This window comes from Zonotrichia leucophrys, chromosome 1A, assembly GCF_028769735.1.
Source record: "Zonotrichia leucophrys gambelii isolate GWCS_2022_RI chromosome 1A, RI_Zleu_2.0, whole genome shotgun sequence".
Taxonomy (NCBI): Eukaryota; Metazoa; Chordata; class Aves; order Passeriformes; family Passerellidae; genus Zonotrichia; species Zonotrichia leucophrys.
The window spans coordinates 33,708,304-33,766,070 of NC_088170.1; the positions used below are offsets into that span (position 1 = coordinate 33,708,304).

Below are 57,767 nucleotides of genomic sequence, written 5' to 3' on the forward strand. Positions count from 1 at the left end.
GGGACACAGGGGAGCTGGCTGCTCGTGTTTGCACAGGATGAGCAGCCCTGGGTTATCCCAGGTGGAAGGCTGTTTCTGTAACCCCCGTGGGCCAAGGTAACATATGAAAATTGAAGGTTTTCAGGGACATTGCTTCCTGCTCTCTGACAGACGAGACAAGCCTGGAAAATGCATCAATTATTAACTCAATTGAGATGAGCTAACTGCTTTTTAATTTTTTTTTTATTTTAAATCTCAGATTTTAGGGTTCAGGACAAGTCAGGAATTCCTGCCTTGGGCTTCCAGCTTTGCTGCAGCATGAGGGGCCCCCATAGTGGCTAGTGCTGGTGGCTGGCACAGATGGGAGCATCAGGGCTGCAAGGATCCTTCTTCCAGGCTTCCTGCTTTGAGTGGAATGCTCCCATCAAGGTGCTTTCCCACTGCTGCTGGTGCTGCCCTGAAACAACTGCTCTGAGGACTCTCAGAAAGGCCTTCAAGGCCAGAGGGGTGTCTCCATGCCAAAATATGTGCCCAAGTTGGATGCCAGGCAAAACCATGAGCAACCTCAGCTCCAGGCACGCCTCATTCCCAACAACACAGCACACTTCCCGCTGCCTGGATTGTGAATATCCCAGAACTCGGCCTTGGCTGCCATTTTTAATGTAGCTGCAGTAAAATGGAGCACCCAGATTCCCAGCAGAGAGAAACCACAGCCATGTCCCACTGCAGCCCAGAGGGCTCTTCTCCCCCTGTTCTCTGGAGGAGAGGATTGCATTCCTGCCTGTCGGCAGGAGCACACCTCGTGGTGGTGATGTGATCACGGGTTCAGGTCGTGGGTTCAGCTCTGTTGGCCTGTCAGCTGGGATGGCTCTTCCTGCACGCCTCTCCTTGCGGCAGCTGGAGGTGCAGGAAGGGACACTGGGGACAGGATGACTTTATGCGTGTCTCTGATTCCACCCTTTGCAGCTCTGGGGTAGTTTCAGCAAGCAAACAACCTGTCCCCTGCAGGATAGGACAGGGAGCTGGCAATGTCTCACCTGTTGCTCGTATTTGTGGTGGACAGTCTAGCCAGCACTTTCCAGAGATGCTAAATGCACTCTCAAACTTTAACACAAACAGACCTGATTATTTTGTATTAATTTAAATTATTTTTAAGGAGCCATTTATTAGCACTTGTTGCTTAGGTAAGCAGTTTGAATTTCTGATGCCATAGGTAGACTTTGCCTCCTTAAAAGGATCTGAAGGTGCTCCCAAAGGACACATTCAGTGTGCTCCTTCACTTCCCTGCTCAGTCTAGACTCAGCAAACATGTTAGGTTCTATCAGTGTTTGTGGTCTGCAATTAAGAAAAGCTGAGACACATACAGGTTATTCTAGTTCTTCTGCAGATTGATTCATTACAGACCAACAGGTCAGGGCTGCAAACAGCATCAGTGCTGACCCACAGAATAAGAACATTCTAACATTAGCATTAACCCAGGTATGTTACAAAGATGGCCATGGAATTATGCCTCATTGGAAGGCCTTTCAGTGACCATATCTATGTATAAAACATGTTTAATTTAAAGAGCACAAAGTGTCTTGGGTTTTATTCTACTCTGTTTACACTAAAGTGCTATTACTCTTCCATGGAAGCGAAACTACACTGGGCTTCAGCCTGAAGAAAACCACAGGTGTTTGTATCCTGCAGCAAGCATTTCTGGATTCCTACACTAGTGTTTGTACAGGTAACCGTGAAAGGAGTTACCAGGGGGCCACAAACCTGGCTACAAATATATTCACAAATTTCACATTTCCTGAAGCAGGAACTGCTATTTATTGTGTACAGCACCTGACACAACATAGTTGTGAGCTGATTAGGGCTCCTGTGCTGTTCTGAAGTGAACTGGTAAATAAAAGAGTGATAATGATGTCTTCTCTTTCCTTCTACACAGCATTGTTGATGTGGTGTTTTGGTTTAGTGGGTCTAATTACCAAACTTCTGGAGTTGCTCCTGAAGGAAAAGGATTTCAAAGAGACCATGATTTGACATTTGTGAATCCCATCTACTCTAAATAGGGCTTGGATTTCTTGAAAATTTTTAAGAAACATAACCATGGTTGTTACAATAGTGATGAATTCTGAGCATTGAAAAAGGTCATATGAAAAGCAGTAGGAGGACAGGATGCTGGGATAAAGCACTGAGCAGATTTACCTCCTAAATTAACATTTCTCTCTCTCTCTCTCTTTTTTTCTTTTTCCTACTCTCCATGGGACTTTGTGGAATAACAGCATCTTGTGCTAGACAAAGGAAATGAAAGAGCATTAAGTACAGGTATACTGGAAATGTGGTAGGCAGAATATTGGGACATTTTTAGGGAAAAAAAAAAGGAAATATCTCAAAAAGGAATGCAGATTTAAGTGGAAACATGCAATTCAGCTTATCAGCAGCTTTACATCTTACTCATTTTTAGATATACTGGAAAGATATTAAGAGGACATGTGTATGTAAAAGTTTCCAAATATTAAAAAGACAATGAAGTAATTAAATTGAAGACAAACTCGTGTACATCTCTCCATGTAAATATGAAGCAGGGCTATTACACCCATCTATAGATATCCTGATTTTGAAGAGACTAGACCAAATTCTTCTCTGTCACAATTTCATCAGTCTTCAGACATTTATTAAGCTTAGATTTGCCTGGTGTAAGTGCCTGAAAACATAAGCTCCAATAACACTTGAACCCAACAGATGTAAGAAAGTTTGTTTTAATAAATGTAAGGGTGACAAATTCAAATGTTCAGTATGTGTGGATTACCTTTTAATTAAAGATAAGCTTTGCACTGTGCAGCAGCTGATGATTTGCTAGTACAAGGTGTTTGACACGTATCTATGGCAAAGCATAAAATGTCACCACATAGATGTTGAAACTATTGCCAAGTTTACCAGAAATGTCCATCTAGCTTTGCCACTTTGCTTTACTATCTACGCCCTTGTGCCTGATCCGAGGTTCCAGGAGGACTCTGCGCTCAGCTGCCCCGGGCCAGGAGGAGCACTGGGGCACACCGACAGTGGGACCCATCTGCTTGGCTCTGGGAGTAATTTATCTCACCATCCAGCTCTGCGTGTTGGCTTTATGTCACCATCCCCCTGGGCATGTTGCAACAGGGTGTCAGAGCAGTTCTTTGCCTTCCCCTGTCCTTTGACGTGCCAAGGAGATGTCAAATTTGCGGTCCTGGCATCTCTGCCCATTCTTCTCTTTTAGCCTCCTTATCCACGGAGCTGTTTCTAATTTCTTGCCTTGCTGTCACACTTACTGGGCACACCCATTTGACCTCAGGTTTGTGCGGGATAAAAGGAGGATCAAGTTACCTGTTTTCTATTTCTGGCAAGAATTTCAGAGCCCTTTCCTGTCTCGAGTCCCCTGGACTCACTAAGGATAAGCTCTTGGAGAAGAGAGGAAGCAAAGAGGACTCCCATAGCAACAGCACTCCTTCACGCCTTCCCCTATCTCTCTGAATCTCTCTGTATGCAACCTCTGGATTTTCATCTGCAGAATGGAAAAAGATAAGCTTTGCCCCATTTTCCTTTCCCACAGGCACTGAAAAATTATGAGGAGGGATGGGGTATGTAAAAAAGCATAAATATAAATAGTTTAGGAAAAACAGATTAAAACCAAAAGATTAAAATCTGCAAACCAGAGAAGAATACAGGAGAAAAAAAAAAAAAGTATGAAAAAGAAAGAGAAAAAACCAAAGCTACAGAAAAGAAATCATGATCCCAAGTATTTGCCTAGCTGAGGCTTTCACTTCCACAGCAATGTGCACTTCCTAGATTGACAATACTGTGCAGGAGTAATTTGTCCTCATAAACACTGATTTCACACATAACCAGTTGAAAGGATCACAAAAACCCAGTCTTTTGTGAGATGTCTGGAAACAGCTATATCCAAGCTACAGTTCCAGGGAACAAGGAGAAAAAGTCAATACAGTGTGGTGCACTACAACATGCTTCCATGTTCTGCCTGGGATTGCTCCCCAAGTACCTCCTACTGGGATAATTTAAAACTTTTGACATCCATGACCAGTGCATACAAATTGTATTCTCCTTTGCTTTTTCTTTATCATCTTCCTCCCAACCTTCCTCTTAGTTCTTTGGGTCAAAAGGGCATAACTTCCTGTCTGCCTCCTAAAGCCATGGTCTTTTTTATTTTGAAAGACTACTGAGTTGAAGACTAATTTTATTTTGCAGATAACTGAATATGAAAATATTTAAAATCCATAGGAACAGAATTGGAGATCTATTTTAATGAAAAAAAATCAAGAAAAGTGGTTCCCTCAGAGTACTTGCAAAAAAAGAAACAGATGTGAAAAAACTTAAATGTGAATACAAAATAAAAGCCAGACCTGTAAATACTTTTTTTTAACACATTCTTAAGATAAGGAAACAACTTACTTGGAAAAGTGAAAAGTAAGATGAAAATACAGCATTATAGGCCTAAAAACCAAAATCAATGAAAAGAACAAAGTGAGTGAGGATTCGGACAAGCCAAATAAATGCTGACAGGACTGGAGGAGAGCAAATTAAATAATCTTACCTAGGAAAAGATAGTCTCTGCATGATGGCTGAACAAAACATTGGAAAGATGACACTTCAAAAGATGATCTGTTATCTTCACCAGGAATTTCCTAAATTCTTACACTAAACAGGCTGTAGTAAATAATTTCTGCATGCTACTTAAAAGGATGTTTGTTTATTTTCTATAAATCAGAGACCAAGGCTACTTTGAAGTTTCCAGACAGTAACACCACGTACACTCCCTTGCGGTGTGTGCGTTGTTTCCAGGCTGAAAGGTTTAGAAAGATGCACAACTGAACTCCTAAGGAGAAAATTCATCCCAGGCAGTTCGGTAAGTTAATCAATTTAATATAACACAAACTGTTAATTTTCTCGCTATTTTGAGGAAGAACAGTAAAAGCCACACCTGAAAAATTGTGGGGTTAGAGGCTTCATCCGTATCTGTTGAACACTTAGCACAAACACCTAAAATCTTTATTCCCTCTAGGAGATGAATCCTCATCCTCAGTGAATTTTTTATGTTTAAAATACAGGCCCACTCAAAAATTCCAAGTATGTCTCTGAAAGAAAACAGAGATTTGGTTGATTTTCTTCTTCATAATTTTAACATATGTAGGATGTTGTGCACACAGGTACAGATTCTAATTCTTCAAATTAATTTGGTTGATAATATGCAAGATATCAACTGCCAAAAAATGGAAAACAAAGTCACAACAGTTATCATTTTACTTGCAGAAAAATTTATTAGAACAATTGACAAAAAAAACACCCTAAACTTTTAAAATTAGGACATCAGTGAAATGTCTTTATGAAACTTCCTAAGCAATGATGACAGCCCAAAGCAGACAATTCTAAAATTTCTTCAGTTCATATCTCACAGACCAACAATTTTCTGCAACTTCTAATGTTGGACCAGTAATCTCATACAATAGCACAATCAGTACAGAGCAACCCTGTACATTAGCATTAATGTTAGTGAACACACAGAATATCCACTGAGTGTATATCCCCTCCTCTGCCCATGTGCTGCTTGCTTTACAGCTCTCTGGAGTAGACATTTTTCATTCTGCATTTGATACTAGATGAAATGTCTTTAGTCTCCTTTCCATCTTTGTTATTTTTTTCTCTTCCATACCCTGGAAGAATCCCATCCTCACCTCACAGACAGATGACTCCTTGTCATCTCCAGACAGATGACTTGGTGTAAGTCTTGATTCAAGTCACTTAAATAGCAAATACCTGTTGCAGGGTGACAGTGGGATTGATATCTTACCTGCAGAGTTTGCAATTTCACCCAAAACTCCCCCAGATAATGCCAGAAGCCTTAGCTTCAACATCTGGGGCTCTACCTTCTCAAACAGATATTTTCCACCAGATATTTCTACATTTTTTCTCCAGACTTCAGAAGGCTGACAATACAAATCACTGCAAGGTAATATTTCCTGAAAGATATAAAATACTCTCACAATTTGGCAAAGATCTTAAAACAACTAAGTAAGCTCTCCCTTCCTGAAGCAAAGGACCATTATCAATAACTGTTCATCACTTCCTGGAACCCTTGCCAAGAGAACCAGAACATCTCAGTTTCCTGTTTCAACCCACTCAAACGTTATGCAGAACTTTGAAAAGACGCAATGAAAAAACGTGCACCTTGGAAAAAAGACACCACCTCTATTTCCATACAGTTCCATGGAAATGAAGCAGTGTTGTGAGAGGAAAAACTCATTAAGATGGGCCAAAATGCTGCAATTCCAGATTTGCTTTGTGTGCAGACATCTCTAAGCTACAAGTCTTACCTTAAAAGTAGCTGACAAAGCTGCAATGAGGAAAGACAGAGGTGATTCTTGCTGGGAGAAAGACAGGCATCATGGAAGTTGCTGTTTCCTCTTCCATACCACACATCCTTGAGGGCATCTGTTTCTGGATTATTAAATTAATCTTCTGTCTGTGACTCATTTTTGTTTTTTCACAAACATAAACTCCCTTGGCAGATGTTCTGCTCAAGTAGGGAAAGTATCAGGCCTTAAAGGAAGGTTTTTGCTGTGGGAGAGAAGGGAAGACTGTGGAACTTGAAGGGGCAGATGCAGCCCTGCTCTAAATATGACTTAGAGCCGTGATTTAATGACGTGGCACTTGAGTGCATGCAGGTCTTGCTGACCATACTAATTGGGAAAGCACAGGGAAGGGGAAAGAAAGTCTTTTAGCATCATAGTAAATGTCCAACTTGGATACCTTGCACAGGAGACACAGGTCATGATTCTGACTTCACAGTTTCCAGAATTACACACGGCTCTCATCTTTCCTTTGTGTCTTTACCTCAATAAGCTCCTCATAGAAACACACACCTTTTTTTTTTTTTTTAATTGAATCAAGTGATGAAACAGTTTTTCTGGGGTGAAGAAATAATTGTTCAGAATTGCTTATAATGAGGTTCAAACAAACAAATATACCTGAAAATGCAGGCTCTGAAATAGTTATTAAACATTCAAGACAGTGTTCTTTACCTTTAGTAAGTCTTTCACTAGAGCAGCCCCTTTCTATTTCCATGGAGCCCAGGTCTTATCTGTCTTACCTGATAAAGCTGATCAGAAATGTAACTAATAAATTAGGGTAAAATACACATTTCTCTGAGTTTTCACCTTTTTTTTTAATAAAACTTTTTCTTGTTAGAATCACATGTGGGATTTTACTCTGGTGCTCTCAAGGAAAAAAGATGCCTACAACCTCTAGGGGAAGGTATTGAACAATTTGCATTGGTTTTAGGCTTAATCCAGAGAGCAGACCTTATCTGCACCCACTGTTATGAGGTTTCCTGAGGCTCTGATAGGCAAACCAAGATTATCAAGACAACCAGAAAGACCAAAGAAGAAGGTGGTTAAAGACTGTCTATGTTTAACTGGCGTAACACTGGTCCTGAGGACAGTCTGCTCTTCCCTAGTAGCCTCTTGTGTGGGTTAGACAAGAAGAGAGGAATTTATATCTCTGTGGAGCTGTGCAAAAAACAAGTTGTTCCAGAAAGGAAGAGAAAGTGATGTCTGGCCTCATATGGCTTTACCTTTTCTGACTGGGGTTCTTTGTTGCCTAATAAGTGCAACTCCAATTGACTCTAATCACATGATGAAGGCATTTATACCTTACCATCATGTGGACTCATTGGTGTTTGTGACTTGTTGACTTCAGTTACATTTCCTCCTGATTGCAGCACTAACAGGGTCGTCTTCCTAAGAACTAATTTTCACAGATATTTGATGCAGTTTAAAGTAACGTTCATCTCTGCCCAACCTGTAGGTGTGTTGGGGCAATCCCAGAAAAACCTGCAGGCTGTGTGGAGAAATGATTGAGAGCAGCCCCGCAGAGAAGGACTTGGGGTGATGGCTGCCAAAAAACTCAGCATGACTGGGCATTGTGAGCTTGCAGCCCAGAAAGCCAATGGAATCCTGGACTGCATCAAAAGGAGCATGGGCAGCAGGTCAAGGAAGGGGATTCTGCCCCTCTGCTCCGCTCTGGTGAGACCTCACCTGGAGTGCTGCATGCAGCTCTGGGCCCCTAACATAAGCAGGACATGAATTGTTGGAGAAAGTCCAGGGGAAGGAACGAAGATTATCAGGGGACCAGAACACGAATAGAGGCTGAGAAAGTTGGGGCTGTGCAGTCTGGAGAAGAGCAGACTGAGTGGAGACCTCATAGCAACCTTCCAGGACCTGAAGGGGGCCTGTGGGGAAGCTAGAGAGGGAATCTTTCTCAGGAGCTGTAGTGACAGGACAAGGGGCCAGGGCTTCAAACTGAGAGTAGCTTTAGATTAGATGTTAGGAAAAGATTCCTTACTAAGAATTTACTGTGAGGGCAGTAAGACACTGGCACAGGTTGCCCAGAGAAGCTGTGGATGCCCTGTCCCTGGAAGGGTTCAAGGCCAGCACTGTGGCCTTGAGCAACGTGGTCTAGTGGAGGTGTCCCTGTCTTTGGCAGGGAGCTGGAACTACATGATCTCTAGGTCCCTTCCAACCCAAACCATTCTATGATTCTATGAATCTAATGTTGGCCAGGTTGGCTGAAGTGGGAAGCAGGGAGAACTGACAGACCCCATGCAAACTCCTCAAAGTGTGCAAATCAGCGTCACACACGTTGGTTCTCTAACTTGGACTCATATGGTCTGTGTTCAGAGAAGACTCATTAAAAAAAATGGGTTAAAGTTATTTCAGTCTCTTTGGGACTGGGAAGCCAGTATTTATTTCTGAAACATCAACAGAGCTCTGAAATTGTTTGTAATTAGCCCAATGAAAATTCAGAGTAACACCAATGATTTTAGTAGTGTTCTGTTAATTTAGACATGAGGGAGCCTGGGCAGAACAGGAGTTGGAATCAAATCCATTATCCACAGAAGCAGAATGCTCTAACACAATCATAAATATTTGCCACATGCAAAACTACACTTCCCACTGCTAACTGTGATCTTGTGATGTGATTAGAAAAAAACCCCACTCCCTAATTTACAGTGTCATTTTATCAGTTTTAAGCACAAGGGTTTTTTAGAGACCATTCCTTGCCGCGCATTATCCTTGTGCTAAATTGCTTATTATTAAAGGCATAATTTTTATAGAAGTAAAGACCAGACAAGAACATTATCATATAAATAGGTATGGTAAATAAAATAAAGGTTAAATTGATGTATACTTAATCATGTGGTAATAAGCGAGGACACAAACATGAAATAATGAATATTGCTGATTACATTGTTATTTTGCTCTTCATGCAAATTATTTCCTGCAAGTCAAAACATTTCCCTTTTTTCTGTTTGGTTTTTGTATTTAGCAGAAAAAGAAAGATAAGCACCCCAATAAAATACAAACATTATCAGAAAAGATGGAGGGAAAATAAAATAAAATAAATAATAGGGAACGTAACTCAGCAGATCTTACGCATGCAGAGGTAGGAGTTTTGTATTATTTTAAAAGTAAATTGCAAACCATCTACTTACTGTTTGCTATGTGTTTCAACAAATTGTCTGAAACTTTCACGTATTTTTTATGCCTTTTTACATTGTTTTTAGCTTGGCAGCCCCATGGATTTTTTATTATTTAACATACATGTGCTTCAGTTAAAATGTTTGTTTTCTGATCTTCCCTGTCTACCAGATGATGGAAAAATTCTCTTCCATCATACCCAGCATCATGCCTTATTGCTATGGCTAGGAAGGAACTGCTGAATGATCCAAATGAGAACCGTAAATATATACATCTGCATTTATATGTGTGTAGGGTTATCAAATAGGTTTCCAACATACAGAGAAAGAGTACAAAGGCCTACGTTGACTGCTCAGGAACATTATCCATTAGCATTGCCTACACTTTTAAAGTCCTGTTCCTCTATTTTACTGCAAGTATTAACTTTTAGAATTAATTAAAAGTGGAACTTGGATAAAGGCCTTTGTTAATTTCTTTATTTATTACTGGGAGTTAGGAAATTCCCCTACAATTCCCACAAGGATGCAGACAGTCTGGACAGACAGACAAGTGCAAAGTGGGAGCTAATGAATATTGCTCCAGTGTCAGACAGGTAAAGCACTCCCCCTTTCCTGTTAATTCAGTCGAAACAATGAAGAGAAAAACCCAACCCACCCTTGTCTTGTTTGGCTTAGACATGAACCCTTGATAAGACTCTGGAAAACAAGAAACTTTGTAATAGATTTTAGCTACCTTTGGCTGACAAATTCATATGTCATAAAAACATAAAAATAGCGGTGCACTTCTGCCACTCAGCTTGATGTGTTGTAGATTACAGAAAATTACTGAGATAAAGAATTACATAACATTTTTACTTGAATATTACATACTTTACATTTCTCTACAGAAAGGATATCCCAGCAGGAAGGAGAAAGGTGGAGCACAATCCCTGTAGCATTTCTTGTTCTGCATTGTACAAAACTTTGTAGGGACACAGGAAGAGGATACGGAAGTTTCTACAGGAAAACAGAGAAAAGTTCAAACATAAACAGTATCCAAAAAATTTACCAACATTTTATAACATTTCCTTCTTCTTTTAAAATGTTTTAGGACAGTTACATTACAGCATTTTTTACTACACATTTGTATGTGTAAGTATTTTTACAATTTCTCTTATAATATTAATTGCGATAATATCTCAAAGCAATTTTTAAGATTAATTGTGAAAGCTTTATAAGAGTAACATATGCAATAATCTATTTGGGATAGCATCCTCTTTTTAACAGAATGAGCAAGTTAAGATGGACCTGAATTGTTGGAGAATTCACGTCAGACTAACAAGTTTATGCTACAATCTATGCAGAACTTTGAAGAAACTGGGTGTTTAACCAAAGTCCCCCTGAAGACCACTTCCTCAATGGACCCCTGACTGAAATCCATCACAGCCAAAAGAAACCTAACATAACTTCAGCACCTTCTCCAGCAGGATGGAAGATCTTGCTTCAGCAAAGTTTAAGAGCGCGCCTCAATCTAGCATTGCAGGCAGCTGAAATATGTATGAGAGGGTTTAGACAAAGACCTGAGCTATCACCTGCAGCAGCCAAGGTGGGATGGTGCCATTGGTGGGATACATGCATGTTAGCTGTTCCCACAGGCTTGTATCTTCAGGAATGTCCCTGTCTGAGCATCCAGGAGCCGCCCTGGCAGTGACGCTCGTACCTCCTGGGCTGGGACTGAAGCTCCTTCCCGGCCTCACTCTCCACATGCACACCAGCTCGACCCCACATTTCCTTTAGCAGAGTCTCAGATGATTCTTAAAGTAATTTAATCTTGGTGCAATAGCTAATTAACAAAACACCAACTCGAGCTGGCGTCTCTGAGGAGGAACCCCGAAAAAGGAGCCCCTTTGCCTTCATCCCCTCGCAGCCTAAGCAATGGGAAGCCTGAGGGTCACCGGCTCCTGCTGCATCTCCGAGCATCCAGTCCCTCTGTAATGCACTTCAGAGGCCCCTGCCTGGGGCTCCAGCCACCCAGAGCTCAGCCCTCAGCTCTACTGCAGCTGCACCCTGAGCCACCTGCATTAAATGCATTCCTCAGCATGTTGTTGCTTGAATACATTTTGTGTTAAGCAAGACACAGAGCACATGGTTAGCTCCTAAGAATTTGTTTAGTAATTATGGACTTTGGCTTGTGTTTATGGCTTTTTGCTAAGTCTGGCTAGGAAGGAGTCTATGGTTTGCATCAAGAGAGCCTGCCATATAAATGTGGCGTCTTTTGACAGCGCCCAGTCAGGACCACAAAAGAGCCAAGGCAATATTCATACCACTGTAGATTTGGCTGCACATCCTCAATTCTCTTAGAACTGCAACTACCAAAAGTATGTGATGATAGGGTACCAGCTGGGATAATGGGTATCAGCTTTTCAGTGTGCCTGTTTCAGGTACAGGTAGGACAGTAGTCATGGTCTATTACAGAGCAAGGGAGTATATGAAAGATGTATAAACTGGGAATTTTTTTGAGGAACAAGATCATGTTTGCATTGCAAACCTACCTTACCTGAGTTTTTAGAAGGATCAAAATGCTGTCACTTTAAAATTACTTAGATGTGAGTTTGTCTACACTGAAAACCTTTCATACTTGTAGTTAAAATGTATAGAAAATAAAACCTCCTCATTAGCCACTGAAAAGTGATTCCACATTTCAGCTGTACAGAAGGCAGAATATGAAACAAAGATTTACCAATGTCTTCTAACCCTAAGCACATAGCTGAGTGGCTGAGTTATCTAGAGAAGCTTTCCAGGATCCCTGCACGGTCAGTAGGAGAAGCAGACACCTTGGGAGCATTCATACTGGGGACATAAATTACATGCCTTGAATTATTTGCCAAAATCTTTCTCCATTACCATTCAGGCAAAAGGAGTGCACATGAACATGCAAAGTAAAGGTATTAAGACACATTAAATTTTAAACACTTTTTTGTGTAACATGACTTAGAAAAAAGGATTTTCTAGCAAGCAGAATGGAGCTACAATTATGCTAATAGCTGTCATTTCCCGTAAGAAACACATAATCTGTGTACTTTATGGTCTGCACCAATGACTGGTTAAAGGATTAGTTTTGACTTCGAAAAACTGAACATTTTTGAAGACTTTGCTTTTCCAAAGTGTCTTTTATATGAGGTTTATAATTATGGCTATGGAGTATGAGAACAGGAAGGGCTTTAAGAAAACATCAGTTATTATATTAGAAAATGCACATCACCAAGAACATGCATAATTAACTTTGTAACTACAAAATACAAAAATACATTAATTGGAACATTATCATAAAATACACAATAATTAGAAGATAAACAAATTGTTTAATTGTTGTAATTTTCACCTATCTGAAATTTTTAAGTAGACCTGTGTCCCAAAGTGTGTGTCATAGTGGGAAACATAAAACTGTAAGGTCACATATTGAAGGTAAAATATGTTCAATTTCATTCACCATTTCAAAATTTTAGAATTAGTGCGGACTGACCAGAAGTGGCAGTGAGTTGTGCTCCAGTTGACCAAAAGCATTTGAGAGCAGTAAAAGCAGTTTAATTATGTTCAGATGCTATGGTGATATTTGTCAGTAGAATTACCTTGGATCCCTTATATTTAGAGATTAGGTGAGGATAAAATAGACAGATGGAAAATGGTGGGGGAAGAGACCAGTAAAATGCAGCAATAGTTCCAGTTCAGACCTTTAATTAATTAGCTTGGAAAAGAAATTGCTGTAGAAAAGATTGGAAGATTTAAGAGAAACCTGAAATAGTTAATCTTTGCAGTTAGATTAGACTTCATGGTTAGTCAGAGATTCATGGAATCCTCTTTCCTTGTTTTCATGGGTTGCTCATTAGATGCTCTAGGCTCCTTCAATACAGAGTGACACCACATTCCTTAAATGACAAAAAAAACCATAGGCAATTACACTGCACACAGGATGTAATTCCTTATAAACCTTTCACTAAGAAGGCAAACCTAATGAAATTGCACACGCAATGATGCTTTTACTTGAAACATGTTGGGTCATGTGCTTTCTTCCACAGCACACAGGGAAAGCAAAGCATTCAGGAAAGCAAAATGTGCCAGAGGAAGAGGAGTGTAAAAGCAGTCATTTCCCTCAAACACTCCTTCCTGATCAAGCACCACAGCCTTCCGGGGGTGGACAGGGGAGAAGAGGAAAACCTTGGGGTCTCTAAAACATCACTCTCTTAAGACTGAAGGCAGATCTCTAACTGCAACCTAACAACAACTCTCATTCACAGACAGTCACGAGGGACTAGACCATGCTCCCTAAGGGAAAAAGAAATCCCTGGGAAGACAGAAGAGGCTCCTGCTTCCCTGCCAAAGTCCTACCATCTGTACAGTATACTTGTTTCACAGTGTAAAGAAGCACTTAGCCCTTCTCCTGTCTCTGACAGGAAATATTTTAGGTTAAAACTTGCACGATTTCTTTGTTTCAGAAAACGTGACATTAAGTTTTGAAGCTTTCGATGGCAGCATGCAATTTTTTTCCCACTAATCCGAATCAACTTTGAACAAGAAGTTTCTCAAGAAGAAGCACCGTTCTGTTGATGTCTGCCATCACTTCTTCTAAAGCCCACAGTTTTACTCTAGATAGCTCAGCAAAAAGTTCAGGAAGAAATGCTTGTGGGAAACACTGTGCAACCTCGTCCCTTGAGTTTCCGCGGATTTAGAGTCAGTGTTATATGCTGGAGCTACAGTATTGCACACAGCACTTTTCTTGCCAGTGAAGCTGCCAGTGAGATGAGATAAAACTGAGGGTCTGACCACTTTGTGAGCAGTGTGGATCCCCCAGGGCTTTTTGCAGTAATGAAGTTGTTGGCTCTAAAGTCTGTGCTGGTTCAGCTACAGGAGAGTGTGAAAGAGAAAAGCCAAACCTCCTAGAGCAACATTCATCAGTATTGATGAAACATTTGCAAAACATTTAAATAATATGTTGTGAATGGCAACCAAGAGTCTTACATGAATTAGACTGTCATTTCAACTCAGGCAATTTGTTTTTATTTACCCAGTTTCCAAAATTCCCTGGAAATCCTCCTGTAACCTGTCAGGTGGTTACCCAAGTTAGAATTGCTAGAAAATAAGAGAGGAGAATGGTTAGGAGTGTTTCTCCCACAGAACAATTGCGTTTGTTGTCCTAAAGGCAGACACAAATCTGAAGCCTCTTCACTGCAAAGCCTGTAATCTAGAAAGAAATAAAAAAATCATGGAGAAGATGAAACAATGTATACATTCATTAAATATATTAGCACTTAAAATATTAAATGAAACAACAATTATTTCTAACTGCTTTCAACTTTGTTCTTGATAATTACATGTGATTATAAGCATGTATGTACACTTAAGGAAAATTGTATACCACAAAGTGACATTACAATTATGTAATTTAATTTAATAATTTTATTACGGAGGGATTCAAGGCTCAGAGTAAAATTAGACTAAAACCTAGACCAACCCCTTTATGAGTCTCAGCCCGAAGAGCTTTAAACAGAGATCTAGAGGACAGCAAATCTACCTTTACTTTTTTGTTTCCTTCTCTCAGATTGTTTAATTACAGCAGCACATGAGATTTATGAACAGTTTAAAAATGCAGGAGAAACAATCTGAAAAGACAGACAAAGCCTGGTTTCTTAATTGATGTAATCTAATAAAATGAGGCAGAATTATAGTCACTATTCTTAGGAATGCTTTGGGGCAATTTTTTCAGCAGGAGTGGTTTATAAATACAGGCTCTCCTACAAATCACACAGTCTCTAGGTAAACAGAGACATCCTGGGTGCATATGTTTGTTCTAGGATTGCCTGAACCCATCAGATTAGGATTTTCAGCAGCAGTAACCTGCCTTACTGGTTGAAGGGAGCTGTCTCAGTTAAACTTAGTCCTTTGGGAGTACAACAGCTGTTGTCTGGACCAAATCTGAGTGAGGAACAACAATTCCCAAAGCTAAACCCTCAGATCTTCATAGCTTGAGGACAGAACTAAGACTGCACAGTTAACAGTTGTAATGATATCATGTGCTGATGAATGGATGTGAAATGAGACACAGAAGCTGACTAGTGACTCTGCTAAAAATATAACCACCATTTTAATAACTATGTCAACTGACAAGTTTACTGAAAAACAGAAGAAGAAAGCTCCTACACAACACAAACATACTGTTTTCCTCATTCATCATCTTGTATTTTTACATCAGATAATTCTTAAGGTTAACTCGAAGTGTAGATTAATCAGGTCAGGCAGATATTGCAGAGGAGATTTCAGCAATCATTCTGGAAAGCACAGTGTTTTTATCAAGACATAGATGTAGCTTCCAAAAATACTTTTCCTATGACATCCATAGTGCTATGATCAGTAGCCCTGGCCAAAAGCTCCCATTTTCTTCCACTTCCTGCAGAGCTTTCTGAATTGCTTGTGTTTCCAACACATCCTGGTGTCTTCATTCTGTTAAATGAGTTCTGCACTATTTACTCCAGATTTTGCAGGGTAATTATGAAAAGCCCTCATCCAGTAGTCACCTGACCTCCACCATGGCAGCCTTATTTAGGTTTCTTATCTCACTAGATTAAAAAAAAATTGGTGTTGCAAAAAAATACACACACAAAAATTGGTGCTGTAAACAGGTACAGCATAGGAAATTGGAGGAAAAAAAGGTTTTAAACATATTTCAGAGACATAGTCTGATTTGTAGAAGACAAGAACTTGTACTGTTTTTGACAGTTTCTTCTCTCAGATCTCCACATCAATAGCTGGTCAAGGCAACTGTGGTATATCTGCTTCACCTCTTGGTCAGAAAGACAATAAAAGATAAATGTAGAAGATGAATACTGGTCATCCCAGTATTCATCTTCTACATTTGCTGTCAGTCCAGCGTTTCATTTTGATACCATAAAAATTTCTCTGACTGCCTTGTTTGCAAAACTGTGTCTTCAGCTGTAGTTTCCTTATAATCCTCACAACTTAAACTAGTGCTAGCAGCAAAGACTTTATCCACTGTACATTTAATCTAGGAAATATACCATTTGAAATTAAAGATTTCAATGCTTCTTTATTTAGAAAACACAAAATGAGGCTTTATCAGACCTCATATCTCTATTCTGAAATTCAGAGTGACTTCCGAAAAGGAATGTTTTAAGAAAAAAGACAAAATTCCATTATCTGGTGTGCTGGTACCCAGCTATTCTTGCTCCTCTATGGCATGTTAGAAGACAAGAAGGAGGAAACCCGATGGACTTTCTCAAGAGACTGAATTTGATCCCATACCTCTGTTCAGATGCTATTGACTGATGTTGCTGCTGTGACAATCTCTTTAAATCCATCCAAACATACTTGTGTTCCCAATGACATTGCAAGCAACAAACCAAGAGAGTGATAAAAATAATCACAGCTTCTATGTCAGTGCTCATCAAAAACAGTCTGAATAGAAGTTACAGTGCTGGAATGATAAACCTCATTACTATTAAAAGAAATAGCAGTACTGGTTTTGAAGTATTATGCCTTGAAATCACTGATGTTCTAGGCAGACAGAAGATAATGTCACTCACTCTGAAAATTTCCAAATAAAGTTATAAATGCTGATATATGAGACACAAGAATACACAAAATTTATGTAAACTCCCAATACTGGAAATATGTCCCTTTTAATAAATCCAACCCAACAGTTTATATCTGAGGTCTACAGCTTGAAGGTCAAAACCTAAACCTCAATCAGCTGCCACAGATCTGACTCTTGAGATACGATGTGGAGCTGCAAGATCCTTGTGCTTGTGTTTGATAATTTGCAATAGGAAAAGGGGAAATAATTTTAAACTAAAAGAGCATAGGTTCAGACTGGATATAAGGAAGATGTTTTTACAATAACAGTGGTAAGGCACTGGCACAGGTTTTCCAGAGATGTGGAGGTGCTGCATTCCTGGAAACATTCATGGTCAGGTTGCAGCAGTAGCTCTGAACAACTTGATCAAGCTGATTATGTCCCTGCTCATTGCTAGGGAATTGGACAGGACAACTGTCAATGGTCCCTTCCAAACCAAATAAAACTGTTATTCCGTGATGCTAAGTGCTCCTTGATTTTTAACATGCCATTTCCCTCGATTTAAGTTGCTCTACCGTGTTGCACAGCTTCTGTACTTTTCTGTCCCTGCGAGGTTCAGTCTGGGAGGTGGCCAGCGAGTGTCCAGCGAGGCACTGCATCCCACCAGCCCCTCAACCCGCAGTGACCCCACCGCAGGTGCCCAACGCTCCCCTCCACGGTGACCCCAGCCCCAGCACGGTGGGACCAAGGCGGCCGTGTCTGCCGGGCCAAAGCCGCCACCATCCTCCGGGATGGCCAAGGGGTTCATAAGCATCTCCCCGGTGCTCCCCGGGGAAACGCGGGTGCCTTTTGGCCCGAGCAGCTGGGGCGGCCGGCGGGAAGCTCCTCCCTGGGGGTGTAGCACAGGAAGGGGTGGCGGTCGGGGGAGTCGCGGAGCTCCCGGCGAGCCGGCGGAGTCGGCGCTGCCCGCTGTACTATGCGTGTGTCTTGTGTTACAGCCATGCTGCACATCGGCGGCCAGAGCGAGGGGCGCGGGGAGGAAAAGGCTGTTTACACAGACTGCAAACCGCCCGGGGAATAGTGCGGGAGAGGAAGTGAGCCGGGCCGCTGTCTGCCTGCCCCGGCTTCCTGCTCGCTGCCTCTCACGGGCAGCGCTCTCTCTCACACACACACACACACACACACACACCGGCCCGAGGGGGAAAAAAAGGAAAAAGGGAAAACAAAATCAGGATCTCATTACTAGAGCAACAGAGAGCCTGCAGAAGACTGTCAGCATGGAGAAACAGGGAATTTTACTCAGCTCCCTCTAGACTACCAGGAGAGAGCGGAAAAGTCCCTCAGCCGCTGGGTAGGTACAAGTGCTGCTGCGCCCGCCCCGGCTCCCGCAAAGTTTGGGGGGCTGTGGGCAGGAGAAGGGGAGGCCGCTGGTGGGGTGGCAGCAGCGGGGACAGCCCGCGGGAGGGAGGTGAGGCTGCCGGGCCCCGCGGGAGGGGGCTCGGAGCCCCGCACGGGGCCGGGGAGCCCAGGGGTCCTGCCCCGGGGTCGGGCCCGGGCAGCGCGGTTGTAGCGGGGCGGGGGGCGGCAGTCGCGGGCCGGGATGCCCGAGGGGGCTCCCGCCGCCCAGGGGCCCCCGCCCCGGTGAGGGTTTCCCCGGGGGCCCCGCCGCCCTCCTGGAGCTGCGGGTGCAGGTGAGGGCACGGACCGTGTGTGTTTGTGCGGGGGGCAAATGCCGGAGGGTGAGGAGCGGCAGGGCCGGGAAGGAGGCGCCGGGGGTCGCGGGGAGCCCCGGGACCCCGCTCCGCCCGCAGCCTCTCGGCGGTGCCGGGGCGTTCCGCGTCCCGCTCCCCGCGGTGCCGTGCCGGCTGGCGGTGCCGGGGGCCGCCCCCTCCCAGCGTTATCCCGGTCACGGCGCTCGGGGGCCGCCCGGTGCCTGTCAGGGCGGCGGGGGCGCCGCGGGGTCCCCGGCGGCGCTGCGAGGCCGAGCGGGGCCGCGGAGGGCGCGGGGGGAGGGAAGGGAAGGCTCCTGCAGAAACTGCAGAAGGGGCTTTTAAAAAAGGGAAAAAAAAAAAAAAAGTGTCGGGAGAGTTTCTGGCTTGTCTGGAAACAGCAAGACTAATTGCCATGCGCTTCCGGTTTGAAACTGGCAGCAGACAACATCTTGAAAATGAGTCACTGCAGCTCACAAAGAAACTCTGTGGTTTTCTCCCTCTCAGGTTTATGTATTTGCTCCTTTTTACAGTTTCCTTTGTAGTCTTCTGCCTTTTCCCCGGACCTCCCCCCACCCTCTTTTCTTAGCCACCCCCTGCCCCCCGACCCCTTTGGCAGACGTGGATAGTTTCCACCACCAACTGAAAAAAAGAAAAACACAAAAAATGTTTGTAAGGGAAGGGAAAAAAAAAAGAGAGAGGGAGAAAGGGAGAGAAAGTGGAGAGTTGTTGTTGGATCTGGCTTTGCTGAAGGTTAGAGGGACTCTGATGCTGCAGGGGGAAAAAGTTCCCTGAATTTTCCACTGGCTGCAGGAAGAGAGCCCATTTAGTCATGGCTAAGTAATGTCTGCACACACACCAACTAATCTCATTAGGAGTTTCCGTTCCCTAACACAGGAGGGTTTTGTGAAGCCCTGTCAGCCTTTCTAACGTTGCAGTTGAAAGGGAGACAAGTTACATCTTTATTTACTTAGGAGTGTAGTGCTATGACAATTTTATATAATGTAGCATCTTTTAGGTCATGAGGACTCCAAAAGTCAATCATTGCATTTCATTTCAAGCCGAAAGCCGTGATTCATCTTGTATTTTGCTCATACAGACTTTTCAATTATTTCTGATTAATTTATGCATAAATATTTCCATAGGGTGAAACATATAAATGGGGTAGCAAGATGTCTCTGTTATGATAAACATGTTCTGTGCATGTCTGGCAATTGCATGTAACTGCGAAGTTGAAAAATTTTGAGCCAAGATACTGAGGTGATGGCCACGTTTGAAAAATATATTCACCCACATAGCTTTCCTGTGGTGGTGCTTTACGTATGTTATTTTGAAGTGATTTTATACATACCAGTTTTGATTTAGTGGTTTGTGTAATTACTTTATGATGATTTGCTTTCATAATGGTCATGAAAGAAGCCTATGTTCAGAATTACAAAGATTTTTGCCCTGCCCCACCAATCTTTAAATTAGAAGCAACAACTTTTTGCGGAAAAAAAAGTCTGGAGCAAACAAAGAAAATGGATTCTTGCTTGCAAGTGTTTTTTAGCTGAAGGAAATGTCAATAAATGAGAATAAAATTGTATGCATTAGGACGTAACACCAAGCTACTTACTTGAATTATCATGTGATAGCATTAAACTAATTTGCAAATATTATGCAAAAAAATAGTACTTGCAGTATATCACGTGTTTACCTCAGAAGATCTGCAGTGTTTCCTGCACTTCCTATGTCCAAGTGCACAGAAAAGTTCTTCATTAACATCATTTCACAGAGGACTTCTATTAGTGGATTAGTGACACAATCTCCAGACACAGATGTCTCTTGATTTTCTAGTAGGGCAGTGAAGAATTTTTAGAATAGTGTACAAACCAGACAATGCCTAATCTCTGTCTCAATCAAATGCAGCCATCAGGAAGCAAGGGATTATTTTTCAGTTTTGGAGGTTTATTTCTTTTGTAAAATTCTCAGTTTTATAGAAAGAAGTGCAATACTGGACATAATGTTCAAAAACCCATTGAATATGTTATGGAGCAGTTGGTGTGGTGTACAGCACCAAAACTTACTGAGGAGTGTTTCCTGGCTCCCACTATCTCTCTCTGAAATATGGACAATAAATTGTTCACTTATTGTGTTAAATATTGCTGGAATTTCGTGTGCTGTCGGCTGAATCAGAGTAGACGAAGCACACACATTCATACATACTTACATACATATATATATGTAGTTTATCCACACTATATATGTTTTGTGTGTTGTGTTTGTTTAAGTGGAAAACATTTTGATGTCCTCAGGAAAACAGATGTAGTAGTAGTGTACTTTGTGTTGTGTGTTCTGTGAATTTGAAAGGCTGAATGAGAAGTAATCTATAGATGTGTTAAAAATACAACAGTTCTGAATAGAATAGAAAAAAAAATCCAGATATCATGTAATGCATGATAGTTTCCACTCAAATAATAAAAAAAGTATTAAAGATGCTTTTATTGTAAATATAATTTTATTCTTCACCTGTCTAAAAATGTGTTAGGAGTATATATTGTCTGCTCAGTATTACAACCATTGCTTACAGCTTGATTTTTCCTAATCAACTCTTTGAGTTGTTCCTAAAAAGAAAAAAACTGTTTTATATCCACTGTTTTATATCCTTTCTGATATCACCGACTCCACCTAGATGCAACAGCTGAAATAAGCAACTCAGTCTCAGGGGAGAAACTCAGTTTCAGCCTTCCTTGTAACTGTTTATAACACACCACACACATGGACACTTCCATATGTAAAAACAAAAGTGTATTTTGTTTTATTCATAAGTGGTTCTCAGTGCTTACTGATTCACAGTGGTTCTTTGCTCCTGCTACTTAATGTTATTTCATTAAACTTAAGCCATAGGAAGAAATCAAGTATATCACTCCAAAGACTGAAGTATTTCCCATTTGCTGTGCATAAAATCTAATTATGTAAACTTTGCCTTCTTTTTGTAGTGCCCTTTTTGGGATGGAGGTATTCATGACAGAGTTATTCTTAGGGGCAGCTATTATTGGTCAAGTGAACACAAATATTGGTCAAAAACTGGTTCTGAAAGACTTAGCACAGAATGAAAGTAAATTTTCATGTTCACCAAGGTGCACAGAGCTTGCTGCTTGCTCTGAGGCTCATATATTTGCATGTAGGAAGGTAGCTGTGTGCAACACAGACATGGAGGTCCTTGAGCTGTACAGAAAATACAAATCTTAGCCTTGGGAATGCAGTCACATCACAACAATGTTGCTTCAGAAGACAGAAATAGGTATCAAAATAAACAGACATTTGGCTACTAAAGATAAGGGAGTGCATGATAAGGGTGGGAGCACCAACACATAGTTACTTGTGATGCATTTATTTATTAAAAAGGATTTTAACTAGTGAGTTGGTGACATCATTTAATATTTGTAAGTTCATGTAGTTACCATTATCTCTCTGAGTGGTTCTCTGTCATAATGCTAAATAATCTAAGATAATAAAGAACTGATAAATGAGCTAGTACTTCCTATAAAGATATGCCAGGTTGAGCTCCTTTGTGCAATGAGGTGATTTATCAGTCCATGGCATTCTTCTGGTGGAGATGGCTCCCATGCACTGGTGCTGCTGCTGGAATCCATTTTGGAGCTGTGCACTGATTATAGGACAGTTATCCTGGGCCAGTTTCAGAGCGCTGTTGGTTTGGAGCTGCTGTCTGTGCTCGGGGACCACACCCAGTGGCTCATGCCACAGGCTGTCCTGACAGGCCTGTGGAAGTCGCCTTGTATCCTTGGATTGATTCACCCTGGCCTTCTCCTCGGTGTTCCCCACAATGGGGAATCTCATCGTCTTGAATCATTAGACAGATGTTTACTTCATCTGTGGCTTGTTAAATGAATCAGTGAGGATTCTGGAGGCTGTTAAGAGCTCTTGAATGACCAAATACATTCATTCTCATGTTGAAGAATGAGTGATTAAAGATTTAGTCATGATTTTGAGGAGAATGTCAAGGTGTAGGCACAGGAAGTCCATCTCACTGCACCACAAAATACAAGGCTGCATGGATGGAAATAAAGCAGATGAAGCACAAAGTGCCTCTCAGCTGTGCACTTCAGAAAAATAAATTCATCTTTGTCCTTAAAACTTTCTTTGATGCATTGTGATTTTATGTGCCAGCAATTGTATCGCATTTCAGGTTCTTACGGGTTTGTTGTTAAGAGTGGATTTTAATTTAAAAGCTCTTTGAAGGAGACTTTCAGCTTTTCCAAAAGCAAGAACTAAAGAAAACACCCGCCAATGAGCATGGGTACAAAAATATCACAAAGACACTTCTTGGCAGCTAATTCAATGCCAGTTACTAACTGTATATTCAGTTCTGCATTTTTATTTTTTATGAATACTGTGGTAGTTTTTTTGCACTACCAAAACGTACCCTGGAGCTGTCGGTCTGCTTGATAGGTGCGATTCCTGGGCGGTATCTCATATTATACCAGACAATGAAATATTTAAGTAATATTTTAAAGTTATATGGCAGCTAAGAATATAGGAGGCCAATTTTGCCATGCCCTAGGCAGGTACAACTCAGCTGAAAATGATAAGGGATTTTTTTACTGTTATGGAGTTCTCAACACCGTGTCTGATTTTTGGCTGCTTGCTCAAGTGGCATTGCTGTGATTGCTGCCTACAGCAGTGGGGTTTGTCCTTCTTGTATCTTTGGATCCATAATTGTTTCTGAGCAGTTGTGCCCGCAGTGGTGGTGCTGCAGTGCTTCAGCCTCACTGTCAGGAGGAAGGTCCACTGACCCCACATGCACGGGCCGAGTGTTGAAAACTGTTCAAGTGTATGGTGGCAGTTATAGACAGGACACCGATGGACTTTTGAGATAAATATCAATCAACTATGTAAAGAAAGGTTTTTGAAGACTGCAGCATGTGATCTGTCCACATCTGAGCAGTTAGATACAGCTCAGGATCTTCAGGACAAGAGTCTCTGTAGGAAGCCACAAACTGACTTTGTTTGAGCACTTAGGCATGTATTTACTTTTGAGTGGGCCAGCACTTCTGTTAATGCACTGAGACTGGGTGCATGTTAAATGTAACTAAGGCACCGCAGTGGCTCTTGCTTGCTCTGTGAAGGGTCCTCTTAGTCTTTCATAGCTCTGAATTTTGCAGTGTCAGGATGTACTGTGTGAGTGATGCTGCCCATTCCATGGCTTCCCCCTGACCTATTTCAGAGAGTCACTCAATCATGTCTGTGTCTCTGCTTTCCCATTTACTACCCAATATTTGAAGATTCAGAATGTAACTTGAATGATCTTTGCAAATACCATGTTTACTACATGTTAATGTGTTTTGGCTCTTGTGCAAGCAATACTGTCTTAGTTTTTTGAGCTTTAAAGTATACAATTTTCTTATTTTGTGGCTCCTAACATGAAGATCATTCGAAGTACCATAAGGGGAAAACTCATGTCTTACACATTGTCTTTTATTTTTCAAAGTTATTAAATTATGTAATGAATAATACAGAATTTTTATGAATATTACCGGTCATGTAAAATTGGTAAAGATTTTCTAGGCTCTAACCTAAGTATTAAGTCCAAAGTCCCATTACTATTTTACACAATGGCGCTTTTCTGAAAACATTAGTGAACGAGCAAAAATGTTTGTGTAAAAGATGCTTTAGCAGTTGTACACAAAAGGGTGGACTTGGATTATATCCTTCATCTAAAGGATCTAAATGTTTTCAATCAAATGTCCTCCTATAAGTTTCCCATCCTTATTTTGCAACACAGCTGATAGTTCATCTGGAAAACAGATTTCTATTTCACATCCATTTGCCTCTAATGTGGTGACAGCACTTCTTTACTGTCTCTGTATATTTCTCCTTTTTGTTGTTGTTTTTTTAAATGAAAATTGATCAGATGTGTTTCAGTTTAGGCTTTTTGAGAAGGAAGCTAATGTGTGCTGTTGTTTTTAAATGTTTATGTTGCGGTAGTGCTGAGTGGCCTTTGCTGTATCAAGTCACAATACAGCATAAACAAAAAAATTTATAGACTGAAGTACCACCATTATCTCCTCCCAGCAATTAACAGTAATTCATGTGAAGAAGCAATCTTTAAAAAGCATTTAGAAAATAAGAACAAATTCCTTTTGCAGCTCAGTTAGTTAGATCTGGAGAAAGTTGACTACCTTCAGAGAGTTTCTTCCATGCTACACTAACATAGCTGAGATGGGAATGTGGGTTTGGATTCTGGATATAGACCTCTGTGAAGTCTGGTGACTCAGAGCAGACTCAGAGCAAGTGGCGTGTGTGGTCAGCTCAGCAAACTGTGAGTGTGGAATATATGGCTGCAGCACTCCTTCAGCACTGCCCCTTCAGTGATAAAAACCCTCACAGAACAGAGCAGTTGGATTCCCTGGGAGCAGGGCGCAACAATGCTGACTGTGCCGTCTCATCCAAGTGGAGAAGAGGGAATAGAGTCTTTGCATTTTATTTAAATGTGTAATTTTATACAGAATTCAATAGGACACATGATTCAATAGGACAGGATACAAGTCAAAACAGTGGCTGTTACTTATCCTGAGCAGCAGACATTGACAAACCACTTGGTGCATCGGTGTCACTTCTAAACGTGTGCAATCTGAGCACTCTGCATGCAGCAAAGTTTGCTGTAGTCATTGGAATACTCTCTCATTTCTCTCTCATTCATAGTTTGCAGCAGCTGTGGGAATTAGTTTAAGCACACAGACACAGTACAGTGACAAACAGCTCTTCTCCTGGCTGAGATCTCATGGTATTCCACGATGCATTCTGTGGGGTATCCCAGTGTTTAACCAATGAAGTTAGGTGAAACATGTAGGTCCTTGTTGGTGTAGTAGGCAAGTGAATAATGTCAGGAGATTAAAATATTTCAGTTGGGTTTTGGTTTAATTTAGTGCATGATAAACACGCAGAACTTTGATTAGCACTGAGAAGAATAGCAGATCTTTGAGATTTTTATGTGTAAGAATAATTATTATGTTTTTACTATGAGATAATAAAAGTACAGACCTTGACTAGTGCTGTGACTCGTTGCTCATTTTTTTTATGGCTAAGGAACTTACATTGGCTTGTGCTCCAAAACCTACTGCAATAGAGCTAATGTTTTGGGAAGAGACTGTCTGAGTAAAATGGTTCCATATTTGTAGGTTACCATCTGCTGAATTGTTTACACCATTTTTGGTATAATGCTATAACTGACTCCCCTTGCAACATGACAATATGCAGGTAAGCCTGTTATTTAATAGTTAAATGGCTCATTTGCTAATTCAGCAAATTCTGAAAATCCAGTTTGCATGGTAAGGCAAGTCTGACTACCAGTCTATGCTGCAGTGATCTTGCTGTGCTTCAGGTTTCATGAAAATTGCCAGCCACCTTGGTTTTCCTTAACAGAACTCCAAGGGCTGTTTCCTGTCCTTTTGGCTAGTTTCCTCTCTGCTCACAGCATGAAAAAGACCTGCTTTTTTATCTGAGTTTCAGTCTAGGAAAAATCAGTGGCAAGGGGAAGATCAGTTTAAACATCTGAATATGAAATGTATTAAGGCAGCATTTGAGACAGCAGATAGTAATAGTACACAATTTAACATATTAGAGCCACTGAATAATTACAAAGAATTTGGTCTGTTGTTGCGAAATTGAAAATTTTAATACTTCGTTTAAAGAAGGGAATACAGATAAAGCATTTACATTTGGGAGTAATCATGTCTTGATATATTAAGTAAACTTTCAAAATAGCTGCTGTTCTTGGAGGTTGGAACCTCTGCCTTCTTCAGCTCTGGAAACATCAGAAATTTTATACAGGACACTCAAGTAATCATGATCTGTGTCCTACTGATGCCGACAAAAATATAAGAGGAAGTCATATGGGAAAAATAAACATATAGGACTGGTTTTGAAAGCAGGAGTCCCCTCAGATTGCAGTGTAGCATGCTGCCAGCGTGCCACAGATGTGCACCACATGAGCAGACAGAGAGCAGTGTGAGGAGTCTGCACTCATTTTATGGCTGTCCCAAGGTGAAGGGTTGGAGCCATTACAGATTTATGTAGTTTTGTTTATGGCTAGCTTTAGAAATAATTGAGCAGGTTATTTTTTAAGCCTTCACAGGGAAGCAACTAGCCATGTTCCCTCCTGCTAAGGGCTTTTACTCCAGTGGGATTAAAACTGTTTCTTGAACTGCATCCTTACAGAAAATGTGCAAACACTGGTGTTGTAGAGGCGGTGTCATCACACCTCTGCTTGGCAGGCAACCAGTCCTTTGTTTTATTAGGTTGGAGAGTGCAGAACTTTCTTCCTTTGGACATCTGCCTCCGCTTTTCTTTGACTTAGGTAAAAAAATTAAAAACTGCAAACACTGTATTACCAAATGTACCTACTTGAAGCATTACTGGACATATGTGTGAGTACTTTCTTCTCTGTGGTGGAACTTGATGTTATCCCTTAATGTTTTGTGAGATTTTGCTGCTGTCTCTTTTGTGTTGCTTTTAACCACAGGAGTCTGTTTATTTTTTTTAAACGTGCTGGGCCATAACAGTGGGTATCCTTGCTTGACAAGGAGACCTTGTAAATTTTTACTGTAAATAATCTTTTTAATTACAATTTAGAGTAAAAAGATGACTGTTACGCTGGAGTAGCAGAGTAGTCATACCTTGTATGACTCTGTTGAGTAGATCGTCCTGCAAAACGCTCTGTGTTTTTCTGGCACATCCTTAAACCAGTCTGTGTTTGTGTGGCAATATTACTGTAGTTTTGCAGTAAATTGGAACGTGTGCGCTGCGCTGGGGCACCCCTGTGGCTTTCTCTAATGTTTCCACTGGGTGGTGCTGCAGGAATTCCTTTTTTTTTTTTTTTTTTTTCGCTTGAATCTGCATTTCCCAGAAAGACGCCTCTAAAATATAATAGGAGGAAGTCCTGATTTAGAAAGTTTTTGCAGTTTCAACACAATGGAAGGACTTGGAGGATGCTCTGACAGGAAATGTCCTGGTTGCTGGATGTGGAAAAATTACCAGCATTCTGTATCATACACACAGTTGGTTCCCTAAAGTGTCCTGGGTATGGATTGCACCACTAGTTTGATTTATTACCTTTAATAGAGAAAGTTCTGCCTCAAATTAAACCAGGTATATTTACACACTTAGTTCAGAGCTTATTTTTTCAAGCCCAATTAAATTACTAGTAAAATCTCCTTTGATGAATATATGAAAGCTTTCTGAGTAAACAAATGGATATTTGTTTTTTCTCTTTTCTGGCAGAATCACTAACTCCTCACCAACCACATCCTATTTATCACCCTTGAAGCATCTCTGTTGAGAAATAAAGTGTTAGGACTGACTCAGCTTTTTCTTTCAAATAGTTCTGAGCAAACATTTGGGCAGATTTGGCAATTGTCTTTAACCTCTCATGATATAGTCATAGTTACACAGATGAATTTTCAGTGAAAAATGTTATGGCTAACTAATTTTTAAATTATTTTAGGAAAGTTCTTTTTGTTGACTGACACTCTTGCTTCTGTAATTAGAAGAAAAATGTGTACTTCAATTTTTAATAAAAAATGAAAAATAGAAAAAATGAAAAATAGAAAAAGTGTCCTAGAGGATTTATCAGCTCTTAAACTTTTCATATTGACATTCACTTTAGAACTGTGTTTAGGATATATATAGACACTACCTTGCTCTGTATTTTTGTCTGTCTGTACTCTTTGATATTTTATATAGCATGGAATTTGTATATGGAATTCTTTTGCCAATTTCCAGCAAAAGTTTTTTTTTTAAATTAATTTGTAACTGTTTATTTTCTAAGTATTAATGGACTTTAAAATTAATTCAGTTAAGTAAAAAAATCTCAATTTCTATTGTTGAGAAATAGTGGTTAAAAAATAATGGCAAAACAGTCACATTCTTGCACATGGTATTGCAGCAGTCCTCTCAAGGGTTAAAATGAACCTGAGACACTTAGAAAAATAAAACCAGAGCTGCTATTACAAACTGGGACAGATGTAGGAGGCCAGGTTTCCTGTGGCCCATTTTCCAGTTTCCTGGCTGCAACCTGCAGAAATAAAGGAAGCCAAATGCTAACTTGAATGAGAAACTAACAATGCCCCACGTCACGCTGCTCAGAGAAACGTGCTGGGCAGAACTGGATACAAAACCAGAAAATGGACGCACAAAAAATGTACACACGTTTTCCAGAGTAGCTGAAATGGTAAAAAAAGGCATCTGTTACTGAGAAATGCTGTGTGCTTGCAAAAGCACCCACGTGCCTGTAAGGGAAATGTAAGTGGAGGTGTGTGCCTGCTGTGATGGGGCATACAAAAAGGAGCTGGATCTTTTGCAGCTGCTTTGGCTACAGAAGGAATCAGCAGTTTCTTCATTTGCTAAGGGAAATTAATTTCCCTACCCTGACTCAGCCTCTTAATCCTTTTCACGTACATGTCTGATCACCATCTTTCTGTGACTACCTACATGGCATAATGCTGGCGAACACCTTTTATGTCTTCCTGATTTAATTGGTCACCAGCAGGTTATATTCAGCCTCTGGGCACCCCAGCCAGGCTGTCCCACTCAGCTGTCCCTCCTGTGCCCCAAATCCCCCGACCTGGTTTATAGCTCGGGCTCCCAGATGTTCCTTTGCAGACCCTCTAAAGCAAAAGGGACTGGTTTTGATCCTAATGCCTGGAGGGATTCCTAGTTTTAGCCTTCAAAACTTGTTCAATCAATGTTGATTGTCCAGGATCAGCAGAAAAGGCTGTAGGGGAGCTAACATGGAGAAAAAAATCCAAGTAGGAAACCTGGACTACTTGGGAGAGCAGAGCTGTGTTACTGCTGTAACATAGTTGTGTGAAAGCTAAGGACCTCTGCAGAAGTCCTGAATTTCTACAGAGCTGCTTTCCAGCTTTTTGCCTTTTACATGTGGCTTTTCCTATGCAAGAGTCCTACAAAACTTGATGCTTCAAGGACTATCCTGCTTATCTCACAGTTCATGTCATAAATCTTTCCAATACTGAGATTTTGGTTAGCTAGATTTGTCTCTGAGCCTCCTGGTTTTCCACCACTTTGACCTAAAGATGCCTTGCTTATTTGCCCAGCACGTTAATAAATGTATTTTTGGATCTTAATGCTATCTTACTGACTGACATTTTATCACATGAAATTTCATATGTATTGTCTTGGTAAAAAATGAAAAAGCTTATGCAGCTCATCAGCACATATATGATCACATCTTAACTATTTCTAGTGCAACTTGTATAATGTTTTCATAGTGTTTTTTTCATGCTGGTTGGAGCCAGTCTTCATATACTAAAGGGGGAGAGAGTATTTGGCATGTAGGCCCCTTGCCTAAGTGAGGAATTTGGGTGGACCCTTTACAGGAATATCATCTCTCAGACAGGACACTTTGCTCTATGGATGTCTCTGTCCATTTCCATTATCTTCTTCAGGGAGAGCTTATGGTGTTGACTCCACTGCTGCTCCAAGTTTGGGCATTTCTGTTAGTCCCTCAGTTTGGTTGAAATAGGAGCAGAATTATCAGCACAGACACTCTGATTTGCTGCCTCCTGGCATCAGACCTAAACTTAAAATTTGGTGTGTGGAGGGCATGGTGTATCACACTGATCATGCAGTTGCTAGGGTTTGTGTGGGGGGAAGCACGTTGCAAGGAATGTAAATTGCTAATGCAGATGGTGTCAGTGTGGTTCCCTGTCACAGCTGCCAGAGAAATGGATTTTCAGAAAACTCAGTCCTGAAATACCATTTTGCTGTCTAACACAGCATTTCCAAGTATAATTTCTTCTAACTATGCCCGTGATTATTTGCATGAGCAGTAGTGGAAGTGATCACAAAATAAAATGGCTAGGCTATCTAGGTCAGGTCAAACTAGCAAATTTTGTTTCATGGCTTAGAAAGCATCTTTGACTGTCAAATGCATTGTATAAATATTTTAAAAAATGGTAAGATGGCAAAATCAGATATGTCAGAGTTAATGGATTAAAAAATTGACTCTTTTGTCTGTATGAATTTTGATTAGGCTTTCCATGACACAGGGTATATGTTTCTAACATAGGTTGTGTTTCTCATTCTGTACCACTGATACATGTGACTATCTAAATAAGGGTTTTTTAAAAACTATTTTCTGCTAATCCATGTAATTCAGTGTGTGGTTCCATGTATTATTTATTGCTCTGCATTCAAATCTTGTACTGAGCACAGAAGTAAGAGGAATATTTATTATTACTATTCAATATTAATAAAGAGTTGAATGAAATGTGGTCACTGTAGGAAGTGACCACATCCTAACAACCCTTTCTGTCAAAGTAAGGCAAGACACTGAATTCCCTTTGAGTCAGTAAAAATTCAAAAGACTTGGAAAATACATAATGAAATATAATGTTTTCTGAAAATCTCCAACTCCTCACAGTCACAATTTATTATGACTTTTAATACAGGTACCAGATTTTTGGTTGAATTATATATCTTCTAATAAATCCAATACATCTGTGTCATGATTCTCTTGCTTGACCACTCAAATGGGGCACAGGTTAAGCCCTGTGTGGCCATTCTGTCCTCCCGAGGGGACAGTTAGTGCCTTGTGGAATTCAAAACAGTCCCCATTGAGAAAGGCAGGTTAATAAATCTGTTGGCCTGATTGGAAATTAAATATTTTGTATCAGTTATAAAATCCTGTCACTGCAGAATCTTAGATTTTTCTGTTGTTGTGGGCAGAATGGGAATTTGCCGTGGGCAGAATGGGAGCTTCAGACAAAGTTTATTAGAGAAGCCTTCCCTCTGAGTCATGGGGTGCAGAAGGGACCCCTTTGCTTTCCAAACTCCTTCTCAGAGAGGAGTCCGGGCAGAGGATCCTCCTACAACTATCCCCCTGCAAACCACATTTTACAGAATGGAAATGAGATTAACACCAGTTTACCGAATTCAAGAAATTCTGAGATTTTACTTCACCATATATACTTAGAGCAAGGCTTCTGTTACAGGTAGTTACAGCTGTGAGTAGTCAGTGTGACTCAGACCTGCACACCTCAGGTTGGGTGGTTAGAAGAGTAGGACCATACAATTAATGATCACCTGAAAATGTAATTAGCATGATTTGCCACTTGTAGGAATCATACATACAGTTGCTGTACAAGCAATATGGGAAGCTTTATACAGGAACTCAGTGGCAGATGGAGGGATGAAGCACAATGCAGCATTGAGCTGTTTTAATCTCATTTCTGTAGGGGCAGACTTGGGTCATACCAGTAGAAGATTTATGCATGTACCAACTGAGTACATTGATGCTGAAGTCTGAGGTACACAGGTCCTTTATAAAGCCTCTTCAGAGCCACAGGCTTGGGAGAGTTTGTGGTCAGGCAAGATAGGGTTGTGAGGAGCTGCCTGAATCTAATTCCACCACAGCCATCTGCCCTGGGTCCAGCACCTGGAGTGACCCCCAGAGATTATCCATGGATCTCAGCTGGAATAACTGAGCCACTTCCAAAAAGGTGGCAGTAACCTTTTATGAGATAACCTGATGGGAATCACCCCTCCTTGCTCACCAGGACCTATGGTTTGTGGAGTGAATGTTCCTGTGGGATTCTCTCACCCAGGCTTGTGCTGTTCATGCACTTCACATTATGCCTGTGGCTGAGTCACCTTGAGTGCCACACTCAGTAGATACAGTGGAATCCAAAACTGTTTACATTTTGCAGATGATAAGCATCAGAAAACAGGTTCATCATGGAAAGTGTAGTTAGTACAAAGTTAGCTGCAGTTACCTTGTTACCTTGTGAGCTTTCATGGGCAGAGGTGAATGGGGATGGAGCAGGCTGCAGCAAAACGTTCTTCTCTGGGCGTTCAGTTCCACCCAACCTCTCTTCAGAGCCATGAGTGCTGAACTTGTACTCTAAGATCTGGGTGAGAGAATTGTGTCTCTGAGGTATTACACTGTCTTGGGTGATGGTATGGTGGTGAAGTTTGTATTGGTACTTCCATAATTCTCAACCCTCTTTAGTTTCCTCAGCTGAAGTTCTGCTGACGGGTCTTTGTAGCATAGGACACATTTTAGTACAATTTTGAAGAAAGATATTTATATGGCACTTAAAATTTTCCAGAGCAACAGAAGTTCTGTTTGTGATTTCTTGTTAGGAGGAATTTTATTATGCAAGTTAAAATTATGCAGGGTATGGCTGCAAAATATGTGATGTACAGAAAATAGAATTATTTAGGAGGAATATGATTGTATATAAGTACACGTTTTTAGCAAAGTCAATTGCAAAACTTGCAAGTATTAGAAAGTATATACATATATGATGTGTATCTGTATGTTTATGATGCCAGATTAATAGGGACACTTTATTATCTATGAAGTTATAGACAAATAATCTGTTAAAGATGCTAATGTCTGCAAAGAGGGTGTAGTTTAAAGGAACTTTTAAAGGCTGTAAAGCGAGTAACTGTCAGGTATATTTAATCCTAGCTATGAATTTTGTTTTGGTGCCTTATTTTATGTGGAAAAGGATTTGTATAAAATTGCAATGAAGCAAATGCAAATGTTTGAAAGTGCCAGAGCTTCCATATAGGCTGTTCTGTTTCCAGGACCCCTGACAGTCCTAGGAGCCTCAAGTGACCTTTGAAAGGGCTGTGTTGTTGTGGTGTCACTCAGCTGGGCATCAGTGGTTTTGTCTTTGTCATTCAGACAGGACTCTCAGTTAATTAGAGAAATGAGGATTTTGAAGAGATAATAAAATCATCATCCATTCTGCCAACCCTTGTTTGGCTGGCTTACTTAAAAATTATTTGGACCAAAACATAGCTCCAAATCCTGTTTTTCCATAAAACTACTGACGACGTTCTCTAGTATCATTAACTTGCTTTAGACTAGTAAAGTAGCTCACGCAATTTGTTTTTCTTTATACTCATGGACCTCAAGCACGGTGATGTCCTTCCTGCTGGGCAGACCTGAAGAGGCAGCGGTTCCCGCAGCTCTCCCGTTCCCTGCCGGGGATAGCTGGAAGTCTTGTGCCCTCTTGTGGTACGCTCATCCAGGGAAGCGGCAGGCAGCCAGCCTGGCATCCTGTCCGTGGCATCTGCTAGGGCACAAACAACACTGCATCGGGAAACAAGATGAACGAGGGCGCTAAAAATCCCGAGCTTGTCTAGATAAAGACAAAAGTACCCATTGTTTCATGCACAGAAGTAAATCAGATAATAATTAGCCCCATTAGCACCATAGTCAATCAATCAATACCAGCAATAAATCTCTGTGACATAACATATCCAAGTTAAGAATCAGAAAAGGCCAAAAAATTTTATTTGATTCAGTGTTAACATGATAAGGCTGGGAATGTTTTTGAAAGTGGGTGAAAATCTCATTTAATATTTCTGTGGTTTAAAAGGTCAGATTTATCTGCATCTTCATTAACATGATAAGTTGTTAGCAGCAATAATGCTCCCAGTTTTTCAGTTGTATATATACCTGTGCTGAGTTGGAATGTAGCCAGCCTTCAGTTTATCCTTTTATTGCAGTGCCTGAACAAAAGATTTGTTCTAGAGAGGGCTCAGTAGCAGAGGAAAAAGATATTCAAACAACCTTTAGCAGAGAAAAAAAAATTCAACCAACCTCAGATGTTAGACTCAGGCACTGTTAAAAATCTTCCTCATTCTCAGTAGTACCTATGATAACGAAAGAAAAGATCCCCATTAAAGAGAGGTTCCGGATAAACATCACTTACTTTACTGTGCTTAAGAGTACTGAACTTCCAGCTTTTCTAAAAAATCAAAAATGTCTTTTGAGCTATTTGAACTGGCAAACAGAAGCATCAAAAGTAATTTGAGGCCCTGGAAAAAACCAAAATAGGCAAAGGCAGTCTGGTGGTGTGAGGGGGAAGGGATGTAGCTTCTGGTCCTGTAAACAAAGGGGCAATTGCTCTGGTCTTCCCTTGTCCTCCTCTTTTTCACAGTGATGTATCTGAAGTCCAGTAAACTCCTCCTGACTGTAAACAGCAGGTTTTTAATATCATTTCAGTGGATAGTCACGTTAAGTCCTTTTCTCCCCGCCTTATGTGTTCCTTTGAAGAGCAATTGCTTACAATGAATGGAAGATGCCAACTGGCGGTGACCTTGTATAATGAGAACTTTGTGGGCAGGGCTTTTCTAAATACTTCCTCTATTTTATGTGACCCTTCAGAGAACAGCAGTGGGGAAAATACTGGAAAAGCAGTGGAAGACCTGTAGGTCTTGTGGATGTTTGGTTGTGAGTGATGTGGTAGCTTCCTTTTCTCAGTTATGTAGGATGACTCCTGCATAAAGCTTATTACTGAAATGAGTGTTGGGTGGAACACTTGCTCCCAAATGTTTTTCACACTGTTGCTCTCCTTTGTCCCTTCTAGGTATGGAGAGTGCAATCACACTGTGGCAGTTCCTTTTGCAGTTGCTGCTAGACCAGAAACACGAGCACCTCATTTGCTGGACGTCTAATGATGGCGAATTCAAGCTACTCAAGGCAGAAGAAGTGGCAAAGCTGTGGGGACTCAGAAAAAACAAAACTAATATGAATTATGACAAGCTGAGCCGGGCGCTCAGATACTATTATGACAAGGTAAATTTTGTTATTCTCATGCACACTAAGGAAATAGAAATGCTACCAGTTAATATTTCTCCTCTCCGTGTAAGCTATTCAGAAGTTCCTCTAGCTAGTCAAGATCCTAGAAGGAAAAGATTGTAGAATACAAATATACAGATATTGTAGAACACAAATCTTGCATATTCACATTTCTCAATTTTAGACTCGAGTTAATTAAAGGAATTTCCAAACTGTTTCTGCACCCTTTTTGTTATATATATTATATTGTTTTTACTAATTGATACTGAATCTTTTCAGGATTAGTTCTCCTTAAATGGATATTTTTCAATAAGATATAAAAATTCCAAGTTACTAGGTTTTACTATTTCCTATATTCTTGAAGATTAAAGATAAATAAAAAAAGACTCTTATAGATTTTGTATATTATAAAGGAGAACTTCATAGCTGTGCTTGTTGGCCTGTTTTCATCTTGATTTTCAGAAAAAGGGGTGAGATAAAATTACACAGTGAGTAATGCCAGTGTTCAGCACAATTAGGGTATGTTTGCTGCCTGCACAAGGCAGAGGAAAGTAGATACTGTCTCTGGACTGACCTTAGAGTGCTGTTGTCATGTATTATTTGTAGTGCACTAATTCTTGCAGGGCGCAGTGCTATGTAGTCAATCTAACACAGTGATCAAAATACATGTTGACTGCAAATTAACAATGAACAATTGGATGACCAGACTTTCCATGACCTACAGGGGCTTCTCCTGAAAAAAAAATTTTAGTTTCAGATTTAGTGATATTAGTGGTTTGTCCACTAGAAGTCAGATTTTCCCACTTAATACGTTTCAAAGGTGGCCTGACTGAGAAGGCATGAAAGGATTTGGTGAGGACAGTACCGTGGCTGTTCTGGGCAGTTGGTGTGATGCATCCCCTTCACTAAGTGCTGAAAAGGCTTCTGCTCAGCATGGGGAAGTTTGTTTCATTATATGACTCCAGCCCCTCTGGTTATAAACTTGAGTGGGATCAATGGAGACACAGTGCCTGCTGGTGCATGAAGAGCAGAGCCGGGCAGAGCCCAAATATGCTGTTAGTGACTGAACAGACATTGCTTAAAAACAAGGAGCAAGATATTTGTAGCACTTGTGCTTTGAGATCTCTCTGTTCTCTTTGAAGTAATGGAATATAATGGCTCCTTTCCCTGAGACTCTCTTGCTTCTTTTATCCCTTAACCTTTTTTTTTTTAACCCCTGTTCTGTTTTCAGTTCCCTGCCCCCAGCATGCACACACCTTTGTCATCTGTTTTGTCTCTGCTAGAGTGGCTGTACAGTTTCTTCATCAGTTGCCTGACTGAGGCAACTGCTTGCTGTTTGTAGAGATGGTCTTCTGTCTGACAGTTTTATCTAAGTGGCACAAGGATTTTGGCCATTTTTTCAGGCGTTCTGCAGTCCAGTGGAGGTCATAGCTCCTAGATGGAAAGAAGGATAAATTATTTCTTCCCCATGTACTGCAATCAGGGTTTGAACCCCAGTCCAAACCTATGGCTATTTCTATTTAAATGGAAAGAGTAACTCCTTTGGAATGAAACAGTGGGAGCTTCTCACTCTGTGGGTATAGTGTTTGGTGACGTGTAGGTTCCCAGACAGTGGAGAAAAGTGGATTATTGGGAGAGTGCAGAGGGACAGAGCACCTGGCTGCAGGTTTTGAAGTGTGAGAGAGAATGGTGTAAGATAGCAGATAGTGAATCCTTGTGGAGGGGCAGGGAATTGCTCAGCAGTGGGTTCAGTCCTGAACGCTTCCTCTGCCTTCAGTCTATACTGCACAGCACAGGAGGGAAGAAGTCAAGAAAAGGAGGAAAGGCTCCTAGACATTCTTCCTTCCCCCTTGCAGAACAAAAGGGGAAGGACTGGGGAGGTGAAAGAGCCTCTCTCAGACCATAATGCTCTTATGCTTGAGATCATTCATTAATTTGTGAGATAAACCTAAAAGCAGTCTAGACTTTGAGGTAGCCTTAAGGAGCCTTCTGAGATCCTTGTCCCCTCCCTGCTGGTGTGCAATGATGGATGTGTTGGCAGCTGGGGGTGCTGGGACAAATGGGATGCACACTGAACAAATGTGACAAACACTGAGCTGCAGATGGGGGAGTGGCAGCAGGAAAGATGAGGCAGAACTCTGGACAAGACTTCATTTGCACTATGGAATTATTGACAGGAATTTCTCTTCCTATAACCTAAGTGATCTGGCAGCATGTGAGTTTGAGACAAGGGTCAGTGATTTTTTAGAAAGTATGGTAGCACATGGGCTGGACCTTCCTTTCTTGGACTGCCCTCTGCTCCTACTGCATACAGTTGACACTGAACTAACTAATGTTTCATGGATTATCTTTGAAATTATTCACCATGGAGAAATAAAACCTGATTGCTTGATAAGTGGGGGTTTATGAGCTCTGCCTTTTGCTTGGGGGGAACACTGGCTTGTTAAAATTCATCATCTGATTCATCTGAACTTAAAAGTAAATTAATTCCAGTACTGCAGAAAAATAACACAATTAGGACAAGTTCCTTAGCCTGGCTTTGAAAGCAAGCATGACATGCTGTTGAGGCTGATGGCTAGATTTATGTTAAATTCACAGAAAAAGCACCCCAGGAAATGCAGAGTATGGCATGTCTTGATTGTAATTTGCTGCCATGATTATAGTTGCTAAATGTTTGTAGATAATCTGAAGACTCCATTTCCTGTTTCATTTGTTCCCCAAATTCTTCCCCCACCCTCTTATTTTATTTAATGCATTTCTCCTATTGTCTCAACGGAGCAGCAGCACAGATGACAGATGGCACTGAGGAAAGGCATCCTGCATTCTACCTACAGCTTGTGTCCACCATGTCACACAGTTTTGCCAGTCAGAAATCTCTTGTAATGCTTTAAGGCAAGAAAATGCTTCAGCACTATTCCCACACACAGCACTTCAGCTTGAAGTAAAATACCTATAAAAGTAGGGTTAATAAGTTTATTTTTTTCCTCAGGTTACCCAGTTATTTTGTTTTTATGGTAGCTGTAATGGCACATATCTTTTGGAAGTCACCAGGGGTTTCAAGGCTACTGAACGTCCCTATAAATATTTCACGATGACACCACAAGAGAGAAGCTAGTGATTTTTCCCATGAGGTTTTTTTTCTGAGGGAAGGAGGGTGGATCCAGGAAATTACGTGCTGATACTGACATTAATAAGATGTAGAGGTTGTGGAATGTGGAAATCAAGTCCTCAGAAGTTAGGAAATAAAAGAATCACAGTTCCCTGGATAACCCTAATGTTTGCATGAGTTATGCTGCATCTTTAATTACACAGTCACATACTGTTGTGATGAGCAGCTATTCAATATTTTTGCATGTTCTCTGAACAGTATGTAGCCCAAGGCTTTACTCAGTGAGTACTATTCAGTCTGGTATTCAGTCAGTTTTAGTATCAGTTAATGGCTGCCCACTTGTTTAGATGGCTTGGCAGCATGATTTATAGCATTAAAATACCGTGGGCTGCTTTGTGCTCATTGCAGTGCAGGGCTTCTCAGGTGCTCTCAGGATTCAGAGGTGCCAGTGCATTCACTCCCCTCCCATAACAGGTCAACCCCTATAACCTGGTTACTAGTTTGTATTTTTAATGTCCAAGTGTGGGTGGAAGCATGAAAGAATTGTTTTGGGTTCGGGTCCCTTGCTTGGGTGCTTTCTGAACTTCAGGATATAAATGAGGATGTACTTCAGGATGATGAAAAATACTATTTTACTTTTGGGAAGGTCTTCTCTAAGACATCTCGGGGAAATAGAATCCTACAATGAAACAAAAGCAGTGATTGTGCTGGAGTACCAACTATACATTATGTAGGGGTGCAGGTCAGAAATGTTACAAGGAAATACTTTAAGGGACATTAGAAAGTATCTTTATAGAAAACTGGAAGGAACCTCATCCAAGTGTGATTCGTGGAAGTCAAGAAAGTGCTTGGCTGAAGTGGCATAAATGGTTATATAATGTTGTCCATATGGAAAGGTGGGAGTAAAGGATTTGATACTCAGTGAGAGGTGATGGGTAGAGGAGAAAGCCCAAGAACACCTGCCTCAAAAAGACACATAAAACAGTTCATGTTTGATGTGAGAGGAAAGGGGTGTCCAGTGATCTGCAGTATAGAGATCAGAGAACCTGGTCATAGGTGCTAGCCAGAGAAATAGCCTTTATCTTCCAGCTGGAGGTGAAGGAAGAAAGACTGAAATCCAGCTAAATGGGAGCCTTGATCTTCCAAAGGTCAGTACAGGTGCACAGGGTAGTAGCACCTGTGCCTGCATCAAAAATGTTACAGAATCTGGCTTCTGCACACACAGTGTACAAAGCATTACTGCATAACCTGTGATGCTGGCAGAATCTGCCTGCCTGCACATGCTGATGTGGACACACTCCCATTTTCCAGAGCAGACCATCCTGCTCAGGTACCTCCTGCCAGCATGCATACTTCAGACACTGGAGTGTGAGCAGCCCCCTGTCTGGGTAGGGGTCCCAGGAAGCAGCCTGGATAGAGTTCTGGGAGGGATTCATAACCTGTGTTCCTACACGTGTCGCACCCCTCAGTATTCTCAGAGCCAGGGAACTTGCAACACATCCAAGTGGGATGTAGGAGCAGCTGCTGCAGCTCTGGTCTCTCTTCTTTTCTGACCAGGGATGTTTAGTACCTACAGACAAGTTCATTTTCCTGTCATAAATTGTGAGATCTTTGGCATCCTGATTATAGATCACTTCCTGGAAAGAGGGAAAAATGGTCTTCCTGCTCCTGAGATAGTCTGAAGTTTGACTAGGAAGTGAATCCCATGTCCCAGATCAATCTCCCAAGTGGCTCCTGCAGTCAGCAACCTTGCCAGCTAACAGGTTTGGGCCAAGCCACTAAAATGCTTCAGTCACCCTGGTAGTATAGTTCCACATTTGCTCTAAATGGCTCAAACATGGAGCAGGAGTCAGAGCTGATAAAAATAAAACACAAACACATGATGGATTCAGTGGTGCATAGTTGACACAACCCCTCCCCAGGACAGTCTAGTTGAAGTTGCAGGGAGAACCAGCTCAGCAGCTGCTCTGTGGAGGACAGGGCAGAGGAGAGCCATCCCTGCAGCTGATTCAGAGCTCTCCGGTGAGGCTGCTCTTGGAAGGGCTCATAAAGCAGGTTCCTGAAGTGCTGGGGTGGGAATGAGCTCCCTAGCAGGGCTGATGTGCTGGAGCAGGCAGCAGGCACTGCAGCTTCCCAGGCACCTCTCCACGGGATGCGCTGGGCACGTTTGCTGTAGTCAGTTTTGCACACTGGGGGCAGAGGAGGGGAAGTGCAGTGCTCAAGAAGCCAACAGAAGAGGGGCATTGCTTACTGCCTGCCCTCTCTCTGAGTGTCAGAGTGCTGTCTACTGATAAGAGTTTTTTTTTTTAAGCTGTTGGGCTGGAGCCCCTGCTCTTGTCCTGGTTGCTCATTTCTTCTCTGCAGCAGCTGCATGGGCCCAGCAGCCCTACCCTGGCTCCCTGCAGGCCTGGCCAGCAGCCACTAGCACTCATTGCAAGCCTGTTCATGAGGGAATTTACATAGAAAATTCAAAGAACAACAACAAAAGAGGGCTAAATGTTCACATACACTTATTGTCCTGCTACCAAGCAAGTGGTCCAGTCTTCTGCAGATGCAAGAAGGCACAATTCTTTGTCCTTTCAAACTGCTTGTTGTGGTGCCTGTCACTGTCTTCTGTGGTTTGAACTGTCATAGCTCAGAATGATTCTGACAGATCACTGAGGTGATGGTAAAAATATGCTGGTTTTTACCTTCAATTATTTGTCAAAAGAATATGGAAAAGTCAGTGCCTTTCCGAGGCACTTCATTAATTTCTGTCCTTATTTTCTCTTGCATGCCGGTGGAGATTTCCTCAGGCTACACATTTAAGAGAAGCCTGCAAAGTGCTTGAGGGATCTGCACTTGAATCTTTTCATCTCCAGCCATCGTTAAGTGGGCCTTTGCTGCAGGCTGACAGAGTTGGAGGAGCAGCACTGCAATGTTCTTAAAATATAACTGTATTTAATAATAACAAAGGAAGTATAAACTCACCAGTCCCTTCAGTTGCTTTTTATAGCAATGTTCCCCTGTTTCAAGCCTGCATCAGTGTAAAAGTGCAATCCTTAAATACATTTAATCTTGTTCTGCTGGGAGTCACATTTTCCAAGGAGAATCTCAGTTGCTAGTGCTTGATTTAACAATAATTCAAAGTTGACAGGAGCAGAGGGGAGGCATTATTTTACATTAAAATATAAATATTAAAACATATATATATAAAAGAAAGAAAACAAAAATCCAGTTGGGATGGGGTTTTTTTTTCATATGTGAGTAGTTTGGAGATTCTGCTGTTTGGAAAGAGAATGCAATATTGAGAGTGCAGAAAAAAATGCAATCATCCAACGTTGCACCTAATTAGTAATGAAAAAAAAAGTCTAGGCCAAACCCAAAGCCATGGGAATTAAAGCTCATGCAGTCTGAGATTCTGTGGGCTACTTGTTTGTCCTGAACCTCTGGAGGGCAAAAAAAGACACTGCAGCATGTGCCAGGTGGGTAGATGTGTGTACAATTCAGCATGGAAGAGAGCAGTTCGTGCCTTTAGTCTGAACTAGAGTTTAATTCTTTTCTTTGCTACAGATCCCTGTTATCACCTTGGGAAACAACACTCTCTATTTGTGCCACAGCCCCTGACCTGTTCTTTTGTATTCATTCTTTTGTAGGGTTAGTTTTGTATTCAAGAAGGTGCCTGAATGAAATGCCAGGACATTCAGACAGATGAATTACAGAGTGAAGTAGCTCAGCTGAAGGACAGCAAAGGTTCTGATACTCAAGTGCAGATTCTTCTTTCACAAAATGATCCTTTGCTTTTGTGGCTGAGCAAGGTGTAATGCAGGCAGTACAAGCACCCAGAACTACTTGTTGTCTATGTATAGAGAAAGATGATGTCTCTTTTTCTTTTCCTTAATTTTCTGTTTCATTTTCAGTCAGCTTAACAAATGTTTCCACTATTGGTGTCAGAAGCTGTGGTAGTATGAAAAACCAATTAGATTTTTAGGAAATTTGTAAATATTTACATTCCCATATGTACAGCAGAGCAGATGTCTGCAGAATACCAGCTGGAGGTGCAGCAGATGTGCTGGACTAAAGGGAAGCCTCTTGGAAAGGGTTTTTCAGAGGCAACTTAGCAAACTCTCCACCAGGGGTTTCAAGAAGAGAGAAATTAGCACAGAAATCTCAGGACACATTTCTTGTTTTGTTCTGCAGCACTTGGCTTAGGGTGATAAATGTTCCAGCCCCTAACCCAGGCCTGTGCCATAAAGTGCCTTTGTGGAGGAGCTCACATACCCTTGGGAATTGTGTCAGAGCAGGCAGCCAACCTGGGTTTGCAGGAGGAGCACTAGGACTAGAAACAAGATGCTCATAAAAAGTCTCAAAAGAATCAGTTCTTTACATAAAGGGGACACTTCAAGAAAAAAATAAATGGTTCTACAAACATTTGAGAGGTTTGGGACTTATTTCAATAATTAATTTCCATAGTCAGTTTAGACTGATGAAAACCTTCTGCCTGCACCAGTGAGCATCCTGAGCCTAATGCAGGTCTGGAGATGGTGTAGGGGATGTTGCAGGACACAAGTACTTTTCCAGCCTATGCAAGGGGTTGCATTTTCACAGACACAAGTTCACGATCATTGGCAGAAAGACAATCACTGTAAGTTTAGCTCAATCCTTTCCTTATGTGGTAAGGAACAGAGGGTAAATAACTGGGGCCAGGAGGCTGAGGTGGTTTTGTCCCTTGCAGACATTCTGAGAGTACTTCATCCTCAGGTGTTGGTGTCAGTTTTAGGTGGCATGAATGAAGGAGTTGGCATTTATTGTGGAACACAAGTGATGGCGTGGCTCAAATCCACAAGGCAGCAGAATTGCTTTTACTGGAAAGAAAATATTCCCAAGCTGCTTCAGGGGAAGCAGAAGTGAAACAGGCCACCAGTAGGTCTTTGTCACCAAGTGATGGTGGTTTTGTTGGAAACCATGAGGAGCCAGGAGTGGACTCCCTGGCTGAGCAGAGAGAGGTATTGGAATAAGCCAAGGGTGATCAGCATTTGGAGCCCCACAAAATGACCTGCATAGCCTTATGAGGGTACAGTGCCCCTCACCCTTGTGTGTGCAGTACTGGGTGCCTCTGAAACACTGATCTTTCTAGCACCTTCTTTGTATTTGCAGAACATCATCAAGAAAGTGATCGGACAAAAGTTTGTATACAAGTTTGTCTCCTTTCCTGAGATTTTAAAAATGGATCCCCATGCTGTGGAAATCAGCAGAGAGAGCCTTTTGCTGCAGGACAGCGACTGTAAGATGCCTCCGGAGAGCAGGGATCAGCACAAGCACAGCTTGTCAGCACTGAAAAGCACAAGCCGTAATGAATATATCCACTCTGGCCTCTACTCCTCTTTCACTATCAACTCTCTGCAGAACCAGCCAGACCCTTACAAGACCATCAAAACAGAAAAACTGGAGAAGTCAGAAGGAAACACACCAGTGGAAGAAGTCCGAACTGTTATCAGATTTGTGACAAACAAAACAGACAAACAAGTTACGAGGCCCATGGTGTCGTTGCCTTCTACTTCTGAAACAGCAGCTGCCTCTGCTTTCCTCAACTCTTCAGCTAAAATATCTTCCTTAATGCTACCCAACAGTGCCAGCATTTCATCTCCATCATCATCCTCCTCCAGGTCACCATCTCTGTCTCCCACCTCACCCCTCCCTACAGAACACAAGAGCTTCTTCCTTGACTCCAGTTGCCACGACTCAGATTCCCTTGAGCCTCTGAACCTCTCCTCAGGCTCCAAGACCAAATCCCCATCTCTTCCCCCAAAGGCTAAAAAACCCAAAGGCTTGGAAATCTCTGCCCCACCTATGATTCTCTCCAGCACTGACATCGGTTCCATCGCCCTCAACAGCCCCGCGCTTCCTTCGGGATCCCTGACTCCAGCTTTCTTCACTGCACAGGTAAGACCTGCCTGTCTCCAGGCATTCCCTCCTTGTGGCCAACTCAGTTCTGTGGGTCTGTCACCATCTGGTGGGAGAAAACCCCAGCATATGGGAAAGAGGGAAACGCAGCAGTGCTCTGAACAAGGGGTGGAAAGTAGGTTTCTCCTGGGATTTGTTCCTAATTGAGTGTGGGAAATCCATCACAGTTCACAGACTGCCTGAAAGAATAAGGAAATGGGCAGCCATTAGTTAATTGTTTATCAGTTTAAACCAGCCTCCAGATCTACAAAACAGACAGGAAAAAGCCAAAAAGAAAACCACAGGGGTTTTGTAGGTCACAACTTGAGCATGTGGGATGCTTGGTTAGATTTCTCTGCTAGATGTTGCAATCCATTCAAACAGTGTAAACTTTTTGTTAATTTCTGAACACAGAGCAAATTAAGTGGTTTCTAAGACAGGCTCTGAAGTCAGTTTAATGCACAGATTCACAGAGTACTTGCCAGAGCTTCCCTTCAGCACAGAACTACTGAATAACCAGAAGGTTATTTTGTTCTATTTAATAACATATTTGTGGTAATGTCAACAGTGAGTTCTCATTTTCAAGCTAGTCTATGAAAAAAGCCTAGGAGTTCAGAGCAGAAGGGTAAAGTCATATAGATATGACTCAGTATGTTCATTGGTGAGTTTTCTCTTACAATACCACCTCAAAATTAGACCAGAAATAATCCAAGAATAAAATTATCCCAATGTGGAATATTCCCCAAGATCCCCAGCCCTGAAGTAGTAGTTGATGCAAATACTGGCATTGAATGCAGCAAAGTGTACAGTAAATAAATGAGGACCAAGGTGTGTTACAAGCCCTCACTCACTTCAGGCTGCCTAGAAGACCCATGGTATCCAGAATCCCATCACCTCTTCCCTGTTTGAAGGTGTTGGATGTGGGCAGCACTGTGTGCTGCACAGCACAAGGGCTGACAGAAGTGAGTGTTAGCATATAGTAGGAGTCCTAGTAAAATATATGTATTGTGTAAGTGACCTTGCCCCAATCCTAGTTGTTCTAATTGGGCTGCAGCTGTGGCTAATGAAGATAACTGGGATAAAAGGGGGTGGGTTGGCTGGTCAGGGAGAGCTTTGGAGGAGCCCTGATGAAGAAGCAGGAACAGCACTGCTGAGAAGAGCTGTGTGTGAGAAAGCCACTCAGAAGGTACAGGACTTTAGAAATATGATAACAACAGTATGGGACTCTAGAACTAGGATAGCAACAATAAGGTAACAACATTGGCAAGTGCTCTCAGCCAGCACAGCACTTGCTCTCCTGAGCTTGTCAGCTGGCTGCAGAGTGAGTTTGTGCAGCTCAGGCACACCTGTAAGCCACCAAGATACAAAGCTGTGTCACCAAAAAGAGCAGTTTGTGAGCTGACACCTGCCATTTTTGACATCACAAAGCCTTTAAGTGAAGTTATGTTTGGCAGGAAGAACAGAAGTGTGGCAAACCAAAACTGAGGTGCATTGACAAACTTACAACCTCTAACTGTGGTATAACCACAGTATTTTTTTCACAGGGAGCAAATCTGACAATATCAGATGCCAACCAGACACAATGACAGTGTGAGTTATTTCAAAGCCACTTCTATCTGTTGCTGCCTCCAAACCACAGGATGAACAGAGATTTGTTTCCTGGTTTAGTAATTATTTCTTTGAATATTTAACTTTCCCATGCACCTATGAACTGGTGTACTTACTGCCCTGAAAGATGTAGAAGGGAATTATGTTGAGGATTGTGCTTTAGCAGGAGGGGTAGCTAAGGCTGTGATGAATGTTACCCAACTTAAAGCCATCACAAATCTTTCTTGCAGGTTGTCCTGTCACAGAAGAGGCATGTGGCATCTGGGTAGGGTAGTTCCCAGGTCTAATTATTTAAAATTTTGGCTATACAGCAACATAGCTTTTATTCTCTCCTTTAGCCTTCTTTTTCTAGTGTGGATAAGAAGCACCCTGCATCCTAAACACTCATCCTAGTGAATATAAAATGAAAACTACATAGCAGCTGTGTTCAGATAACTGTAATACCACAATGTAGAATAGCTAAAGCCATAATTTAGACAGGAAATCTGCTGTTCATCCCATTATCCAAGGAAGAACATGCATCATATCTCAAATGTTCTCTGATTTATCAGATCCCAGTGTGAACACCTGCTGCCAGGGCCAGGTGCAGAACAGGATGTCTGCTCCAGGAGTGATGTATGTTCTGAGAAGGTCCTGCTGCCTGAGAGGATTCTCCAAATGGCTTTCCACTGTACCTGCTGGTCATGAGGAATACCCTCAGGTGGAATGCTGTGAAAGGGCACATGATGCACACAATCCATATTAGAACAGAAATGTATGTGTGACAGCACTTGCCTGCTTTCTAACAGCCGCAAGTGACAAGACTGTACTTACACACATTATCACAGAAGTCAGGAGGCATGAGCATCATTGCTTAACAGAATCCTCTCTGTGCAATGAATTATTTCTATTTAAACTGTTCCTGTGCTTAGGTTACACTGATGTTTCACAAGTAGGAACTTCCCAATGGGTTCCACATCTAATACCAGATGCATGGCTGCATGTGGGTAGAAAATGAAGTGACACATCAATTTTTGCATGTAATTTAGGGATGGGCTGTCCTCTGGTGTTGTTTACACTTAGATTTCTTCTGGTGGTTTTGATACTTGGCTGAGGCAATACTGAGAACAAGCCTGGGATGCCCTGTGCTCTTTCTGCATTAAATATTAAACAGATATGGAGACTTCATTTGGCTGGCTCTTGGTTCTGGCAGAACTTGCAGACTTGCAGAGTGCTCTGCTCATCAAAGGATATGAGCCTTTGCTTAGCACTGTTTTAGGCACGTCAGTGTGCTTCCAGAGATGAATGGAGGGCAACTCAGTTTTTCAGGTCTCTCTGAAGACTTGCTTTGGCTGCATCTAGGTAGTAAAAAACTTCTCCAAGTCTTCCTCATTATTTTCAGAAGACCCCTCAAGAACTGCACTTTGAGTTCTGGATATCTGCAGCTTCTTAGAGAAAAAATAAAGAACGGACGCTAACCACGGGAGTTCTTGGTACAGGTGCCACAGTACTGTGTCCTTGTTGAATGTTGTTTGGTCTAGCTACTTATATCTTTGGTTTTAAGGTTAGGAGGCTCTTCTGTAAGTAGATCTGAGTATTTATCCTGACCTAATTCAGAGTGTTGTCAGTTTCTTAAATCTCCACCAGCAGCCGCCTGCCAGTGGAGCATCAGCTTGAAATGTGGCACAGGAAAGGGACTCTTGCTGGTGCTGCTGATTTCCTTCCCCATGTAAGCACCAAGCCCCTGGGTAGGGAGTGTTTGTAAAGGACTCTTGACAAGTGCCTGCTTGTCAAGTGGTTTTTTGGGGTTTTTTTAGTTGTTTGTTTTTGTTTTGCTTTTTGTTTGTTTGTGGTTTTTTTGGGTTTTTTTTTGACAAGAGCTGTCACTTAATGAGATCAAGACTGACGTCTTTTCCATGCCAGGCTTTCACCCACTCTTTGCCCCTTTTGTTGGCATGCAGATATATCCCAACCCCGACTGGTACTCCTGTGACCTGCTGATTTACTGCATCAACACCTTTTGCTTTCCCAGTGATAGCACAGGTTTATTAGTCCTTGGGACAAACATGGTTTCTTCCATGGGGTTTGGTGTTTTTGATCCACCTTCAGCACAGGGAAGGTGGCAGGGTCCTTTCCCTGCACATTTCTCCATAAACCCACTTCATCTGAGATTCCTTAGCAAAACCATTCAAGAGCAGCCAAGGTCTTTGTATTAAAGAGCCTTTCAAAATCACCAGGATAACTAATGTCTCCTGCTCCTTGTCTCTCCCACCTCTCCTGCTGGTGCCAAAGGAACTGCCTGACCCTGTTGTGAACTGTCACAGCAGGCCTGCGTTCCGTGTGCCTGCCCTGAGCCCCAGACGCCACAGCCGATGCCCTGGGCACTGCTGGATCTGGCACTCCAAAAGCAGTGAGCATGGCAGTGCCTGTGTGAGCCTGGGGCTGCAGGGACTGGCACAGAGCAGGTGTGATGGCCCTGGTGTCAGCAGCTGCTAAGGGACACCCCTGGCTGCAACTGCCCTGCATGGGAGTTTGTATTTCTGGCCTGGTGGGGAGCACCAGAACACATGGCCTGCTGGTTACTGCAGGGAGATGCAGGTACTCTCTGTCTTCTGTCTTCTCTTTATGTGTTTTAAACTCTGGACAAAAGGATGCCCCAGTTTAGCAGAACACTGAGACAGTTGTTTGACATAGCAAAGCATGTGCTTGCTTGCTAAGTGTGCACTCAAATTCCATTAAGTGCTTTGCTAAATAGGACCGATTTTGATAATTGGCATCAAGATTACTGGTGAGATTAACTCATTATGCCAAATACTTTTTTCGAAAGTGTCACATGTTCTTTTTTTGGCATGATAAAAGTTACTCTGGATACAGAATTATTCACATAATTCTTCATTTGAATGAAGATTTGCGTGTGCTCTAACTCTACCTCCCCTCTAATTGTGCTTTTAAGAATGCTGAGGGCAATCCCAGCAATTCTTGTGCATTGTGGCACTGGAAGGAAGCACCTCTGAGTTGGGAAAAGCCTTGGATTCTAAGTTTTTGCCATTTTGGTTCTTTGCAAACAATCAGCTGTGGTCTCTGCTGTCCATACACGTCTCTCCCTGCTCAGCCCATCCATTGCCAGCTTCTTGAACCATCTTCCTTTACAGAGAGGTGCCATCAGGGGAGGAAATGTCACAGGCCAGCAGTGACCCTTTCAGCTCCACACACAACTGTAGTAATGCCTCAAAAGCTGCAGTCAGGTCAAGGAACTGCTGCCCTTCAAAAGAAAAGGTTCAACTGTTTCTGAAGGAGCCTCGGTGGTGCTGGCAGGCACTGGGACACACATGGTGTTATTCTGTATGTTACACAGTAGCATGAGTGTGGTTCAAATAAACAATAACTGTGCATCTAGTTAAGCAAACCGAAATTAAATCAATTTGGATATGAAGGAATGTGAAATGTGCAGGTATCCAGAGACAGGATGCAGGGCTGGATGGGCAGCTGCTGCTGACCATGCTGTTTGTCTGAAATCACTGGAAAATAGAGCCATTAGATGCTGTGTAAGGCTTTAGGGGTGGTGAGTGCTGCATGGAGCTGTAACTCTGAGCTGTGCATCATGGTGTGCTTTTTGTCTTGCAGACCCCCAATGGATTATTGCTGACCCCCAGCCCGCTGCTGTCCAGCATTCACTTCTGGAGCAGCCTCAGTCCTGTTGCTCCTCTGAGTCCTGCCAGGCTGCAGGGACCAAACACTCTGTTCCAGGTAGGCCTTCCCAATGCACAGGTTTCATTGCTAAATGCACACACATGGAAGAGACATTGTGGGAACATCTCTTCACATCAGTCTGGAGCTTTTCAAACAGATCAAGAAAATACAGGCATTAACAACCACTTTTAAAGAGGCCTACTTACTTGTACCCTCTTCCAGTCCTTGGCAGCACAGTCAGAACCTACCAGGCAGTGTCTGCTGCAGAAAGCACACATACATTGTATGAAGGAAAGAGAAATAAATGCTGGACCCTGGAGAGAGCAGGTAACAGCTCAGAGCTGCAGGAAGAGAGCGCAGACCAGTGACCTGCCAGGAGAGGGCTGGAACAAAGACTGGGGAACACCAAGACAGTTTGGATCTCACCCAGTGAGGTGGGTGTAGGTTTATCCTTTTCTCCTAATGAGCTATTTCTCACTCAGAAAGACAAGATTCTCTGAACCCAGAGGGTCCATTTCCAGTTCTCCTGCCAATTATCCATGTGTCCTCAACCAAGGACACACCTCTGGGCATGACTTTGCCATATGTAACAGCAGAAAGGCAGCATTGTGTCCACTCTCTCCTGAGTATTGGCAGAGTAAAATTCTCAGAGTTTTATAGAGATGTAGTAAATACAAAAGTTAATAAATAATCCACAATGGCCACAGCAGTCAGCTGCAGCATTTGTCTGAGGCTCAGGAAGAAGACAGTGGGCATGGTATTTGCAGCTCCAGCTGTAGTTGCTGCAGTACAGCTGGTTCATTAAGTCACAGAAGAAATTATGTTGATCTGCTGATTGGCGAGGAACCCAGTGGCCATCTGCACAGCTGAAGGTGCAAAGATGCCCTTGGAATGAACACGCCAAGGGCTGTGGAGGGCCAGCACTAACAGAGGAGAAGGCCACTGCTAGACAGGGACCCTGTATTAGTCTCTGAACCTTCAGGAAGGCTGACTGCCCAAATCCAGGGCTTCAGCTCAAGGAGCTGCTCAGGTACTGGGATAATCAGTCTTTCTACCTCCAGCTGCACATGGAGCTCAGGGCTCCTTATCTGTCTTTCCAATAAACTCATTAGTCCCTGCTGGACCTTGGTTTTGCACACATGGTTAGAAACAGCCAGACATTTCACCCGAGAAGTGCCTGGGCTGAGACCTGGAATGAGTTTGTACAAACACATGTTGGCCATTCCCTGGGGGAACTGAAAGTGAGGAGTGGCCTTGGCTTTCCCTGCTGAGAGACCCAAAGGGCCTTGTAAATGATGCTTGATTCAAGCAGATGCCACGATGACAAGCTGTAGAGCACAAAGCCTTATTTTAACAGCAAATAGGAAGCAAAAACCACAGCTGAATTCTGGCCAGGCCCACGATGGGTCAGCCAGCGTAGGCGGCAGGGTAAAGCTCTCCTCAGGCTGCCTCACAGGCCAGCCCATGCTCCATACCCAGGGAAGAGCTTGTAATCAGTTTCTGTGTTTTAATGACTCTTGGCACAAGTGATGGAAGCATTTCCTGAAGTTTGGTGTGGTTAAAGCAGAGGCATCAGGCAGTTTGGGCCGCACCAGGAGCATGGTGCCCTGCAGCACCATGCTGCCCGGCCCAGCTTTACATGGAGTGGTGGAAGACAGGAATCACCAACCACCATCTGAGTGGAAGAGGAAACTTGTTAGGAGCACGTTATTTTATGCACGTGGAGGGTGTGGTTACACCACAGTTGGCTGTCCAAGGACTGATCTGATAAGGGGTAAAAATACACCAGGTGTGCTTGAAGTTGTTCAGCTCTGTCTTCCTCAAGCCAACAGAAACGCAGCACAGCCCACGGAGATGGGCCTCGAGGCCAGATCAGTATCTACCACTGGGATAATTCCTGCCTCATGCTGCAGCAAGTTTATTCCACCTACTTGCTTTATTTTTTTGTCAGGTCAGATGTTAAGAACTAGTCAATACCCACCCTGCAGGCAAGGTGCAGTCACGATGCCGTTGTGAACTAGGAATATACAGCTTCTGTACTGGATAAGGTTTGTGCACAGCACTTCTGAGGCAGCAGGTGACAATAAATGACTCCACAATAAATGATGACACGTTCTGCTTCACCTGCTGAATGGTGGAGCTAGTTTGTAGTTTCTGACTGAACACAGAAACTGTAATTACTTGAGAGTAATTTTCCCCAAACTTTGTATCCCCAGGTATACTTTTTCTGCCATAAAACTACATCTGAACTTTCACTTTTGCCAAACTCTTTCCTGCATAAAAGGATGTATTGTAATTAATAATGTGTAAACTGAAAAAAATACTTTTGGAAATAGAGTGGATGGCAAAGATTGCTCTGTAGTGTTCACTTTTCCGGGGTGATGATAAATGTATTATGTGAACATTTATATATAAAATAGCCAATAACAGGTTTTTATATCCTTGTGCATTTACAAATTATTCAGGTTTTGTCCGCTATCTTGCATTCCTAATGGCTGATGCAGGCATTTTGTAGATGTCTTACTGTATAGAAAATACAACTCTTGAAACGATCTGGAGCCAGTTGCTAATGCTAAATCCAGGTGCTTCTTGGGCTGAATGTTTTGAGATAAAGACTAATTTTTACCTTTTGGCCTCTTACAGTTTCCAACTCTGCTAAATGGTCACATACCAGTGCCACTCCCCAGTCTGGACAGAGCCTCTTCACCAATACTGCTTTCTCCAAATGCTCAGAAATCCTGATCCTCATCACACCAAGGATGTATTGGTGGATTTAACACTTCATTCCTATGGGCTAGTTTTTCCTGTGTCATGAGAAGGACATTGTGAAACCCTTTATTACTTTGGTTTGCACTTTTCATTACATGGATAATCTACTTTTATTATGTTAGCATTTTTCAACAGTGTTTATATATAAAAGTATATATAAATCTGTTATGCATTAAATGAATTATAATTTTTTTATATCATAGCTCTCAAGTGTTGAACACTTCTGTTGTTGATGAAGTACTTTTCTTAATGGATTGCAACAATGTATCTATTAGGGATGTGAAGCTTCTTTTTAATCCCTTTTTCTGCATATTATGCATTGCGCTTGTGTAAACTATAACCGGCTGTGCCTTCTTTTGCATAAAGTCATGTAAATGATTTATATATTTTCTAGTATTAAGATAAAAAGTTGAAAGAAAAAAAATTAGTATTGAACAGCCCTATGGTAGTATTTCAGTATTTTCTCCACAGATAGGCCATATGATGCAGTGTATTAATGTAACTTTGTATTAAGTGCTTTCAAATTGTATAAAATAGCCTTATAATTTTCCTTTGCTGAAGTGGAAAACATAATCCTTGTTACAGCCAGGAGATGTAGTTCAGAGTAACAAAGCCACATTTACACATTTATGCCCAAGTTCTTCTGTCAAGTTGCAACAAGGAGGAGCTGGGCTGTGTATGTTCATGAGACGTTTCCAGCATTTGAGCCCAGAATTTATTTGGCCTATACTTCTTATGAACTGTCAACAATATGTCTGGAAAGAGTGCAGGTAATCTTTGTCCTCCCAAGGAATGAGTCATTCCCGATAACTTCCAGGTGCTTTGTTCAGCTGTGCCAAGTGCCTTCTACAACTTCCCTGGAAAGGCAATTGTAGCTACTCAAGCTCTGAAGGTCACATTTCCCCTTCCCCCAAAGCTGGAGAAGTTGCAGGTCTGTAAATTGATGCCTGGTGCTTGCAAAGAGGCAGAGACTCTACATGTGGGATGTTTATGTATAAACAGCTGAATTCTGGATAAAAAAACAGCACTGTGTTACTATACACTTGCAACTTGAATTTACTGGGTATGTCTTCTACCTTGAGGGGATGGTTTAGTCATCTAAATGTCAGGTTAGGATTAGGCCAGACTCCCTGGCACCACAGACTCTAATCCTGGCAGGGCTGATGCAAATTTTCAGTTTCCTGATGTGGCTAAATTGGCTTGAATGCAGCTTTACTGTGTCGGTTTTTCAGATGAGACCTTAAAAGCCAACCCCAAATCTGATCCCTGTTTGTGACAGGTCATTCAAACCTCAACTTTGCTTTCTGGCCGAGCAGCTGGCCAGGGTCTGTTCTTCTTGAAATGTCTGCAGTGAGTTGTCTGCTGATTTTCTGCTTGGATGCATTTCAGTGATGATGTGTGTAGTTATTTGTAAAGTGCTTTTGGATCCTTCAACCTGAAAGGTGCTAAATAAACATTTTATTAATGCAGTTCTGATGTTGAAAAGCCATTTTTGGGGCAGAGGTGGTTGACAAAAGACAGCAGGAATTTTCCTCAGGCTCCTGGGTTGCACAACCAAAAACTACTCAACAGTTCCACTTGCAGAGATAAAAACCTGCTGTAGCCATGTAGGTAGCAGCTGATAAAGACAGCAATTGAATGCCAGACATGAGGAGAACAAATTAAGCACTTGGGACGGCATTTGCTCAACTCAGTGTTTCAAGAGCTCAAGATGTGCCACCCCACGGAGTCAAAAAGAGAAGATGAACCTACGCAAAATTTGTGAGTGAATGCAAATTTTAAACAAAGTAAAATCAGAATAGGTTGGAACAAAGGGCAGTGTTTAACTGATGGGATTGACAAGGTTAGTGGAGATAAATCACAAGGGCTTGCAGACTGAACATTTCTCTTCCAATGCATTCCTCCCAGACACATGGAATATTTTTCAACAAGTTACAGAGAGGCAATTATTTCACCTAAAGAGCTGATTCCTGCCTCATTTTTAAAAACTCATGAATATCTACTTACACCTATAAGGCATGAACAGCAGCACAGAGACTTGACTTGTATGTGCCACTGTAGCTAACAGGAGAACCCAACATTGAGATGGTGTTTCTCACTCTGACTTTAAACAGATGAAGACATACTGGTATTACACTGCAAAAAACCAGCTGACCATGAGAGGAAGGAGTGTGTGACAGAGAAGAGATTCTTAGAAATACCCACATTCCCATGATTTTATTTCTTCCAAGGTTTTACTATTAATAAGGTGGATTTTTTTCTTCTCAAAAGGCTCAACACAGTCAGAACTCCCCTCCCATCTTCAGCCCTTAAATGATTTTGTACTTTTTTTAAAGATCGCAGAGAACAAAAATTCTGGGACAAAATCCTATTTGAAAAAATTACTGGAAAGGATCTGAGAGAATCCAATAAAACAATGGAAGACAAAGTGGGAAGAAGTGCTGTCTTGTCATCTTTGAGAGAATAAAAATAGCAAGAGAACACATCTTCTGCTAGTTGTCTTTTCAGCTGAAAAAAATAGGCTGTCAAAATCTGCCTTCTAAATCAGTCAGGAACATGGAACAAAGGTTTTTGCTATTGGGAAGTATTTATCCAAATAGAGTCCAGCCCCTCAAGTCTAACACTTATATGAAACACTTGACTGTTATGCCTTATGCTTTGAAGAAAATATTCTATTGGTAATCTACTGAATTTTATTAACAGGTGTCTTTTTAACTGTAGAGAAAAATCAAATAAATGTTTTTAAATAAATACTGTGGAAGTGTCAGTATTTCTGGGGCAGGGAGAGCTCCAAGCCAACAATCCTGGGGAAGAAAATGAGAGTTATTCTCTTTTCAGTATTCCTGGTAGTAATTGCAATTTGATCATACTTGGGGGATTTATTACAAGATTTGCAATTTATTCGTGCTTCAGCAATACACAAGAAGTTCCCAGTTACCTGGGAATATACAGTATATATCCTAGTATATATGTATATATATAATACAGGGTGGGTGCACAATTAGGGTATGTTTGGCTTACCTGCACCTTGTTACTTCAGCAAAGCAAGTTATCCTCCAGGAGGGCCACAGCTACAGGGCAGCTTTGCCAAGAGCTTGTGCACACCTGAGGCCCTGGCACACGGAAGCAGCTTCAGTTCTAAAGAAAACTTTCAAGGTGGGGGAAACAGTGATAGGTGATAAACTATAGCAAAAGACCTGACACACATTCATGATGTCAAGAAAGAATGATTTGTTTTGTCTGACTAAAACTGGTCTCATCAGACAGACTCATTCCCCATCTGGAAATACCAACCAAAGAAGTGAAGAACTGTCAATAAGGTTTCTGTTTAAAGGGAAGTTGGTCCTTTCCAACAAGATTATAGGGTTAATTCTAACAGAACAACCCTCTGCATTAAAAAGCTGTGTGATCTCGTGCCTATGGGAAACATCTTCAGAAGCCATCATGACACCCAAATGAATTTAGGAAAGGCACAGTAAGTACAGGTAGTCTTTTATGTAAGGGCATTTCTATTCCCTTCTGATCTTCAGACTGTCTGTATATCCTGTAGGATAAACAAACACAGGCCTCAGATTTAAGCATAACCCTCCAAAGTCAGAAGACTACAACTTTTAAAATCCGTTTTAGCCCCGAACTGTAACTGCTCTTACGAATTAATGTGTGAGTGTTCTGCGCAGATGGAGTACAAACCTATTTCTTGAGGGAAAAGAGACTGACAGCACAAATGAGAAGCAGTATGAATTTATTTAAATGAAAAAGGCAGAATGAACCTCAAGCAAGGACTCTGGAGCAATCAGCATCATGGCCTGCCTTGGGTAGGGGCTGGTATTTGAAGAAAGCATTCTAGGAGAGAGGATTCTAGGATGTGCTGGAGTTCTTTTGTGAAAGATTCCCATTAGTTCACATTCACTCTTCAAGAAGTGCAAATGCATAAATGTAAACTTAGCAATTCCTAACATGGCTCCAGGCCAGCTATGCCCTCCTGCAAATCAAATAACAAGACAGCAAAGAAAGGCAAAAAGAGTCTTTGAACAAACAAGCTCAGGGTGTGAAAGAGGAAGGGCAGGTGACAGCACAGACGCTACCAAGCAAGGCCTGGAGGGAGGTGCTCTACAGGAGCACGTTGGAGAAGAGACAGGGAAGAGTATTTTCCCTGGTTAGCAATCCACAGCCGTGGTAATTCCATCAGCAGAAAGATCCCGCTGCAACAAATGAAGGAACTTCACAGCTCTCTGGGGGAAAATATATTTCAAGGCAGAGCATCTGAGCCAAGTAAGACTCATATTTCATTAGGAGGACCGTAAAAGTGATGCGCTCAGGCAGGCCTGCTTCTTGAGTGAGCTTGAAGGATGCAGCTAGCACAATAAATTAAGCAGTTCTTTACCACAGTAGCACGTGTGTATGTGTGCATTCAAAGTTTAAGTTTGCTCTAAAGTCACAGAACTTGGAGTGAAGAGGTTTTAGAAAACATGCAAAAATGATCGGAAACTGTTCACATTTTCTGACATGAATTTTCTGACATCAATTGATGTCAGAAATCTTGAATTGATTCTGACATCAATTTTACTCAGTTACTTAGAGAGGGACTGCCCAGTAAAAGTCACATACAAGAGATTAAAAAAAAACAATATAGAATATATGAACTCTAATCCCCGTTGTGAAAACAGGTTCCCACTATGGCTGAGAACGGGACTATGATTTTTGTGCGGCTGAACTCCACGTCATGAAAGAAGGTGCATGGTACAAATTCCAAAGCCCATGTACCTGCTTGGCTTTTATACTTTTCAGGATCATCCCACCTGTACAGTCAGAGCTTACCTACAATGTTCCAACTGCTACATACTTCCTTTCATAATTGTACTTGTTACCTTGCCAGTCTCCTGCATTGGTATGACATGGATACTGGTGACATACATGGATGTACACAAATGTCAAATGAGAGCATGAAATCTTTAACAGCCCAATCTCTGCAAATATAAAAACCCCCAAACTGCATAAAGTAAGCATTCAAGTTCCTTCCCAAAATAAAGGCACTTCACAGAGATGTTACATTTGTTTTAAAGCCAAAATTTCTGAAGGTAAATAAGGTACTGAAATACGCTAAAAAGGTGCATGAATTACTTCAACTCTGCTCATCAGACAAAATGATCGTGTCATAGACAAGGCAAGTTCTGATTTCTCTTCAGCGTCATCATGTGCTGTAGCTCTGTATTTCTATATCCTGATTTGTTTGGATTTCTTTAAAGTCTGACCTTAATTCTGAGTATTTCCTGGGTTTATAATACTTAGCCTGCAGATATTTA

The 57,767-nt window shown here is 41.8% G+C and overlaps 1 protein-coding gene and 1 long non-coding RNA gene across 2 annotated transcripts; both read left to right on the forward strand.

The window, feature by feature from the left end:
* The first annotated feature begins 18,016 nt into the window (after positions 1-18,016).
* On the forward strand, positions 18,017-55,164 carry ELK3 (ETS transcription factor ELK3). Its single transcript, XM_064702103.1, has 5 exons — positions 18,017-18,411; positions 35,176-35,384; positions 43,633-44,418; positions 49,630-49,752; positions 52,339-55,164. Exons 2-5 carry the CDS (start codon positions 35,178-35,180, stop codon positions 52,435-52,437), a joined length of 1,215 nt encoding a protein of 404 aa, XP_064558173.1. The 5' UTR covers positions 18,017-18,411; positions 35,176-35,177; the 3' UTR covers positions 52,438-55,164.
* On the forward strand, positions 45,553-46,774 carry LOC135442369 (uncharacterized). Its single transcript, XR_010438664.1, has 3 exons — positions 45,553-45,604; positions 46,257-46,291; positions 46,578-46,774. It is a non-coding gene; the product is annotated as an uncharacterized LOC135442369 (long non-coding RNA).
* Positions 55,165-57,767: the final 2,603 nt, after the last annotated feature.

Bases quoted from the DNA above. Each gene is read 5' to 3' on its own strand.
- ELK3 (XM_064702103.1), top strand. From the start codon at position 35,178: ATGGAGAGTGCAATCACACTGTGGCAGTTCCTTTTGCAGTTGCTGCTA. The intron at 35,385-43,632 runs GTAAATTTTGTT...TTGTATTTGCAG, and splicing joins TCAGATACTATTATGACAAG to AACATCATCAAGAAAGTGAT. The intron at 49,753-52,338 runs GTAGGCCTTCCC...GGCCTCTTACAG, and splicing joins GACCAAACACTCTGTTCCAG to TTTCCAACTCTGCTAAATGG.